Source organism: Miscanthus floridulus, chromosome 19 (assembly GCF_019320115.1).
Source record: "Miscanthus floridulus cultivar M001 chromosome 19, ASM1932011v1, whole genome shotgun sequence".
In the NCBI taxonomy this organism is placed as follows: domain Eukaryota; kingdom Viridiplantae; phylum Streptophyta; class Magnoliopsida; order Poales; family Poaceae; genus Miscanthus; species Miscanthus floridulus.
The window spans coordinates 111,168,279-111,238,064 of NC_089598.1; the positions used below are offsets into that span (position 1 = coordinate 111,168,279).

At 47.6% G+C, this 69,786-nt stretch overlaps 7 protein-coding genes and 2 long non-coding RNA genes across 11 annotated transcripts; 6 read left to right on the forward strand and 3 right to left on the reverse strand.

Moving 5' to 3' along the window:
* Positions 1–4,559: 4,559 nt before the first annotated feature.
* On the reverse strand, positions 4,560–6,047 carry LOC136529940 (uncharacterized). The gene is made up of 2 exons (XR_010777481.1): positions 5,633–6,047; positions 4,560–5,533 (listed from the first exon to the last, which is right to left on the reverse strand). It is a non-coding gene; the product is annotated as an uncharacterized lncRNA (long non-coding RNA).
* A 9,794-nt stretch (positions 6,048–15,841) lies between these two features.
* Positions 15,842–17,888, forward strand: LOC136529600 (glycosyltransferase family 92 protein Os08g0121900-like). The gene has a single exon (XM_066522678.1). It carries the CDS (start codon positions 15,845–15,847, stop codon positions 17,753–17,755), a length of 1,911 nt encoding a protein of 636 aa, XP_066378775.1. The 5' UTR covers positions 15,842–15,844; the 3' UTR covers positions 17,756–17,888.
* A 3,025-nt stretch (positions 17,889–20,913) lies between these two features.
* LOC136528420 (uncharacterized) lies at positions 20,914–22,899 on the reverse strand. 2 transcript variants are annotated; one of them, XR_010777079.1, is made up of 4 exons: positions 22,761–22,899; positions 22,422–22,557; positions 22,204–22,326; positions 20,914–21,937 (listed from the first exon to the last, which is right to left on the reverse strand). It is a non-coding gene; the product is annotated as an uncharacterized lncRNA (long non-coding RNA). The 2 variants fall into 2 exon arrangements; XR_010777078.1 differs by having other exon boundaries at positions 22,422–22,818.
* LOC136528419 (uncharacterized) lies at positions 22,356–24,880 on the forward strand. Its single transcript, XM_066521375.1, has 5 exons — positions 22,356–22,512; positions 22,833–23,022; positions 23,460–23,666; positions 24,121–24,315; positions 24,449–24,880. Exons 1-5 carry the CDS (start codon positions 22,430–22,432, stop codon positions 24,572–24,574), a joined length of 801 nt encoding a protein of 266 aa, XP_066377472.1. The 5' UTR covers positions 22,356–22,429; the 3' UTR covers positions 24,575–24,880.
* Positions 24,881–25,026: 146 nt separating this feature from the next.
* LOC136529309 (probable tRNA-splicing endonuclease subunit Sen2) lies at positions 25,027–26,677 on the reverse strand. Its single transcript, XM_066522391.1, has 2 exons — positions 26,308–26,677; positions 25,027–26,195 (listed from the first exon to the last, which is right to left on the reverse strand). Exon 2 carries the CDS (start codon positions 26,190–26,192, stop codon positions 25,320–25,322), a length of 873 nt encoding a protein of 290 aa, XP_066378488.1. The 5' UTR covers positions 26,193–26,195; positions 26,308–26,677; the 3' UTR covers positions 25,027–25,319.
* A 1,946-nt stretch (positions 26,678–28,623) lies between these two features.
* LOC136528252 (DNA-binding protein MNB1B-like) lies at positions 28,624–30,725 on the forward strand. 2 transcript variants are annotated; one of them, XM_066521184.1, is made up of 7 exons: positions 28,624–28,826; positions 29,019–29,129; positions 29,231–29,288; positions 29,446–29,490; positions 29,606–29,686; positions 29,800–29,925; positions 30,401–30,725. In XM_066521184.1, exons 1-7 carry the CDS (start codon positions 28,783–28,785, stop codon positions 30,419–30,421), a joined length of 486 nt encoding a protein of 161 aa, XP_066377281.1. In that variant the 5' UTR covers positions 28,624–28,782; the 3' UTR covers positions 30,422–30,725. The 2 variants fall into 2 exon arrangements, with proteins under 2 accessions (XP_066377281.1, XP_066377282.1); XM_066521185.1 differs by having other exon boundaries at positions 28,629–28,826; positions 29,809–29,925.
* A 1,820-nt stretch (positions 30,726–32,545) lies between these two features.
* On the forward strand, positions 32,546–33,944 carry LOC136528250 (uncharacterized). Its single transcript, XM_066521183.1, has 2 exons — positions 32,546–32,826; positions 32,926–33,944. Exon 2 carries the CDS (start codon positions 32,929–32,931, stop codon positions 33,772–33,774), a length of 846 nt encoding a protein of 281 aa, XP_066377280.1. The 5' UTR covers positions 32,546–32,826; positions 32,926–32,928; the 3' UTR covers positions 33,775–33,944.
* A 12,387-nt stretch (positions 33,945–46,331) lies between these two features.
* On the forward strand, positions 46,332–47,717 carry LOC136526621 (uncharacterized). Its single transcript, XM_066519231.1, has 2 exons — positions 46,332–46,562; positions 46,827–47,717. The coding sequence occupies exons 1-2, from the start codon at positions 46,332–46,334 to the stop codon at positions 47,715–47,717; spliced, it is 1,122 nt and encodes a 373-aa protein (XP_066375328.1).
* Positions 47,718–49,779: 2,062 nt separating this feature from the next.
* Positions 49,780–50,745, forward strand: LOC136526622 (uncharacterized mitochondrial protein AtMg00810-like). The gene has a single exon (XM_066519232.1). The coding sequence runs from the start codon at positions 49,780–49,782 to the stop codon at positions 50,743–50,745; it is 966 nt and encodes a 321-aa protein (XP_066375329.1).
* Positions 50,746–69,786: the final 19,041 nt, after the last annotated feature.

The window sequence follows — 69,786 nt, forward strand, 5'->3', positions numbered from 1 at the left end:
ACTAAGAAATAAACTATATAACCATGAAAGACGTTTAAGTAATTAGAGAAGATACATATATTGCTACTTGAGTCTTACAAAGGAATGATACAACGATATACCGAACCTCTAAGGACTCTTCCGGAACCTGAGCATCTCTTCCTAACTCACAACTACACTATTCTACTTGTACATCTTCAAAATAGAGTGGAGGTGCTCCCTTGTGGTGTGTGGTGTGTGAGGAGGGGTGGCCTCCTTTAATAGGTGGAGAGGAGGGAATGATCCATATAATATTCTCTTTATTCTCTCTATTAGTAAAGGAACCGCCATCCAACGCATTCAATTCAGGCCATCCACCCCACAACCATCATTGGCAAGGTGGTAAGTGACTCCCCCCTGAGGCCAAATGGGCCTTGGTAGGGGGTCGTGCGACCCATGGGGTCGACCAACCCCCTACTGAGCCCAAACGAGCCCAGCTTGGGTGGGTGACCTCCTTGTGGGCTTCTTATTTGGACCCATGGGTGTATGCGTGGAGTTGAGATGGTTTTGCTTTAGTTATGGACTCATGGATCCATGTGTTTGGGCCCAGATTTATCTGGCAAGTGGGCCTCTTTCATTTTCCGAGCTTTTCTTTAATATTCAATGTGTTCTCTTAGCCCTTTGTGTGTATTTGCACATATGTCCTCCTGTATACAAACAATCACCAAAACTTGTGGAATTTGTTAGTTATAATCCTTAATACTAATTTGTGTTTATATGAATGGATTTCATGCAGGGTTTGGCGGTTAAGTTTAGGAGTTAAGGACCGCCAACAAGCTCCCCACACTTATTCTTTGCTCGTCCTCGAGCAAAGGTAAATGTAATTGTGAAGCATGACTTCATAAGATATGATGCTAGCATAAAGATAGTAGAAAATTTAGCACGCTTCGCGCGTCCTGCCGTACCAGGCATCACTAAAGCCGTATTCTATTCTCAATAATTAATAGATGAGAAGATAAATAGCCGTTCACATTATCTTGGTACCATGGTAACAAATAGTGACACTAACATTTGAAAATAAACAGTAACCGATGTACACGAAACCACATGATACATTACATATGAACAATTTACAAATCGCATAAGGGACGATGCTAAATACTATTGTAGGTATACCCTCAGAAAGTACTCCTGATTATATTCAAGTCCCATATAATTGTTGTAAGTGCTCTTGTAGATGCACCTGTAAAAGGAAAAGTATGATTAGGAACGGTGGATGGAAAATCCTAAAGTAGAAATTTGTCATGACAGTGTTAATGTAAATTCAAAAAAAAAATAAAGCTCATCGGTGAACTCTAAATTTTTTTAAAAAAAAAAAATTGGTCTGGTTGGCATGTTTTTTCCTCAAGTCTTATACTCTTATAGCATGTATCTCGGTACAATATGCAAGTAGATGAAAAAGGTTTTTTTTTCATCCTTCCAGTTAGGTATGAGATTAGAGCCTAAATTGGCTAACTGCTGTACCCAATTAGCAGGCACAAAATCCACAACTTCAGGAGTCTTACTTCGTCACAAAGGAAAAAAAAAACATGACTAAGAACAGTACCAAAACAAGCGCTTATCTTGGCTGAGCTAATGTTCCAGCCAGCACATCTAGTGTAAGTCTTCTGAGAAGAACATAATCATGGCCATATTAAGTGGGTTACTGGGCTCTGCAGGAACTGTAGTAACCTTCTCATTTTCTCCACTCATAAGTCTCATCAAATTAAGAGATGAACTTTTTTTAAAAAAAACACTCTGAGTTGGAAAACTGGTCGGTTAAGATACATATTTGAAAGTCTAAACTTCACAGAAATATAAATATTTCAAAGTACAAACTTGATTGGTTAAGATGTTATGTACTTATCACATGCCTTTGGACATAATTGAAAACCAGTTTGAATCTGAACAATTAAAAAAACAACATACCTTCAAAGATAATTACGGAATAACCTGGAGAAAGAGCTATTTCTGCAGGAAATTTCATGAATGAAATAATCCAACAGTGATTGGACTGGAGCTTAGGCCTCTCTGCTCCAGATTTTAAACTCTTCATCACCTATTAGCTGTAGCATTCGTAGTTTCATATCAAATACCATGTGTATAAGCAGAACTATATAGGTATTACGCAAAAAAAATATTAAAGTATGACAACAACTTCTTAGAGGATTAATAAACTAAGCCTTACAATTATTACCAAGGAAGTTTACTTGAGCAAAGATACTAATAACACTCAAAAGTTTCTTTCTCCAGAAGATTACAACAAGTGACTGAAATGAGAGGAATTCAGACATCTTCTTATATATGGATTGTATTCTCAACGGTGGTAACTGCTGTTTGTTTCTTTTACGTTGGCAAAGGATGTCAAACAATCTCTCCCCAGAGAGGGATGGAACCGAGGGCAAGAAGAAAGGCACCTTCTCAGTTTTCCTTGCTGACTTAATTGGTTTATTGAGAACTTAAAGACACAATGCAGAAGTTAAAACTTCAATCTAGTTTTTATTTTCTCGACAAAAGTAAACAGCTCTATTAAAAGGTAAACAAGCAACACAAGCCATATATAATCCGTCACTTTGCAGTTGAAACCTGAAAGCAGGCCAAGTGGTGGTACGCCAAGCGGTTCCTGCACCCCAGCATCGTGGCGCCCCACGACTACGTCTTCCTGTGGGACGAGGACCTGGACGCCACCTTCTTCGACGCCGAGGAGTACGTGCGCGTCGTCCGGAAGCCTGCGTGCACACGTACGACGTCACCGTCCGGAGGATCGGCGGAAACGGCAACGGAGAGAGCGCGGTGCACCGCAGCAGCTGCGGCCCCGTCGAGGAGCGGCGGCTGCCGTGCAGCGGGTTCGTGGAGGTGATGGCGCCGGTGTCCGGGCGGGAGGCGGCGGCGGCGTGCGTGTGGCACATGGTGCATAACGATCTCGTCCATGGGTGGGGGCTGGACTGGAACTTCTGGAGGTGCGTGGACAATCCTGAAGCGCAGGTCGGGGTGGTGGACGCGCAGTTCGTCGTGCACCGCGCACCGCGGCGTTCCCACCCTGCTCGCCCAGGGCAAGGCGGAGGACGGCGGCGGGGGCGGGGTCAGGGAGCGCCAGTGGGCCGAGTTCCACGCATTCACCTGGAGACTGCAAGACGCTGAAGGGAAGGCCCACCAGGCCGCTCTGCCTTCTGTTAAAGTCAAACAGAAGGCCAAGGCCAAGGCCCAGGCCCAGGTCCAGGCAGAGGCACCACCACCACAAGATGGGTGACATATATATAGTATATACCTCCCAACACTCTCACGTAGTAGACCTCAGCTAAAGTTCGGGCTGGGCTGGGCCGACCGGATTCAGGCCTAAAATTTATTACTAGGCCTGCCCAGTGGGTAGGTTCAGGCCTCACATTTCGGGCCGGGCTACCAGCGAGTTTTTAGTGTAAAAATAAAATAAAAATTGGCAGCTAAACCTCTCTGCCCAGGCCCCAAGCCCTGTCCAACAAGGGCATCGGCAGGCTCAGGCCGGGGCGAGCCTGGCTGGTCTATTTCTTACACCAACATCTATTCTTTCATACCAACATCTCATTGTCACGGGTGGTAAATGTAGACCCCACAGCTGGAGTCCAAAGCTAGCTACACTCTCTCTCTCTCACACCTGTCTCCGTTTCACTCTTTTCACTCCCCTGTCTATATATTCCTAACTTTCACACCTCTTCTTTCGTCCCTGACTTCCACTCAATCTTTTCACTTTTACGGATGGCAAACATAGACCCATGCATGGAAAAAAAAGGTTCGAGGCTACGGGTAGCAAGCATAGATCCATGGTAGGAGCTGCAAAACATTTGCTGACACAACGAGTATGAGAATGTGCCACAACACATTTGCAAGCCCCCCCGTTTAAACTCACAATAGGTGTACATAGTAGCCCCCGTTTAAACCAGGCAATCCCCCATTCAGTTTACCACACGAGCTTAGATTATTCTTTTTCACATAAAATTTACGGTATGCTTGGAATTTATTTGATTTAGTTGAAACATGTTTGGGCCAAATCCACTTAAATAAATTCAACAAAAATAGCTAGCTCAATGTCATTAGCACACCCCGATCCAAGTGACTGTATAGAAGTTCTATGACCTATCTTTGCAAATGTGTGAGCCTTTGTATATTTCAAGATAGCGTGTTTTATTTTTTAGTAGGAATGACTGGCCTCACACACTACTACAGAAATTAACTGTAGGGGCGGCTCTAGAGCCTCTGTAGGGGCGGCTGCGCCAGCCGCCCTTCCCAGGGTGTTCCTACAGAGGATGTCTCTGTAACCGCCCCTACAATGCCCTCTGTAGGGGCGGCTGGTAATATCAACCGCCCCTGTAGTGGACTTCTGTAAGGGCGGTTGTATCACCAGCCGCCCCTGCTGTGTGTATTTGTAAAGGCGGTTCAATCAAGAACCGCCCCTACAGTGGATTTTCCAGAAAAAAAAATTCAAATTCAAATCTGACCCCCCCCACACACACACACACACACACACACACACACACACACATATATATATATATATATAATCACATCCAGAGTTAAAAAACCACATGTCCAAATTCATTCACAATTTCTTAATCCCAAAAAAATCCATTTCATCTTGAATCAGCAAGGAGGTATGAATAAGATTGATATACATACACTAAGGCTGACTAAACACAGCAGAACTAAGGTTAATCAAGATATGGAGGGCATTGTTCCCCGCTGATGAGTTCTTCAATCTCTTGTGACTGCTGCTTTCCTGATATTTCTTGATTTTTCAATCTTTCTTGTGACTGCACAATATGCAAATAATTAAGAATACACAATTAGATATTGGCGTATGGTCACTATACAATTAGCACAAAGACAAAACTGTAATGCTGCAAGTCTTCAGGGTTCTTACTAACCAATATACAATTGGACACAATGTTGTTGTTTTTTTAAAAAAAAAAATCTGACAAGTGGAAAGTTTGCAAAGGTAAGTGATAATACATGTAGAATTTGTCAGACCATGATGCATCCTAATATAGAGCAAGGGGGAAGTTAACAGGCTCAGAACTATATATGAATCCTGCTGCACAGATATTGTATCAAATTCGACAAAAGGAGCTATGTGATGCATGAAGTAATTAAGGATCCCAATGGCCAACACTTAACTGCCTTGTTTCTGAATCATTCTGAAATTCCTACAGCCCGTTGCTTCAAACTGCAAGCTATGCACAGAGGGTAAACAACACCACGAAAAGGGGACAAAAAAGAACGGAAGAGAGGAGCAGGACAAACCGCGTCCCAACTCCAAATCTGGACGTCATGGATGGGCCTCTCAAAGGGCTCAGAAAGATGCAACAGATAGATGCGTTTCTGGACGTTGCTGTGGCCAGATCGAGGCGTTGGAGTTGGGGCCGGATCCTGCGCCCTTGGCTGCTGCCCCTGCCGGATCGAGTCTCCTGGACACCGCCGTGGCCAGGTCGAAGCTCCTGGACACCGCCCTCGCTGACGGCTAGATCGAAGCTCCTGGACGTCACCCCCACCAGATCCTGCTCTCCTAGACACGTAATAATTTTTTTAACTGCATATCATAGCTAGGCATTTGAACAAACTAACAAACATTTGCAGCGGACTGCAGAGGATCGAGTGCACGCACCTTGTGGTCGGACTCGGAGGCGGAGGCCAGCGCGAGCAGGGCAGCAAGGGCGAGGCGAGGCCGAGCAGGAGGTGGCGGTCGCGCCGCCGCGGAGCCGAGCTCGCACTCGCCCACATCCTCCGCGCTCTCCCTGCGCCCTCTGCCATCCTCCGCGTTGGGCTCAGGCCAGTGCAGATCGGGCCACAACGCCGTCGGGGCTGGCCGTGTGCGCAGGACAGGCCGCCGACGCCCCTAGGGGCTGCCGTCCGCACGCTCGAGCCACACCGACACCTGCGTCCGCTGTTTGCCGGTGGGAGTGGGGAGGCTCAGAACCGCTGCTGCTGTAGGATCCACCGACCAGTGCCGGGAGGGAGCCCGTTGCTGGTTCGTGAGATCCAGATGCAAATGTGGGGGGAGCAGGGTGGCAGAGGAGACGGGGATGGATGCACAGCGACGGCAAGAGGGCTGCACAGACATGCGTCCTCTCCGGCTATATACTAGGGTTCGTGAGAGGCATGTCAGATGTCAACCATTGGATCTACAGATCAACGGCTCACGGTGAGGAAGGTTCCAGCTGGGCCTGCAGATGTATTGGGCCGATCTCAAGTATCAGGCTAAAGGCGAAATAGATATTTTGGTCCCTAAAATATTGCCCAGAGCTGCAAATGGGAAAAAAATATTCACATGTAAATAATAAATAATACAGTACAAAATTTTATAATTATTTTTTTATAGATATATTTACATATACAATAACTAAAACAACTACAACAGTTTAAAATTGCAAAATTGAACCTTTAAAAATAGGAAAAAATTTAAATTTTAAAAAATTAAAATCAAAACTACTAAAATAATTTTGAGACACCAAATGATCTCAAATGAAAATTTGATAAACATCAAAGTTGTAGAGGTCATGAAGATCTACAACTTTTATTTTGGTCATCTTATCATTTGACAAAATTTTAACCTTTCAAATTTGAAATTTTAAAAATGACAAGTTCGAACCAAAATTTGAGACCCAAAATGATTTCAACATAAAAAGTGATGAATACCAAAGTTGTTCAACTCATTAATATCTACAACTTTTATTTTAGTCATCTTATCATTTGACAAAGTTTGAACCTTTCAAATTTGAAATTTTGAAAAACGACAAGTTCAAACCAAAATTTGAGACCCAAATTGATTTCAACATAAAAAGTGATGAATACCAAAGTTGTTCAACTCATGAATATCTGCGACTTTTATTTTGGTCATTTCTTCATTTGACAAATTCTTGGAACACATTGTTCACTAATCTTACACATGTCTCATATAGTTTCTAAAACCTTAGGACAGATGTGTCATATTTGTGAACAATGACATTACCACTTTGTTATATGAAGAAATGACCAATACAAAAGTTGTAGATCTTGATGAGTTATTCAACTTTGGTGTTTATCACTTTTTCAGCTGAAATCATTTGGGGTACCAAAATCTTGTCTGAAGTTGCATTTTTTTGAAATTCAAATTTTAAATTGCTCAAACTTTTTATATGTATATATTGACAAAACCAACAAAATAAATTGATAGAGAATGATTTTAGAAAATTTTAGAAAAAAAATCATCAGATTTGGAGTTAGTATGAGGAAGAAAAACTAGTTACGAAGTTGACCCACAGATTAAAAAAAGAAATCACATTGTTCACTGTGATCATGTAAGAATCATCTAGAACAGTGTGATTTCTCTTTTTAATCTGTGGGTAAACTTTGTAACTAGTTGTTCTCCCTCGTACTAACTCTAAATGTGATGGTTTTTTTCCTAAAAATTTCTAAACTCATACTTCAGCATTTAAGTTTGATCAAACTTGATGTGACAATGTTTTACACATTTTAAAATTTGAAATTTGAAATTTGATAAGTTCAAACCAAATTTTAAAACCCTAAATGATTTCAAATGTAAAAGTGATGAATACAAAAGTTGTTCAACTCATCAAGATCTACAACTTTTATTTTGGTTATCTTGTCATTTGACTAAATTTGAACCTTTCAAATTTGAAATTTTGAAAAACGACAAGTTCAAACCAAAATTTGAGACCCAAATTGATTTCAACATAAGATGTGATGAATACCAAAGTTGTTCAACTCATGAATATCTACAACTTTTATTTTGGTCATTTCTTTATTTGACAAATTCTTAGCACACATTGTTCACTAATCTTACACATGCCTCATATAGTTTCTAAAACCTTAGGAGAGATGTGTCACATTTGTGAACAATGTCATTACCACTTTGTCATATGAAGAAATGACCAATACAAAAGTTGTATATCTTGATGAGTTATTCAACTTTGGTGTTTATCACTTTTTTAGCTGAAATCATTTGGGGTACCAAAATCTTGTCTGAAGTTGCATTTTTTTGAAATTCAAAATTCAAATTGCTCAAACTTTTCATATGTATATATTGACAAAACCAACAAAATAAATTGATAGAGAATGATTTTAGAAAATTTTAGAAAAAAAAATCATCAGATTTGGAGTTAGTATGAGGAAGAAAAACTAGTTACAAAGTTGACCCACAGATTAAAAAGAGAAATCACACTGTTCATAGTGTGATTTCAGTGTGATTTCTATTTTTAATCTGTGGGTAAACTTTGTAACTAGTTGTTCTCCCTCATACTAACTCCAAATGTGGTGGTTTTTTTCCTAAAAATTTCTAAAATCATGCTTCAGCATTTAAGTTTGATCAAAATTGGATGTGACAATGTTTTACACATTTTAAAATTTGAAATTTGAAATTTGACAAGTTCAAACCAAATTTTAAAACCCTTAATGATTTCAGATATAAAAGTGATGAATACAAAAGTTATTCAACCCATCAAGATCTACAACTTTTATTTTGGTTATCTTATCATTTGACTAAATTTGAACCTTTCAAATTTTGAAATTTGAAAAAAGATAAATGGGCACTGCAGGGGCGGCTGGTGATTGAGCCGTCCCTACAGATCAGCCCCAACTGTAGGGACGGCTGAGCTGCTGGGGCCCGAGAACGCCCACTGTAGGGGTGCCCCCAACCCCAGCCGCCCCTATAGTAAAAATGCCCCTGTTCCTACAGTGCGAATTTGGCGTAGTGACATTAAGTAAAAAAAACTCAACTCGTGGGGATGACGTACCCTGAGATATTGTTGTTAAGAAGGAGACCATCTCACATAGGTAAAGAAAATCCCCAAACCTTATGTCCTACCCACACACAAGAGTTCGTTACCCCGTAAGAGAGCTGGTCCTTTTATCAAGCGGGACAGACGAGAGTTTTTTTTTCACTCCACCGACCCGTAAATTCGCCCGACCAAGGACCGAGGGCTCCAACTCTGGCCACGGAGGCGACATCCGGAAAGCCCGACCAACTGGTCATGCAACCGTAGGCACCTCACATTAAGTATGGACCACATGTTGAATACTTGAACCGGCTTGTATGTTGGATCAAAAGTGAGTATTTCCGGCCCTGTTTTGTTCCTAAGAATTGAGAGGAATTGAAAAATAATCTAATAATAAAATGAGAAGCACTTTCTAGATATTGGTTTCAATTCATAAGCCCTTGTTTAGTTCACGAAATTTGAAATTCGGGGCTACTGTAGCACCTTCGTTTTTATTTGGCAAATAGTGTCCAAACATTGACTAATTAGGCTTAAAACGTTCGTCTCGCAATTTCCCACCAAACTGTGCAATTAGTTTTTCTTTTCGTCTACATTTAATGCTCCATGCACGGGTCGCAAACATTCGATGTGACAGGTACTGTAGCAACTTTTTAGACTTTGGGATCCAACTAAACAAGGGCTAAGATCCAAACAGGCCTGAGAAAAATTCTGCCAGTCATATTAAATCTATATATATGCTCTTCGTATCAAGAAAACCATGCATATATATCATAATCTACCTGGACCCTACACACCATCTAAATCAGACGTTAATAAGATCATTTTCAGGTCCTTCAAACGTGATGGCTCGGTACGGTCTCCCATACTATCGCACTACGTACGCTGGCTCTCCCTCACCCGCCCATGTATCATTCATCGTCGCAGTAATTACCTTCGAGTCTAAGGCCTCTAGTAGGATTCTTAAAACACAGGAATAAAGAAAACTTAGAATTGAAGAAGCACGAAAATACAAAAGAAAGCTTTCGTGAGATCCAACCTCATGCTAGGTAGTAATCCGAAGAGAAATTCACAGGTGCTAATGCTTTGTCATGGTATTAAAGCCGGCTGATACGTCGGCTGAAGCTGTTTTGTTATGAGAAAAATATTGTAGATTATAGCTGATAAGTTCAAGCGAACAGGCCATATGGTAGCCAAACATGTAGCTTTAGCTTCTCTAAGAAGCAACTTGACCTTTGAGCCACATCCATCCAATGAGTTTACGGTTGGTGTCTACACACGGCAAAATATATGACCAATATTGTCTTTGAAGATATGAAATTTCAAAGAAAAAGGAACTAAATATTTTTGAAAGTATTTTTCATGGGTGAATATAATTAATGTGTATATATTTTACACCATGAATCTATATATAATATATATGATGGCTTGTTATGTACTAATGTACGAGGGCAGTCTCAATGATGAGTTTCATGACATAGTTATTAAGACTGTTACATCAGCTTTTGTGTTCGTAAGGTCAGTCTTAATGGGAGTTTCATGGGCATTAAATAAGCTGATGTAGATATAAATGAAGAGAGAGATGAAAAACGTTTTGCGGGATAAAACGAGTTTCATGAGGATGAAACTTGTTTACACTGTTTACGACACCGGAGAGTCTTGAAAACATAGACATGAATCTTCCATTGAGATTGGCCTAACTACGACATCGAGTTTCATCTCTATCTCTCTTTTCATAATTAATCTGACAACTCAACAAATTTAATGTGTCATAGCATTAAATGAGAATGAAATTTTTTTGAAACTCTAATTAAGACTGGCCTATATGGTTAACGTTAAGTCCGAAGCTTGACCGGCAAAACCTAAAGAAGACCATGCGTGTTGAATCTGGACCAAATTAAGGCGCGGTATTATCGCGCGTGTCATCATCATGGCACCGTAGAGCCATATACAAGACTTGTATTATTGAGTGAAGACCAACTCTTGCTTGGAATCTTGGAAACGAACGCTCTCTCTCTCTCTCTCTCTCTCTCTCTCTCTCTCTCTCTCTCTCTTCCTTCTTTGACTGAGATAACATTTGTGGTTGCATCTATAATATATCATCATCCCCTCTGCCACCATCTCTATCAAATTAACACCATGCATGAATTATTGAAGCAAGTAGGATGACGTGGTCTTGCTCAACTTTCTAGTTTTTTTTTTGGAGGGGCGTGGTGGAGTCGGGGGAGGTGGAGTTGAAAACAAAGAAAGTTGTTTTGAAATTAAGATTAATTAAGTTGTGTTCACAAAAAAAAGATTAATTTAATTGGATGACGAGGAGGGAGCAAGATTACTGGGCTGTTCGACTGGACTTATTATGGTTGCGGCTGATTTATAAAACTGATTTGTTGTGAGAAAAAAAAACATTGTTTTATTACTGAAAAGTAAAACTGATTCTGGATAAGCTGGAACAAACTGATTCTGGATAAGCTGGAACCTACGTATAGTCATTAGTGATGCATCGAAGGACCGGCATTTGCATGATGCATCCTATATTATATTATATATATAATAATACTAGTGTGAGCCCCCACGCACGGGAAAAAGAAAGGGAAAAAAGGTGTAACGGGTGTGTACTGTTGCATAACGGGCGCGTACTGTTCCGTATTGGGTTTGTGCTGTTTCTATATTGGGTTGGTACTGTTCTTTATGGGGTTTGTACAGTTTCTTATCGGGTTGAACACTGTCCATCGCGGATCCGATACTCGGTACTGCTGATCTGCAGTGATCTTAGTCTGGGGCAGGTTCGGATGAACAGTGGTGCAGTGATTGCAGACAAAAATAAAGTTATAATATATATATATATATATATATATATATATATATATATATATATATATATATATATATATATATATATATATATATATGTAGCGTGGGTGCCCACGCTTCGCGTGGAAAAGAGGGCGGAAAAAAAAACGGTGCGTACTGTTTCAGAACGGACATGTACTGTTTTATATCGGGTTTGTATTGTTCCCTATTGGGTTTGCACTGTTTTTCTTATCGGGTTGGATACTGTTTGGCGCGGATCCGGTACCCGGTACCGCTGATGTACAGTGATCTGAGTCATCGGGGAGCCCGGATAAACAGTGCTTACCGCTAATCTACAGTACCTGAGTCTGGGAACGCTCGGATGAACAGTACATCAACAGTGCACAGTGAAATGGCAAACATTTGAAGTTTTATAGTAGATTTGAAGTTTTATAGTAGATACCTTCGGCCAGCAGTCCAGCCAAAGGAAACAAAAAAAAAAAGGAAGATTCTGGCAGAGCCTAGGCCTTGTTTAGATTGCAAATTTTTGCAATCTGGACATTGTAGCACGTTTCGTTTGTATTTGACAAACTTTGTCCGATCATGGACTAACTAGGCTCAAAAGATTCGTCTCGTGATTTACAACCAAACTGTGCAATTAGTTATTTTTTTTACCTACATTTAATGCTCCATGCATGCATCCAAAAATTGATGTGATGGAGAGAGAGTGAAAAAACTTGGAATTTTGAGGCAATCTAAACAAGGCCCTAGTTGTCTCCTGCAACTGCAACCTGCTGTCACCTGTGCGTGCCTTGCGTGTTTCTTGGATCCAGTACGTATTTTCTTTGGATCAAATCAAATATATACTCCTAGGCCTGGTTTAGTTGGCGATTTTTTTTGGAAAATGGTATTGTAGCACTTTCGTTGTTATTTGACAATTAGGCCCCGTTCGCTTGTCTGAAAAAAAGAAGCCAAAACACTGTAGCGGCTGGTTGTGTGAGAGAGAAATACTGTAGCGGCTGGTTGATGAATAGTGCTACTGTGAGGAGAAACCAGCCAGCCGAACAGCACCTTAGTGTCCAATCATACTCTAATTAGGCTTAAAAGATTCGTCTCGTGAATTTCGTCTAAACTGTGTAATTAGTTTTATTTTTTATTTATATTTAATACTTCATTCATGCGTCCAAAGATTCGATGTGACGGAAAATCTTGAAAAAATTTGTAAAATTTTAGAAACTAAACGGTACCCTAGCAGTATACATTTGATGAGCTAGCTGCAAGATACTGACTATATATCATATATAACTAAATTATACGAGCCGGCCACTAACCTACTACCATGGCATGCCACTCAGGAGCGCGTTCGGCTGGCTGGCCGGCTGGGGCTGGGCTGGCTAGTGCACTCACATTGTCACTGTGCACGTAAACAGTATTTTCAGACAGAACAGTATTTTCTCTCACAACAATCAATCGAAACAGTATTTTAGCTTATTTTTTAGTCCTACCAAACAGCCTACAGGTTCCTGATTCTCATGCATCTTAATGCATTTTCAGGCCTGACAACTAGTCTTACAGTGCCATCGGTCACAACTTGTCAAAGGATGTCACCTACTCCTAATACTGAGCACCAACAGAGACCTTAGAGCACCTGCAGTGTTTGTGTCGAAGCCGGTTCTATGCATTTAATGCATGTATAAGACCCGGTACGTTACACTACGGGATCGAGGATGGAGGAGCAGCTCCCAGGCATAGAACCCGTCCCTTTGCAATAAAAAAATATATCACTATGACACATGACACAACTCCGATGGCTCCAACTGCCATGAGCTGATGAGCACCTCGGTTTCATACACTGTAAGCTCAATACTAGGAGAAGTCATGTCATTGATGGGACCCGCGATAGGAGCAACCCCGTTCCTTCGCACTGCGGACGCTCTTACCGCCATCACAATTGAAGATAAATCAGGGTTCGTGGTGGCGATGACGATGCCACGAGGCACTAGCTAGCTAGGGTCCGGGGAAGCACGGAGATGGAGTGCCAAAGGCTAACATGTGTGCCATACACTACCCACTAGTGAAGACCTGAGATACGGTGATCCACCATGACGAGTTTAGCAACCTAGAGATAAACATTTTCAAAAGACTTGTATGACAAGCAGAGGCGCGGACCTAGACTTAATAGAGAACGAGTGTTCAAATTTCGAAGAGATTAAAAAAAACTTGATTGCTTTAACCCTATTTTTGTTGACATGTATGGCCCCATTCGACTCGCTGAAACTTGGCTGAAAATACTAATATTGTGAGAGAAAAACACTGTTCTGGCGGAGGAAAAAAAGACGAACAAGTCGGATATAAGGTAAGCCGAACGGGACTTATATATAATTGATCGATGATTATTGATTATATTCTTGAATACCATTGATTAGCAAATATAATGGGTATTCATTCAATGGATATCCTCAGATACCCCCACCTGACAAGTTCCAAGAACTGATAATGCAATTTTGAGAGTTCATTCATGGACCTAGCTAGATGAAACGAAATCCTGAAACAATTTTCGGAGCCCACAATGTATTTTACTCAGGACGAGATACACATTAGCATGTTTGGTTGCCTGCACGTGGGCTGGCCTGACTCCCTGGATGCAGCAGCGCAACATTTGGTTGCTCGTATGCTAGTTTGAACCAGGCTCCGCAGATATAAAAGCAACCAGCGAGCATGGCTCGCAAGAAACGAGAGTGAAATCTGTTTCTCCAGAGCCAGGCTCGCGGGATGCAAGATAATAGCAGCTTAATGATGGTAGTAATATATGATTAGCATAATCTAGGGCATATTAATACATTACAAAGAAAATTAAGATTTATATGGTAAAAATAAGTGATATGCAACCGATTCAAGCAAAATAAATATTATGCCCGTCCACACTCGGACAGCGCCGATGGTGGACTGTGACGCAGTCCAACGACCGCTCATTCACTCGCCCTCGCTCCCAACCGTTCTAAAATAATAAAAAAACTTCTTATCCCTTCTGCTCTTCTCTCTCCACCACATCGCCTTGCAGCTGCCACTCCGCCATTCCCGTCCCAAACACGAATGCCACTCTGGGCCTCGCTGCTGCCGCACGCCCCACCCGGCGCCTCTCGCTCGCCCCGGCACGAGCGCTTCTCGCCCCCTCTCGTCGTGCGCACTGGTGCTGGTGGTGCCCGCTCCACCCGGCGCACGCGCCGCCTACCCGGTAGAGCTAAGACCGGTGCTAGTGGCGCCAGTGTGCGCACGCGCCGTTGGTACTAGTGCGGTTGTGCTGGTGGTGGTTGTGCTCACGCGTCATCTCTCGCTGCCGGCTCCGACCCCGACGGTTGGAATCGACCAGCCTCGACCTTCCCCTCCCCTATGTTGCATATGTATGTTTTAATTATTTCAAACGTTTCAGATGTACGTTGTAATTGTTTTATTTTGATGTTGCCAAATTAGATCGGGGGATGTTGTACATATTTCAAGTGTTTCAGATGCATATTGCAAGCGTTTGTTCAAAATATTTCATCTGTTTTCAGACGTACGTTGCAATCGTTTTTTATTTGGATGTTGCATATGTTTCACTCATATGTTGCGACAGCATGTATCAAAATGTTTCAGATGTTTCAGCCTTATGTTGCAGCAAGTGGTTTCATGTTGCAAGTTACAAGTTACAAGTGTTATTTGTTTTTGATGTTTCATGTGTTCCACACACATGTTGCAAGTGCATGTTCCAAATGTTTTCATTTGTTTTTCAAACGTATGTTGCATTCAATTTTTTTTTCATATTACAAGTGTTTTATGTTGTTCGATCGTGGGGGGTGGGGGTGGGGGCAGGAGGACAGTGCGCACAGCGTGCTGGGGTGCTGCAGACGGGGGCGCTAGGGGCGGGCGGGCGGGTGCTCCGGTCGGGGGCACCCCGGGTCCCAGCTCTTGAGTGTTGCCCGCGTGGAGAGAGAGGAGCGGGTATGAGGAATGACCGATGGGCGCAGATATAGGAGCGGAGTGAATCTAGATGAGGTTGGGGCGATGGTGGACTGAGACAGGCTATGCTGGCGTCTGGACGCGTGCGTCCGTCCGAACATCCGGGCGCTAGCCACGCCGTTCAATGAACCAAACAAAGGCAGCTTGTATCCCTGCAGCCTGGTTCCTAGGAATTCAAAAACCGAAAAGCAAGCGACCCTACCCTAGTTCGTAGGAAGTTTCCATAACCGAACTCAACGAATTCCATTCAAAACACGCGAGCATATCCAGCATCCCTACCCCTACTCCTAGTCGTCCTACCGTGGATGGACCAACAGCTGATGACAAGAGAAGAAGCCAGCAGCCCAGCCCGCGTTTTCTTCATCATCATGGGCCAATCGCCAGCCATGCAGCAGCCGCCGCCCTCGCCGCACCGCCGCGCCACCACCAGGGCCCGGGCCCTACTGCGCCTGCTCTTCCTCGTCGCCCTCTCCCTCGCCGCGCTGCTCGCCTTCGTCACCTCCACCCCGTCCTCCTCCTCGCCCGCGCGCCGCGCCCTGCAGCTCGTGCCGCCGCGCCGCCACCGACAGCCGCTAACCACCCTCCGCGCCGTCCGGAGGGACGAGGACAGGCCCACCTCGCCCGTCGCCCCACGAGCGGTGGGCCAGGGCCAGCACGACTCGGACTTGTCGGACCTCGACGCCGTGCTGCTCCCGGACTGGGAGGTCCTCGTCCTGCTCCGCCCCGACGACGACGACAGCTTACCCTCCGGCAACGCCACGTGCGCGTTCCCAGGCGGGGCCACGTCCCCGGCGCGACCGCTCGGGAGGATGCCCGCGTCCGGCAGCCAAGCCTACACGTGCGCCATGCCGAGGCCGGAGCGCCGCCACAGCAGGCCTTTCCGCGCGCCACGCCTCGTCGTCGCCACGCTGTTGTCCTCGGCGGCGGATGAAGAGGACGCCGTGCCAGCGGCGGCAGCAGCGCGGTCGTTGACGCCGGAGATGATGCGGTGGAGCGGTCGCCTCGTGTACGACTCCGCCGCGCTCGACGGCGGCGACGGCGTCCTCGTCTTCGCCAAGGGAGTCAACCCGCGCCAGGGAGTCAACCGCGACGCCGCGGATATTCGGTGCATCTACTACCGCCGCAGCACCGCAGCCATTGGAAACGGAGACAGAGACGTCGTCGCCTCGCTCCCGGCCACCACCTCAGCGCAGCAGGTCTTCCGGTGCCCGCCGCCGCCGAGCACCGCCACGGCCGCGTCTCCCGCCGAGGCGCAGCAGCTCCGCGTCACGCTCGCCGTCGCTGGCGAGGACCCCATCCCCTCGGTGGCGACCTACACCCCTCCTCCTCCACAAGACGCCGAAACAGCCCAGACGACGGCGTCAAAGAAGAAGCTCACCTGCGCCTGCACCATGGTCCGAGACGTGGCCAAGTTCCTCCGGGAGTGGGTGGTCTACCACGCGGCAGTGGGCGTCGACCGCTTCTACCTCTACGACAACGGGAGCGGGGATGACCTGGAGGGCCAGGTGCGCCAGCTCAGCGCGGAGGGCTTCCACGTGTCGACGCACGCGTGGCCCTGGCCCAAGACGCAGGAGGCTGGGTTCTCCTACGCGGCCGCGGCGCACCGAGATTCGTGCGAGTGGATGGCGTTCGTCGACGTTGACGAGTTCATCTTCTCCCCGGATTGGGCCGGGTCAAGCGAGCCGACCAAATCAATGCTCCGATCCGTCGTCACCACCGTTGAGCCAGACGTTGGGCAGGTCATGCTAGGGTGCAAGGATTTCGGGCCCTCGGGACACACCAAGCACCCCAAGGAGGGAGTCACCCAAGGGTACACCTGCCGGAGGCGAGCCGAGGAGCGACACAAGTCGCTCGTCAGGCTTGACTCCATAGCACCATCGCTGATGAACTCGGTCCACCATTTCGAGCTTCGGCCCGAGTTCAAGTGGGAGCGATCGAGGGATGCGAGGGTGAACCACTACAAGTACCAGGCTTGGGATGAGTTCAAGGTGAAGTTCCTCCACCGTGTGTCCACCTACGTGGCGGACTGGACCGACAAGGTCAACCATGGTTCCAATGACCGTACGCCCGGCCTAGGGTTCGAGGCTGTCGAACCGGCCGGGTGGCCACACAAGTTCTGCGAGGTGGAGGACACCCTGCTCCGAGACGTGACACGGAGGTGGTTTGGTGTTGGATTCACCAAAAAGCTTGCTCACCAGCCAGTTGGAAGGACAACGCACAGCAGCTCATAGTTTTTTTTTTAATTCCTGGTATATATTATCCATCGGACACGGAGATGTACATGTATAGTACAAAACAGATTAGGGAGAATTCATTTTTATTCTTTCAACAGACATACGGTTCGTTAATCAGTTTTATGTGTGATTTAACAAAGGTGTACAAAGACGGTTAGGAGGAGGTGTAACTTCCATGTGATTATCTATATGCCTTTCTTGTTGCAGTGGATTGGCACCGGCAAGAAATGTGTACAAAAAGCAAACTGAGTCGTTGCTTACCTCAATTCTTTGTTTGTATTCTAATTCTAATATAATATATAATCATACATTCATACATGCATCATACAGTATGCTTCCATGTGATTGGCAGGTGGATGAGCATCATGTGAATGTGATGTTGGCATCAGCATATATGCTAACGTGTATGTGATGAGTCCTCGTCTTATAGGGAGGGGGCTAGATAGTTTTAATCAAGCAAAGTTACATTCTGCAACTCCAAAGGCCCCCAGATGTATGTACCTTTCTATTCCAACTTCACAGGGCCTGCTACAAGGAAACACACCTTCAGTCAAAGACTACTTAAGAAAGAGGCTGATAGATGAAAGGAATTCCTAGATGAAAAAGCCTGACTGCGCCAACTTAAGAAGAAAGCCCATGTAAACACGGCCCATTTTCTTGCCAAAGTCATGGGCCGAATAGGATTGTTGCAAAGAGGTCTATTATAGCACGCACATATAGATACACATGTCGCAAGGGCCCGGACGCTGCTCCCGCACCGCATCCCACACCTCGTATCCCATTCCATGTCAGCGCCTGCATCCAAACGCAGCACCCTCGACGACTCCCATCCCAACGCCAACGCCAACGCCGAGGTGAGATGGAGGGAAGGGAAGCGAGGGGAGGGAGAGGGTGAGGCGCGACACGCAAGGTAGGAGCCGAAACCCTGTGGCAGGCCGCTATCCGCCAACCATCGACGCCATTACAACTTGTGCAACACCCGATCTACTTTTAAAATATCTAGATAAAACATTTGCAGCATACGTCTGTAGTCAGATGAAACACTTAAAACATACGTCTAAAACACTTGCAAAAACACCTGAAAAACCATTGCAAAACACATGGCAACATCGAGATAAAACGCTTGCAACATATGTTTATGCAACATCCAAATAAACACACTCGCAACATGCGTCTGAAAAAAACAGATGAAATATTTGGAATATACACTTGCAACATACGTATATAGCCATTGCAACATGTGCAACATTTCAATCTACTTACATCCAAATAAAACACATGCAATATCCATATGAAACAATTGAAACACTTGAAACATACTCTTGCAATATGCGTTTTCAGCGTAGTGTCGCCTTGCAGCTTGGAAGAATGGAGGCTCGTCGTTGCAGAGCTCGATGCCAGTACGGAGGTCGGTGGCGGTGCATGGAGCTTGGCGGTGTGGGCAACTCGCCAGTGGGATGGCGTCGCACGAAGCTCCTCCATTGGCCAAGGGAACGATGGCGTTGGAAGCACCTCAACGCGGCTGGGGACTAAGCACAGCGCACAACGGTGGGGGGATGGGGCACGACGCGCAGGGCGGGGACAGGGCAAGGCGTGGCGCGACGTGGGTTGGGACGCCGCGCAACGGCGAGGCGGCTTGGGGCGGGTGGATGGTGCAGTGAGCCGTGACGAGCGAAGCGAGTTGGGAGTTGAGGATTTCTCAGTCGTCGTAGTGTAGAGATGGATGAGAGAGCGTAGATGGAGCAGGCTTGTTGGCTGTTAGGCCCGGCCGCTGTGCAGGCCCGGGAACTGGGCGTTCGGATGGACACGCCCATACGGACGTCCTCACCAGAGTATTAACGTACACATGTATATACAATTAGAATACAGAAATGATAATGGTCTCAAAAAAGGAAAGTATTTATTGAGTTGGCTCACCTCAAGGCAGCGGCAGATCTAGGAAATATTTTAGGGGGGGGCTAAACAACAGTGTTGCTCGATCTTAAATCTCAGCCCCCCTACACTATAGAACTTTGCCTAAAAAATCATGAGGGCTCCACAGGAATTCCACTGTTCCGGGTAAGGGGGGGCTTGAGCCCTCCCCCCAACCCCCCCCCCCCCCCCCCCCCCCCCGTCCCGTTGGATCCGCCCCTGCCTCAAGGGAAGAAGAAAACTCTGGTACATATACATATGTGAGGGTTAGGGAGTAGTATATGCTCCCTTTGTCCCAAATGAAATTAACTTCTACGCCCAAATGAAATCTAACTTCTATAGTTGATCCTAAGTACTATATATATACTCCATTTAGTGACTCGCCATGTACAATCACAATGCACTGTACTCTCCGAGAGACAAGGCATATGTCCCTTTCCAGAAGCCATGATTTCAAGCGCATGGATAACACTATACTACTGTTGGGTGCTTCCGGGTGCAAGTCTCTCCGTCACCCACTTTTTTGTGGCTTTTAAAGCAGAGGCGGAATTTTGCGGCACTTTCATTTCATTTCATTCGTCGAAATCCACAGTATACTGTAGAAATACTAAGGTACAAGAGACGCCTTCATGCTTCCTCCTCTTGAACTTTAGTCATTGTCTCATCGGATGTTTAATATATGCATGGAGTATTAAATATAGACTAATTACAAAACTAAATGCACAGATTAAGATTGCTTTGCGAGACGAATGTTTTAAGCCTAATTAGTCCATGATTTGACAATGTGTTGCTACAGTAAACATATACTAATGACAGCTTAATTAGGCTTAATTAGTCACTCAATCCAAAACACTGTAGTAGCAGCATTGCAGGCAAGGCATACCGCCGTTGGTTATTGGCAAAGTGGTAGCGTGCATCACTGGGCATGGTGTAATTGGGTGCCGACATGGTAGGTTGCAGTGACCCCCAACCTATGAGCACTTGTGTTATTGTCCTTCTAATTTTGCTGGCCCACAATAAATGTTTAGCTACTTCCATCCTTTCCTCTTTTTTTTTACAATGACAAGCTTCATTCTCAAAACTACAAAACTTGTTTAGCTACTTCCTTCCATCCTTCTTTTTTACAACGACAAGCTTCATTCTCAAAACTAGAAAACCACTAAACTAAGTTGCTGCTAGTTTCTGACACATGTTTTTTTTTGTCCAGAACAGTTAGTTGTCCAGAATTGTAATTGATGAAAAATCTCTAGATTATGGTCCAGCTACTTCTTACATACTGAAAAAGAAAAATGTGCCCGGTTCGTTTGGGCTTGTTTGGCTAATAAGCCATAGCTGAAAGTACTGTTGGCTGGTTTGGTGCGAGAGAAAAATACTGTTTGTTGGCTGATAAGCTATGGCTTATAAGCCAAATATAACCAAACGAACAGGTTGATGATGGACAACCACTGTATGAGGGTTACACTAAATATCTAACCAAGTACCAGATGACTATTCTCCATCCAAACCAAATAAGTGAGATGGGAGTCAACAACTTACCCAATACCAAATGCAGGACCAGTGCCCCCCTTGAAAAGGTCCAACTAAATATCCTGACTTTCTGCAAAGTTTCACATGATATCTATATACTTTGCTGTTGGCCATCAAGTTTATTTTTTAATCATAATGGTAACAAATAATCTTTAAGAGCTTTAGTTGGTATAGCATCCAATCCGTGGAAACTCTAAGAGGCACGAATGCATTGCAAACTTTTTAAACAGTGTATGGCCTGATATGTGTGTGTCAGTACCATGAGGGCACCAACAAGTTATTTAATTCTATTCTATATAAACAGTATATATATTATCAACAGAAAACCTTGCGGCTAAAAGAGAAGAATCCTCACACGACACTGATATATTTATAAATTGGTAGCACATCCATCACACGACAGGATAAACATGAGCGGAAAAGATCAGATATGTATTGCAACAAGAAGGGACATCGTACTTGGAAACATATAAAGTAGATGACGAGTGCCTGAAAACCGCCGTCCAGGCCAGGGCATGCTGTTCTTTTAGCTCAACACGTGTGAACCACCACAGCCAAGAGCCAACTACCCACGAGAAACAGATTGGTGGATTCAGTACTGGCCCCTTCTGAATTCTGGTCATACACACAGAAACAGGGGTCATATATTGCTTCGAAAGATCAGGTCGTTGCTTACCGCTTTTGTTTATCCCAATCCAGCACGCCTTGGTTTTGTTCAGATATGGGTGAGTTTCCCGGGGCCTGCAAAACCAACACCACTCCAGTCAGAACAGAGTGCCTCCTCCTGTTTTCCCTGCTGGTAGAAGTTTTTGGCATTCCTGAGCACTAAGCACGCACTAATCCACATAATCAGTGTCAACAGTACGAGAGCCCGTTCCAAATGATGGACCAAACTAAAGCTATCCTGAGATGGAGTACTAAATATTTTGCCAGATATAGACTATACAGAACGTCGGTGGTAAGGGAAGGAGACCCTAATCAGGAACTCGCATGCGAAGTAATATAACCTGGTAACTGAACATGATGGAACTCTGGCAGAAGAATGACAGACTGCAGAGCACCTGGTTGCAGCCAATAATGCAAAGACTCTGTGGGCTCCTTGTGCTTTTGCTCTCCTTCCAACCTTCTCCCTATAAATACAAAGGCGTGCGCAAGGCAGAACCATCAGCTAAGATAGTAGCAAAACAAGTGAGTTACTTACAACCAACCAAGGAGTAGAAACCACCTGAAGCCATGTGCATTGCTGCATGGATTTGGCAGGCTCACCCTGTGCACCAACTCCTCCTGATTCTCAACAGAGATGAGTTCCACTGCAGGTGCGTGATCTTGCTTGGTTTTATCGATCTTTGTAGGACCCCAATCTGCAAGTAATAGCTCTGCCATATGAGGTACTATTTTGAAAACTGGGTACTTTTTCCCTCCTAAGCTATACGTTCACTGACAGAATTTCCACGAACCCCACTGACATATGTGATGCTACTGTTCATATACTAACGTGCATGCTCATATCTTTTCTCAGAAGCAAAATGCTGCTAGAGAAATCTATAGGCTATAGAAAGGTTACCCACTGCAAAACAACAACGCTAGCTGTTCAGTGTTCATCACTTTGTATCTTTTTCTTGATGAACTGATGCAGGCCTACAAAAGCAGTAGGATGGTGGGGAGAAGGCTCAAAGAAGATTCTTGGCGGCAGGGACGTGCTTGGTGGAGGAACATGGATGGGTTGCACCAAGGATGGCAGGCTTGCCTTCCTGACCAATGTGCTTGAACCAGATGCCATGCCCGGTGCACGGACTAGGGGAGATCTGCCTCTCAGGTTCCTGCAGGTATATATAACAAAACAAATCAAAATCTTCCACTAGATCATTCAAGTTCATTGAGTCTTTACCCGAAAGCTGAGGTAATACCGAGAAAGATAGATTCATTTCTTGTACAACCCAAGTTGGTGTTTTCCATCATACTTTTGTTGTCGCTATCATTCCTTAGCAGCTGATTCGGTCACTCTGACAGTTCCTTCGTTTTGACAGTGATTGGTGTAGACACTAGATGGCGCACACAGGAACATATATTCACACTGCATTCCCATTATAAACCAAAAAATTTACCATTGAAAACAATTTAGTGGTTCATCCTATTACAACTAATAACTATAGCAAGCAATGTAAGAACCTACGATTAATCAACCACTCCTAATCAAAATGAAATTATCTTCGATGTAACATTGTTCCTGAATAGCAAGCATAATCCAGTCTGTACCGCGCAGAGCAACAAGAGCCCACTCGAAGTTGCAACTGAAGTGGCAGAAGAAGCTCATGAATACAATGGGTTCAACCTCATACTAGCTGATCTAACAACAAATATCATGGTCTATGTGTCAAACCGGCCTAAGGGGCAGCCTGCAACAATTCAACTCGTCTCACCAGGACTCCATGTGCTGTCCAATGCAAGGCTAGATAGCCCTTGGCAGAAGGTAAGCAGAGCACTTTCATGTTCAACAAGATTTGTAGATAGCTAAAAATCTCAAAATGCCTTGCAAATAAAAATGAACAGGACGATTTTATTTGGTATAGTGGGTAACCATATATTGGTAGGTACAAAACTAGAAATGCCGAACGCCAATGAGGTGTCATGTTAATTATTTCATTTTTAGCTGCACTAAATTATGGATCACAGGGAAAACATTGAGCTGGGAAAAGCATGAGAAAGCTACAGGTGAACCATCTAAAGTACTTCCCTAGTAATAAGCAACATTGCATTTAACTCAATTTATAGCACAGCATGTGCAAGAAGATAAGATGACAATGCATTATTGCAACCTACTCTGTCTCTCAGGGACCATTCATCCCTACCAAGACCGTCATTCATGAAGACAGTGTGAAGGTACCCAAAGGGATTTTTTTTAATTGTTGTTTATGCACTTGTAGGCAATTCGCCTCGGTAAAAACTTCAGGGAGCTTCTTAGGGAGCATGGTGACGATGAGATTGAAGTGAAGGATATAGTTGAGAGGCTAATGACTGACACCACAAAGGCTGACAAAGATAGACTGCCAAACACTGGTTGTGATCCCAACTGGGAGCATGGTCTGAGCTCCATCTTCATCGAGGTGCAAACTGACCAAGTGAGAAAAAAATCTCTTGATTCAGGGTTCAGCTAGTTGAAAAACTATATCATCTGGCCACTTATAAATATCTGTGTACATAAGCATAGGCTAATACTACAGAAATGAACTTATGAATTCTGTTTTGGTGAAGGGGCTCTACGGGACACGGAGCACAGCCGTTTTATCAGTGAACTATGATGGTGAAGCTAGCTTGTACGAGAAGTTCCTTGAGAGTGGTATATGGAAGGACCACACAGTGAATTACCAGATAGAGTAGTAGGCATTGCACAGGAAAAGCTGGCAACCTCAAATAAATAGAGATATGAAGCAGACACAATTGTGAATTTCATTCTTTCCCTATTCCCTAGTCACCTTCACGACTATCTAAGATCCCATCATGATGCCAATTATACATTATTTACTGTAAGCAGATTTGTCACTTGACGATAAAATGTCAAGCAGAAGTTTAAGTTTAAATATATACACCAAATATATAAATTTACAGACTTCGTGTAAGATCAGTTTTTTCTTGCCTTATTGGACATGTTTACTCCAGAAATCTTAGCAAGCTATTGCATGTTGAGTTCTGTTGTATTAAAGGTTAATTCACTAACATAAATTTACCATAAGATTATGATACGTTTAAGCTACTGAAATTATAGAATGCATCAACTACATCACAAAAAACAATGCGCATATGCGTAAAGAAATGCATCTGGTGTACCTCATTTGGTCAAATATGCTCCAGACCTCCAGTGGTGTCGGTCATGCAGATAGTAAGTTCTCTAGTCCTCCAGACTACATAATTGCCAGTCCAAAGCAGTCTTGAAAAGTGATAGCCTAAAAAGGATTACCAAGAAACAACGATACAAATGTTCTTGTGCAGTCTGCAGTCAAGTGGGGTCTGTGATGATGTTATCCAAGATATGTAGATTCCTCAATGAGAAACAACAAATTACCATCATAGAATTGCATTATTCACGTTCATCAACATGAGTATACATAAATATGAAGCTCTTCTGTCAAAATTTCAGCTTGTAGACAAGTAAGCTAGAAAGAACTGTAAAGCTTAGCACTACACCCCAATAGCTAAACACTACACCCCCACTTGTATGCTCTTGTTCTTCGTTGCTGGATACTTCTCTGCAGGATTTGTCTTGTTGCTCACGGCACTGCTGTGGTATCCATCTCGTGATCGTCCTCTCATGAACAATCATCTGTTCCAAACAATCCAAGGATCCCAGCTCGGAGCTCTTGGTGCTGATGGTCAGAACAAGTAACGTCTTGGCCACACTTCCAGAGGCCCGGAGCACACAGAGTAGTTCAGACCAGACCTGCATGCGGCCACACCTAGTGCCGAATGCTTTCCCTTCTGGAACCACAATCACCGCAAACTCCGAGTGCACAAGTGCCGGATGATGACGGTAAGCTACAAAGTGCGCCCCGTACTGCAACCCCGACTTCACAACCCAGTTCTTCAGCCTAAGGTGTTCATACGCCCTGTACATCTCCGGGAATTGCTCCGAGGTAGAGGCCAAGAGATCCCACAGCTCCGGCGCACCCATCCGCGCCTTGTTCTCCGACTCAACCGCGACGCACTTCAGGGCATGGCAAAGGAAGAACACCTCCTCGGGGCCCAGCTGGAACCACTGCCTCTCCGCGCCTGCACTCTCCACGGCGCGGCCAAAGGAGGCGCAGTTCAGAAGCTTGGCTTGGTCTTTGCCGACCTCGAGAATCGCGTCCCTGGTGTGCACGGCTAGAGTCGCCACGGCTTCTGAGTCCCTCAGTTTAGCCTGGAGCTCGGCGACTATGGTCGACATGGGATTGGCTGCTGCGAGTGCTGCAAAGTCCTTGCCGTCCTTGCCCTTCTTCCACCTGGGACCTGGCAAATCCATAAGCTGATGGCACACGACATGAGATTTGATGGAAATCCGTAATCCACAAATCTAAGGGCATGACATCTACGACATCGATGAAAAGGGGAAACAAACGAGAGAGAAACCAGCTCACCTTGTGCAGGAGCAAGAGGCCGGCCGTGCAGCTGCTTGCCGCACTTGCTGCTGCCGCAGGGGTCACCCAGGAGCAGGGTCGCAGGGGCCGCCAGTCTGGAGCGGGGCAAGGCCGTGAGGCGTGGCGTTGCCCTGGAGCCGGCGCGGTCTGCTGCAGTGGACGGTCGCGGGGGCTAGGCGCGGGAGGGGCGGCTCACCGGGACATGGACGCTCCAAGGTGCGCGCCGCCGCTGCAAGGTGAGCGAGGAAGTAGTCGGAACGGTGGAGGACGTGGGCTACTGGGCCTCAAGTCTTTGTCTTGGGTGGGTTGGTCTGGGCCGCTGGGGTGTTGCGCGCGCTTGTAATGGGCTTTGGCCTTCGGTTCCAATCTGACACTGGAATTTGTCCCGTGTGTTCCAACCTCAAAACCGAGCCCAAAATGGATGTTTTCCGGTGAAATCTTGCGCCAAATGCGTTCCTGTTCTGCAAGGACCTGGGCACTTGTGTAGAGCAGTATGAGATTTTCTAAGACGTGGATAAATAAAAGATTATAATCCAACTATGTTTTATTGGCTGTAAAGAAGATGGTTTGCTACTTCATTATGATTATACAGGCAATTATATATTATTCATTCATTGGTCTATAATTTGCTACTTGTACCATTATATATGCCTTAGGGCTTTTCTAATCCGTTCCAACACACTGACAATAACTGAGTTGAGGCTCTTTGAAGTGAAGCAGTTGGCAACCCTCCTTTTAGCAATTATATAAAACCACTCTTGGCCTTGTGGGGCACATTTGTCTTCCTGTTGCTCAAATCAAAAAGGCCCTCCAGTTTATTAAACCCACAACACTAGCAGTACAATAACATTGGATACGACCTTCAAAAAAAAACATTGGATACAAACGCACACGGTTTAGTTTGTGCAGTAACTTTTTTTTTTTTGCAAAAAATGTGCAGTAAGGTTATTGCATATTGCTATATCTATTTGCATGGACACAGCATAACATTTTACAGAATTTTGGTACCTTTGGAACACAGGAAATTTACCCTAATTCTACATTTTTCCTTTAAAACTGAATTAAACCCTGGAAATCCTATACAGTTTTTGTGTTCCAAAGGACCCTTAGTTTTCAAGAGCAAGGTAGAGTCACCAATAACTTGGTTTTCCTTCGTAAAAAAATTCAACAGTATCCAAACCCCAAGCACATGTTTGTGATTTTCACAATGATTGGACTATCTTCTTTTTCTTTGGCATGTCTTACTAATGTTATTGCCCCTTTCTGCATGTAAGGACGACTGTAGTCACTATACCATGACCATGGGAAAATGGGACATCTTCGACCCATGGTCCATGGACCACTTTGGGCTCTTTGGATTTGGGTTGACTTTTGAAAGATGCTTGTTTTCCTAAGAACATCACTCTTTAGCAAACCTTTTCTTCATGTAGAACTTTCTGTACATAAAGGACTAGCAATACCATGACCATCGAAACAACTTTTGTTCCAAATTGGGCATTGCTCTTCTCATGTAGAACTAGAACGGTTCTCTTTTCTTCTTCTTCTTTTTTTCTGCATGTGGTTCAAAACACCTTTGTAGGTAAAGAGTGATCAATATCATAGCACTCTCCAATTAAGCTACACAATGCAATTGGCCACGCCTATACAATGCGAGTTGTTTGCCTTCTTGTGAGGACCGAGGAAGAATACATCTGTCATTGATAACGTCTATAAGTTTTTAATCTCTGTATTACATACGGTCGGCTGCGGAAACCGGAAACCCAGGCGATGGATTGCGCTCACAGAAAGCACAGCGAGAAGCACACACACAAACACGCCCCCCGCACGCCAGCCAACCAGACGCGCTGTCGCGGATCGGTGACGTGGCGCCCCCTCCCCCCAAGGCCCAAGGTGGGCCCGCGTCGGGAAAATATCCGCCGCCGTGCCACTGCCGTGCGGGGCCCGCGCGGCTCATGCACACCCGTTCCCCTGCTGCGGTTCGGCCCTCCACCAGCCCAAATTTTCCAAAATCCCGCCCAAGCCCCTGCCGCCGCCGCTTTTGCGCGGAGCACCCCGGGGTGTCCCGAAACCACGAGAACACCCCTCCGCCACTCGTACGCGGGCGGCCGCAGCCCTAGCCGTCGTAGCGGAGCACCGGATGGCAGCCGGGCCCCGGGACCCCCTGGCCCCGCTTGTCAGTGAGGGCCGCGTATGCTGTTGGCGTGAGGAAAGGTCCCGGCGGGTACGGGAATTCAAATTGGGAGGCGGGTGCGGGCCCTCGCTGCGCGGGCGGAATCGCAGATATGCCCTTGGGCCACGACTTCCTTCTTATCCCCTGCGCCTGCCCTCCCCCTTCCTGCAGCCTTGCCCCCTTTCCCCTCCACATCCCCGGCAACTCGCCCTCGATTCGTCCCCGCTTCGCCCGGCCGCGAGCGGGATTCGCTCCGCCCCGCGCGGATCTGACCGCTGCGCTACGTGTCGCCGCTCGAATCCGCCATGAAGGGGGCCAAATCCAAGGGCGCCGCCAAGGCCGATGCCAAGTAAGAATAACGAAACGAATCTCGCGGTTTTCTTCTTCGTTGTTCGTCGCGTAGATCTGTTCCGTGGTGTACCAAGCATTCGATTTATGTTGTTGATATTATTATTATTATGGCGCCGCTGCTTTTGACTTTTTTTTTTGTTGCCCTCGCTGTCGCTGTCGACGTCGGCGGCGGTTCGATTGGTTTCTGCAGGCTGGCGGTGAAGAGTAAGGGGGCGGAGAAGCCCGCCAAGGGCAGAAAGGGGAAGGCCGGCAAGGACCCTAACAAGCCCAAGAGGGCTCCCAGCGCTTTCTTCGTCTTCATGTGAGATGCGACTTTTTTTATTTCCCCCCTTTGTTTTTTTTTTCGTTGTTGCTGTTTCTGGAACTGTGGTTCGATCTGTTTTTGGATGGATGTGTATACAGGGAGCAATTCCGCAAGGAGTTCAAGGAGAAGAACCCTAAGAACAAGTCTGTCGCCGCGGTAAGTTCCCCAACCGACCGATAGTATTGTTATCATCTACTTTGACTTTGCTGCGATTAACCACTTTATTTAATTTAATTTATTTAATCGTCTCGATTCGTTGTTTACTGAACTTCTTTTTTTCGTTTTCCCCCTCTTTCCTGGTGGAACTTTTCAGGTGGGAAAAGCTGCCGGCGACAGGTGGAAATCCCTCAGCGAATCGGTAAGCTAAGCTTGCTCCACACATTACACCTCCTTACTTAAAAGTAGTTGTTGTAGTGGTTATATTCGACTAAAAGCTGGTGCTGATTGGTAACGTACATGCTTGTGGATTGTAGGACAAGGCTCCCTATGTAGCCAAGGCTAATAAGCTCAAGCTAGAGTATAACAAGGCCATTGCTGCCTACAACAAGGGCGAGGTACAGAAACTTGCATGCTTCAATTGCTTTGTTATGTTACTTAGTATATATACTGTTCCTGCTGGTCATTTATTCGAATAAGTGAAGATTATCCTTACTGAATCATGTGTTAGCTTGTTCAGAGCACCACTGCTGCAAAGAAGGCTCCTGCCAAGGAGGAAGACGAGGAAGACGAAGAGGAGTCCGACAAGTCCAAGTCGGAGGTCCATGATGAGGATGACGACGAGGGTAGTGAGGAGGTATGCAGATTTCTTTCATGTCGTCTTGAACGCTTCTAATCTGCTTACATGTGCTGTCACCTGACAATTGCATGTATGCAGATTTCTTTCATGTCGTCTTGAACGCTTCTAATCTGCTTACATGTGCTGTCACCTGAAAAATGCATGTAGCATGCTCATGTGTTACCCAAGTTGCTATACATAAGCTAATCTAGAATGTAGGTAGTATTGGATTGGATTCAACCCATACACCAGATAGGAAGGTTCATATATCTATATAGCCTTTTTGTAGATTGCATTACAAGTCTAGAATGTAAGGCATTGTTTGGAAAGAAATTCATTGTCCTTTGGAGTTAGGGAGGCTTAAAATATGTACTCCCTCTGCTAGCATTTTGTAGATCGCATTACAAGTCTAGAGTGTAAGGCTTTGTTGGAACCAGATTAATTGTGCTTTGGAGTTAGGAAGTCTTAAAATCTGTCTTCCCTTTGTTTGCAGGACGAAGACGATGACGAGTGATGGAGCTTGCTTTGTCCAACAATGGAGCTGCGACAGAAGGCCCCGTGGCGAAAAACTATAAGGAGCCTATATCCATGTACTAGAATTATTCAGTTTCACTTCACATCGTGATGTTTTTACTTTTGTCGTGCTATAACGGATAGCGCTCCTTGTTGGCGCCACCGGCAGGTGGTTTTGCTTCTGGTCTTGTGTGTGGCCACACTGGACCAGCAGAGACGCCTGCTTGTACCTAGATTACTGTTTCCATTGTCGTCATCGGCTAACATTGTGATAATATCAGTTTGGGTAATGTTAGATTAAGTAATCATTGTGTTCCATATCCCTTTTTTGTGTTACATTGTTGCTCTGGGCTTTGCTATTGGGATCTGTTTCTTTGCATTGCCTGTGCCTGACGTGTAACTGCAGATTGCCGTTTGGGTGATACATGAACTCCATTAGTTGGTTGAGGCACACACGGTCACAGTGTAGTTTGAATGTTTGTGAAGGAATGGAATGGAGCTGGGCAAAATAATTGGCGTGCTGTTGACATTCGGGCTGTGGTGGTTGGTTGGCGTCCTTGCCCTATTTGGAAAATTCGACTGGGTTGCCTTTGCTTTGGTAGTTTGGTTGACCTTTTTCGTGGTTCTGTGGTTCGTTAGTCTATGCTGTGGTGGTCGAATATGCATAAGTTTGATGTGAGCTGACGGTGGGCATGGTAAGGTTCGAAGATGCATGTGTAGGTTTTTATTGTGGTTTGATTGGATGATTGCGCCTGGTAGACTCTGTAAACTAACAAATCATGCTGTGTAGTAGAAGAACGTTCGTTTCATAGGTGAAAGGAGCATTTGGTTCCGTTGATGTTCATCATGGTAAATGGTAGCAGAGGCTGAGGGGCGTGTTTTGATTGGGCTGCTAAGGAACAGTGTCTTGTAACGAATTAGCGATCGATACTTTTCAGCCAAACGAATAGGGTTTAGTCACCTTTTATCTAAACACTATGACTAAATGAGACTAAAAGTGTATTTAGTTAATTAGTCAAGAGGGATTGTTAAATGGGACTAAAGTCCAGCCTCACCTTTTAGTCACTTTGGATATAAACACCCTGACTAAGCGGGTGTTTTATTCCTACTCCTAAATTTTAGTCACCGTTCTATCGGATGTTTGACACATACATGGAGTATTAAATATAGACTAATTATGAAATTAATTACATAGTTTGTGATTAATTTGTTAGACGAATTTTTTTAAGTCTAATTAGTCCATGATTTGATAATGTGGTGCTACAATAAACATGTGCTGATGACGGGTTAATTAGGTTTAAAATTTTTGTTTTGTGAAGTACTGATGGATTATGTAATTTATTTTTTTATTAGTATCTGAACACCCTATACGACACATACCTTCTAAATTTTAGTCACTGAATCCAAACACCCCCTAAAAGGGACTAAAACACTCTTTTAGTCCACCAAAATAAATAGGAGTGGCTAAAGTTTCGCAAGTGGTTTAGCTGTCTAAATCTTAGGGGCTTCAATCTAAACAGAGCCTAAGCAGTGATTAAGCAACTCAAGTTTCAAGTCTCAATTTTTTTTAAAAAAAAATGCTCGTCGTTCATGGTGGACGCGTACTACTTGAGATAGGCAATGGGAGTGGAAAATTTTGAGCTGTGGGGACGGCAGCAGGGACCATTTGCAGTCGTATGTGTCCGTTGAGGTTCTAGGCAATGTGCTCCTAGGGTAGTGATAGTGACTGACTAGGGAGGGCCAGGCACAGTGGGACGTCCTCTGCTGTCCTCCTGCCCAGTTTACAGCAGCTGAGCCATGAGAGAGAGCAGGCAGTACTCATCAACGGTCGACTCAGGACTCCCTCCTTTTTCTTTTTCTTGTTATCCTAACGAACAAGTACGAGGAAAATGGAGGTGCTTTATTTCATCGACTGATGGTCTGGACGAGGAGTGAAAACGGTTGTACACATTCTATCGATAGATGGGGGAGAAAAGAAGAGAGGCGCAGAGTGGTTTTGTTCAAAGCATTGCGTGATAGGCGTACTGCCAGGAGCAATGGAAGGTGTACTCCCTCCTCCCAAAAAAATTGCAGCTTTAGATTTGAACAAAATCATCTTATATTTAAGTCTAGTCCCTCTCTTGTATTGGCTTCAACTTCTTTGCTTTTTCAGCACTGCGGCTTCTTCACCGGCTTCCGGTTCGTTTGGGTGGAAGATAGCTCAATAAATAATGACGCCCTTACAAACAAAGCTGGCCCTCCGTAGCATAGTGGTAGTGCGTTCGCTTCGTAATCGAATTCTGTCCTTGTTTTCCCAGGGCCATGACGACAACGACATGTGACTAGACCAATTCATTTCCTGCTCTCATGTAGTACTAGTAATTGTATCCTCCGCTTCATGCTCATCAACGTACGCAAGGCTTGAAGGTTGGCGCTCAACCTCCGCAGTCCGCACGACACCATCCTGCAACTTTGCCTCTCGATCTTGTTAACCCTTTCAGCAATCCTCTGCCGTTCGTATTGCAGACGATGAGCCGCCGCCACCACCACCACCACAAGCCACCGTCCAACCCGATCACCACCACCAACCGTCTCCATCCCACCGGCACCGGCACCAGCACCGCCACCGCGGAAGAAGAGCCGATGATGATTCACAGCCACAGGGACGACGACAGAATGCGTCCCATCGCCCACCTCCAGCCGAACGTCATCGCTCGTCTCATGGGCATCGACGATGACGCCGTCGTGCCGACTCCCCCGCCGCCAAAGCCTGTCGCAAGCGCCGTCCAGTTCCAAGCGCGACGACGACAGGCCAACAGGTGGAAGTGGAGCCTGCAGCTGCTGCCGCACTACTCGTACCGCGGCGGGAACGACGATGCAGAGTACCATCGCGGTTCCAGTTCCAGTTCCAGGATTTGCCTCCACAAGATGATGGTAGTGCCCCGATCCCGGAGCAGGCCGTCGCGCCTGCGCCGGCGGCGTCATCCCCAGGCGTGGCAAGCGTCCAGGGCGCCGGCGCTGGAGACAAGTGACGCTACTAGGCCGTCGGACTCGGACGGCGGCAGGTCCCTTGTTCAGGCGATCGCACAGGAGAACCTGCGCAAGCAGAAGATGGACAGGTATGGTTTCGGTTCGGAACAAAGCAAGGTGACGCAGCAGGACGAGCTTCCACTGATCAAGAACAAGAAGAATGCCGTGCCACAAGGTGACACGTCAGAGCATGCAGAAGCTGCTTCTGAACCAGCAGCAATGCCTGACGACAGAGATCTGGACGCGCGCAGGGATGGACATGGCCATGGCCACGGCCACGGCGCGCCTGCTGCTCAAGCTCAGGAGCTGCCGTCACACAGGCATGTTATAGTAAGCCCAGGATAGTGTTTCTTTTCTTAGGAAGTAGATCAGTGCGCGATCTTCACGGCACGACCCAGGGCGCTGGGATGGCAGTGGTCGATCACGAGCGTGCCCTGATTTTCTCGGTCCTTAGTGACCATGTAAAGATGCATGTATTTCCTTTACATAGAGATAGAAAGCAACTGAAAACGTTGCCGCTTGTTGACACCGTTTTTTGCACGTGTCAAAATAATCGGAGTGGACTAATCGGTAAGGGGAAAAGTTATTGAATACTTTGATAGCCGATGAAAGCCAGCTTGTATAGATGGTTGCCGATAGTTGGTGGTGGTCGATGGAAAGATTGACTTGGACTCAGGCGTTGCCGATAAGGTTGGAGGTGTTTTTGTCGATGCCGATGAAGGGAGGCTTGAAGACTACTGCCGATGAAGGGAGGCTTGAAGACTACTGCCGATGAAGGGAGGCTTGAAGACTACTGCCGATGAAATAGGGAGTATGCCGATGGGAAGGAGGACGGTGAGATTTCCATCGTAATTGAGGCGGACAGGGAAATAGATAGGAGTTGATTTCCTTTTCTATATTAGTTAGAGTATGATTCGTGTAAGAGTCACGTGTTTCCTTAGATATGGGATTGGTGTCCTAGTTGTGTTCGGTTGTGTCTCTTTAGATCAGGGTATAAATATGGAGTGAGGGGCAATGTAAAAATATATATCAATCAATATCAAAACCAATTTTTACTCCTGTTTGCATCTACTTACTTTTCGGCGACTTCGTCAATTTGCATATTTTCTTTCTTTTTACGAGTTCTCATTGATTCGACGAGCTGCATCGTTTCAGTACGACCTTCGACGATTCTCGAGTTCCGCGTGAACACCTCTTGGCCGTGACTTCCGGGCGTATCGCTGTTGTCAGGACCAAAGTGTTCGTATCTTCATCCTTGTCGATTAGCAGGTCAAATCGACTGGCACGCTTTGGATATCGATTCGGGTATTAGCCCTTTGTGTTTGCAGATCCACTTTTGCATCAACACATCTTTTGGCACGCTCGGTGGGACAAATTAATCAATATGTTCAATTTCGAGATCGATTCGGGGAACATTATCGCGGTATCAGAAGAAGATCTCAAGGAAGAACAGAGGCAGGCCATGGAAAAGGCTGTAGAAGAATACAAGCAGCTTTGTCTGAGATCATTTAGCTTGAACAAGAGTGGACAAGTCATCCAGAAGCAAGATTTGCCGTTGCCTCGGCAGGTTACCTTTGACTCCAATCCTGGTAAACTTCAAGAGATGGTTAATTCTGCAGTAAATCATGCTTTGATTAATCATTCCAATGTGCTGTCCAATACTGTTCATAATGCTGTGGTTCGAACTCTCAAAGAAGGACAAGTGGCACCACATTACGTTGGGCCTGCCTATCATCAACCAGAGCCAGCATCTGTCAAAACTCCATCGGCTCCTTCGGCCGTTGTGGGTACAGAAGTTACCTCCCCTCCAGTATTGGCAGGCTCACCTAATATTCAATCTACACCGATACAATCAGATCAGGTACTACCAGGAGGGCGAGTTCAGCTTAATACAGATCTATCGGCATCAGCTATGTCAGGCCCTGTGTCTCAGAATAGCCAGATTCCTATTAATTGGTGGGGATATGGCATGCCTCCGGAGTCATCTGCTTTTAATCCTAGATTGCCTCAAGGGTTTGATGCAGTAGGAAAAGCGCCTATACCATCGGCCGTTTCGCCGATGGCTCAAGTGCCTCAATATGCCGCAACTACTTCTGTGCAACCAACTTCAGGAGGTTTCCAGATGCCTATGGTTCAAACATTCAATTCAAGTCCATCGGCGAGCTTACTGCCGATGCAGCAGAAAGCCCCTGCTATGAGTCAAACTGGGGTTCAGTTCATGCCTCAAACCGGTTTTAATTATCCAACAATATCAGCAAATTACCAGCCATCGGTAAGTTTTGTGCCGATGAGTTCTAATAATGATTGGTCAGGACAGTTACCTGTTCAACATACAGTTCAGCGAAATCAGCAGGTTGCAGGGATTCAACAAGGTCATATGCAAGCTGGTTTCCAGAATCAAGCATCGGCAGCCCAGCCGATGAATCCTTTCCAACAGGCTAATGGACCACAAGTAACGGCAAATATGCCGATTGCTGGAGATCGTGGGCCACAAAGATATGTGGAGGGATGTCAGCAGGCACCTGTAGAAATTCAACCGGTTCGTCAGCAGGAGGCTGATGCTTTTTGGGCCGATAAGATAGCAGAAATTATGAAGGATCAGTTTGGGATAAAGCCCAAGGTCAATACTTATTCTTATCGGACTCCATACCCTCCTGCATACGATTTAATTCCTCTCCCAAATCGGTACAAGGTACCGGATTTCACTAAATTCTCTGGGCAAGATGATACATCAACAATGGAACATGTCAATCGCTTCATTATTCAATGTGGAGAAGCAGCTAACAGAGATGAATTAAGAGTTCGATTATTTTCATCATCTTTGTCTGGATCAGCATTTACATGGTTCATTTCATTACCACCAAATTCTATTATTACTTGGGTTGATCTAGAAAAACAATTCCACAAGTATTTCTTTGCTGGAATCCATGAAAAGAAGCTTACCGATTTAGTAAAATTGAGACAATGTAATGATGAATCGGTAGAGAGCTTTGTACAAAGGTTACGAGATGTAAAAAATAAGTGCTACAGCCTGGTGCTGGATGATCGGCAGCTTGCCGATTTGGCTTTCCAGGGGTTATTGCCACATCTTAAGGACAGATATGCTTCTCAGGAGTTTGAAAGCCTCAGTCATCTTGTGCAAAGGATCTCTGATCAGGACACTAGGGTTTTTGAACCTAAAAAGAACTGGAGTAAAAAGGTATCATTTGTTGAAGAGGTAGGAGATTCTGATTCTGATGAAGAACCAGTTATCGGCTTAGCTGAGTGGGTTAAGAATAAAAAGCCAATATCATGTCCCTTTGGTCAAAAAGAGCCAGAGAAGTTTACCTTTGATATCACCAAGGCCGATAAAATATTTGATCTTTTGCTTCAAGAGGGTCAAATTAAGCTGTCACCTAATCATGTGATCCCATCGGCAGAAGAGTTGAAGAAGATCTTGTACTGCAAATGGCACAATGCAACTTCACACAGTACAAATGAGTGCAAGGTATTCAGGCAACAGTTACAATCGGCTATTGAATCTGGGAGGATTAAGTTTGGTACTTCCAAAGCCCAGAAGCCGATGAAAATTGATCAACACCCTTTTCCAGCAAATATGTTGGATGCCAAAGGAAAGACCAAGGTTTTGACGTCAGAGGCTGCTGAGAAAAACGCGTCAGTGGACCCCCAACATCGGATAACTACCGATGATGCAAAAAGTAAGGGTTTGCTAGGAGAAAGCAGTAGTTCCAAAAATCCTCCTCGATCTGGCATTGTGATTACTCATCGGAGGCAGCAGGAGGGTTGGCGTCAACGTAATGACCGATATCGACAACAGCAAGAAGTGAGACGTCGGGAGGAATGGAATCGACATAAAGATCATTGGAGATGTCCGTTTTTCATCCATTGCTGGGAAGAAGGTATTAAATTGCCAACTGTTGAAAATTGCCCTGAGTGTAATGGTTATTACGGAGTCAATCGCTCAGAAAGGAGGTTTCAACTTGGTAATCAGGGTTCGTCTGTCAATGAGCCGATCAGAGGCAGAGCATCAGTGCATGATCGGCTGGGGGGCAGACTTAGTGTACATGAGAGGCTTGGTAAACGCGCTGGATATTTTCCAAGGAATCAAGAGGAGCTTGAGGAGATGGCAAACGCAAGAGTTCCCAATGAGGAAATATTCTACAGGGACCCTAATATACGTCGTGTAGAATCAACTAGGACTTGTTATCAGCCGGTTTGGAAAACCAAGTTTCCTCGATGGTGCCCAGAGGGTCTGACAAAGACGCAGAGGAGGAGGATGCAACGTGAGCGTCAGGAGGATTTATACCAAGAAGAAAATTCCTCCAATGAAAAGCCTGGTCGTCAGCAGTGGCAGGTAAAACACAAAAATAAGGGTCCATCGGCAGATGTTAATATGGTATTCATGTTGCCGATGGAGTTTTTGGCACTATCTGATAATGAGGAAGAAGTTGTTCTCTCTGATCAAGTAGCTCAGTTAACATTAGATCCAATGATGGCTGTTTTTGAGAAACCTACCGATGACGAAAGACAGCATCTTAAGGCTCTATTTGTGAAGGGCAGAGTTGATGGACAGCCTGTGTCTAAGGTACTTATTGATGGAGGGGCTGCGATTAATATTATGCCTTATGTGATGTATCGGAAACTTGGTAAGGGGGATCAAGACTTGACCAAAACCGATATGATGTTGAAAGATTTTGAAGGCAATGTGACACCGGCTAAAGGGGCAGTGTGCGTGGAATTGACCATCGGCAGCAAAACCTTGCCAACGACGTTCTTTGTTATCAACGGCAAAGGTGCATATAATCTGCTTCTAGGGAGGGATTGGATTCATGCTAATTGTTGTGTTCCTTCTACAATGCATCAATGCCTCGTACAGTGGATTGGGGATAAGATTGAGGTAGTCCCTGGTGATTCTTCTTATATCATCGCATCGGCAGAATCAGATGCTTATGAGCGAACTAAATGCATATCAGGAGAAGCTTGGGAAAAAGAGTTCCTTAGAGTTGCTGATTATGAAATTCCACCGATCCAAGCAGTCGGTTCTGAAGAGGAGTTTTAATGGATAGGTTTGCCGATGATGGAAAATTAGGTCAAGGGTTCACATCGGCAGATGATTTGGTAGAAGTAGATATTGGTGATGGTGATAGGTCAAGACCTACTTTTATTAGTGCTAAGTTAGATTCCAAGTGTAAGCAGCGAATAACAGATTTGTTAAAAGAATATAAAGATTGTTTTGCTTGGGATTATACTGAGATGCCCGGATTAGACCGATCGATAGTTGAACATCGGTTACCTATCAAATCTGGATTTCGGCCACATCAGCAGCCAGCGCGCCGATGCAACCCTAATGTACTTCCTGACATTAAGGCCGAAATAACTAAATTAATTGAAGCAAAGTTTATTCGGCAATGTCGATACGCAGAGTGGATCTCTAATGTGGTTCCTGTTTATAAGAAAAATGGAAAACTTCGTGTTTGTATTGATTTCAGGAATCTCAACAAAGCCACACCAATGGATGGCTATCCAATGCCGATTGCTGATTTGTTGATTGATGCTGCGGCTGGACATCAAATTATCAGCTTCATGGATGGTAATGCAGGTTACAATCAAATATTCATGGCTGAGGAAGATATTCCCAAGACTGCTTTCAGATGTCCAGGTCATGTGGGGTTGTTCGAGTGGATAGTCATGACGTTTGGTTTGAAAAATGCCGGTGCTACTTATCAAAGAGCTATGAACTTTATTTTTCATGAATACATCGGCACATTAGTGGAGATCTACATTGATGATGTAGTGATTAAGTCTGGAGATATCACAGCACATTTAGCCGATCTGCGAAAGATACTGGAGTGCACAAGGAAGCATGGATTGAAGATGAATCCTAATAAATGTGCATTTGGTGTATCGGCAGGACAATTCTTGGGTTTTATAGTGCATCAGCGGGGCATTGAAATCAGTAGGAAGTCTATTGATGCGATTAACAAGGTGATTGCTCCTGCCAATAAGACTGAATTGCAATCTTTGATCGGAATTTGTATGGGGAGTTGAACAGCAATTAGCCCTTGATGAAATTAAGAAATATTTATCAAATCCTCCAGTGCTAGTTCCACCTCAACATGGGAAGCCTTTCAGGTTATATTTGTCAGCTGATGATGCAGTTATCGGTTCAGCTCTTATTCAAGAATTTGAAGGGAAAGAACGTGTTATTTATTATTTGAGCAGAAGATTAGTGGATGCTGAGACAAGGTATTCGGCTATCGAGAAATTGTGTCTGTGCTTATACTTTTCTTGTATCAAATTAAGGCATTATTTGTTATATGCCGAATGTACGGTCATATGCAAAGACGATGTGGTCAAGTATATGTTGTCGATGCCGATATTAAGTGGTAGAATCGGCAAGTGGATTTTAGCATTATCAGAATTTGAACTACGCTACAAATCAACTAAGGCAGTTAAAGGGCAAGTGATGGCTGATTTTGTCACTCAGCATTGTAACACGGTGGATTCTCTGGGGATTGCTCCCTGGACACTTTTCTTCGATGGGTCCACATGTAGTGAAGGAGCAGGTATCGGCATTGTGTTAATTTCACCTCAAGGGAAGAAGTATGAGTTTTCATTGCCGATTGTTGCTACAGCAACAAACAATCAAGCTGAATATCAAGCCTTGATAAAAGGGTTAGAATTGCTGAAGGAGATACGTGCCGATGTTGTTGAAATCTTTGGTGATTCTATGCTAGTTATAAATCAATGGGCTGGAAGTTATGAATGCCGAAGTGAAGCTTTGATTTCGTATTATGAAAGATGTTTGCAATTGTTGAAAGGATTTAGAGGTTTTCGTCTTGAACATATCTCTCGATTGCATAATGAGGAAGCTAATCGACTAGCTCAGCATGCTTCAGGGTATCAGCCTATTCAGGAAGTGCTAACATCGGCAGTTGATACCGATGACTGGAGGAAAGAGATTGTCGATTATTTAAAGGATCCACATAGAAAGGTTGAGAGACGTATAAGGTTCCAAGCTACCAAATATGTGCTCCTCGATGATGAATTATATTATCGAACTATAGATGGAGTTTTACTTAGATGTGTTAGCCATGATGAATCGAAAAGCTTGATGGGTGAAATTCATGAAGGAGTATGTGGGGCACATCAATCGGCTTTCAAGATAAAATGGATGATCAGAAGGAATGGATACTATTGGCCGACTATTCTTGAAGATTGTTTTAAGTATTTTAAAGGATGCCAGGAGTGTCAAAAGTTTGGTAATATTCAAAGAGCGCCTGCATCGGCTATGAATCCTATAATCAAACCATGGCCGTTCCGGGGATGGGCTATTGATCTCATTGGTCAGATTTATCCGCCATCGAGTAAAGGACATAAATTTATCCTGGTTGCTACCGATTATTTTACAAAGTGGGTTGAGGCAATTCCTTTAAAAAAGGTGACATCGGTCGATATGATTGATTTTGTGAAAGAGCATATTGTTTACCGATTTGGTATTCCTCAGACTATCACTACCGATCAGGGCACTATGTTTACATCAGGAGAATTTGATGAGTTTGCTGTAGGTATGGGAATTAAAATTTTAAATTCTTCTCCATATTATGCTCAAGCTAATGGTCAAGCTGAGGCTTCTAACAAAGGGATCATCAAACTCATTAAGCGCAAAATTGAAGAAAATCCTAGGAGGTGGCATACAGTGTTAAATGAAGCCTTGTGGTCATATCGGATGTCATGTCATGGTGCAACCAAAGTAACGCCTTATCAGTTAGTATATGGACACGATGCAGTATTGCCTTGGGAAATTAAGGTTGGCTCTAGACGAATACGTTCTCAAGATCAGCTGACAGCCGATGATTATAATACTCTTATGAAGGATGAGTTGGAAGATGTGGCGGGTCATCGGTTAAGGGCTTTAGTTAGTATCGAAGAAAATAAGAAAAGAGTAGCTAGATGGTATAACAAGAAGGTGAAGGTAAAAGAGTTTGCCGATGGAGATCTGGTCTGGAAATTGATTTTACCGATTGGGACTAAAAGTTCAAAGTTTGGAAAGTGGTCTCCTAATTGGGAAGGTCCATATCGGATAAATCAGTCTGTTCCTGGTAATGCATATATTTTAGAAACCCTCGAAGGGGTTGTGTTTCCCAGAGCGATAAATGGAAAATATTTAAAGAAATATTACCCTAGTATCTGGATAGATGCATAAAAGTATAAAGTGCCGATGCAATAAATAAGATTACACGTTCAACAAGGATTGGATAGCTAATATCGCACGCAGGCGAATCTGGTCGGCTTCCTCCATTTCCTTGATATCGTCATCGGCGGCACCCTCCACAGGCTTGAGTTTTTTCTTCATGGCTAAAGCTTTGCGAGCTTGGATATCTCTTTCTTGCTGAAGGGTCTTGATGGCATCGGGTAGCTGGCTTTCTTCTTGTTGGGCATGAGTTAAGGCTGCCTCAACTTCTCTCAGTTCAGCCAATAGAGCCATCTTCCTTGCTGATAAATCTAAGATTTTCTGCTTAAGTTCAGCGCCCGAAGTCTGCAAGTTGCCGATGCCCTTGTGCTTCTCATCGGCAATCTGTTTCAGTTGTAGCATCTCTTCTTTGAGTTGAGCCTGAGCTGCTCTATCGGCAATGCGCTGAGCGGCCCGTTGATATTGCAGTTGGCGGCTTTCTAGGTGAGCTGCTGGGAAGAGTACTTCTTCAACATCGGCAGGAACCTGGCCCCGAATTGTTTTGAAGATTGCCTTTGCGGGGTCCGAGTCATCTACCAGTTGGGCGGTACCTTGTTGTAGCAAGTTCAGGAGGGTTTCCAACTTGGATTTAGTCTCTGCCGATATTGTTCCCAGTGCAAGGGAAGAACTTGTCTCCTCTCCATCGTCGTCAGAAATATCAATGGCAAAGGAAAATAGGCTGTTCGGGGAGTCTTGTTCCTGAGAGAGAGAGAGGGAGATCAGTTAGGGGTAAGTATGAGTATTGTAAATCAACTAGGCTGATCGGTTTACCTGTTTCAAGGCAATTTCTTGTGCTTGACTGGAGGAAGCAACCTGGAGTATGTCGTGTGGGGGATCGGCTGAGCTTGCCGATGGGATATCCTCTGTGACTTCATCGATGGTGGGCTCTTGAGGTATGACGGCCGATGACATTGGGGCAGATGTAGGGATCGGCATAGACCTTTGTCGTTTTGGCTGTGCTTCAGTATTTGTTGAAGCTTTGCGTTTTGCTTGGGCATCGGCAACGGTGGTCTGGGGGGCATCGACACTTGTTGGTTGTGAAGCTTGGACATCTGGTACGTTTGCCGATGTACCCAATTGTTGCTGCAAAACAAGTGTAAGAGATGATATTTAACAAATGAAATGTAAAGTCAAGAAGCTACCTCTGAAGGTTCATCGAAAGAAGTGGTGCTTGATATCGGCGGAATTGCCGATGATGATCCAGTAGCAGCTCTTACCCCCTGATGATTAAGGTTAATACAGTTTGTGATCGGCATGAGTAAAGATGAACGAGGTTGTTACCTTAAATGCTTTGACCAAGGTTGTAGCGGCAGCCGATGGAGTAGCCCTGGATGTAGCCAATTTGGACTTGGAAGTGATGGTCTTGGTACGAATCTTCTGGTGGGTCAAAGCGGCTAAGGTGGGAGCGTTGTAGCCGATCAGCGATGTTGGGGAAACAGGCCGGAGATTGAAGGGTTTCCCACTTTTGCTCACCGATGGTGCTGGGTTGTTAACCTGTTACAAGAGAATCGGTTACTGATATATGAAGGGAAAAGCAGAAGGGAGTTAAAGGAGACTTACCGCGTCGTCAGGGATGGCGTATTCAGGGTCGATCATGTGCCGATATGTGTGAGCAGAAGTTGCGAACAGTTGTTCTTTCCACTCTCGCCACCATTGCTTGTATGACTCGGTGATGAAAGATATTGGTGTCCAGGTGGATATATCGACATCTGTGGTATCGGCATCAGGAGAAAGTTGTACTACCTTGTTCCAGTCTGTTCCGCAGGTGATTGTTTCCCTGGGTTTGATCACATCGGCAAAGCAGAGTTTGATTGGCAGTTGCCCAAAAGCCAATTGGCGGGATACTGCCGATGGGTTGTAAAATTCATATGTAATGTTGGTGTTTTTCCCGCTGCCGAATGTGTTTACTGGAATTGCCCTGGGAGTGATGATAGCCATCATAAGCTCATTATCTTGATTCAGAGTGTCATCGGCAAAGTTGAAAAGAAGGGGGAATCTGTTTTCTTCGTCGATATAAGGTACCCAGGCCCTATGATCACGAGAAAGACCATTATAGAAGCTTTGAAAGAATCTGCCGATTTGGTCTTCGTTGGCTTCTGTTCCAGGGAGGACGATTATGGCTTCACCAAAATTGAGGGGTGAGCGTGTTGCCGATTCATCATCCCCGAGCACATAATCTTCAGCAATTTCTCGTGGGAATTGTTGAGCAAAAAAGTCCCATTGCAAACGTTTGTGCATATGGGCATTCAGCCACATGTTGATAAACCACCACGGGCCTCCCAGGTTGCCGATGGGTTCGCCAAGCAGAAGCTTCTGAGACACTTGGTGAAGAAGATGATAAGTGGAGCTCAGAAGGTATCGGCCAAGAGGAAACCTTGCGCCATTAGCTAGAAGTTCAGCTGCAGGGAGGAAGGCGTTGGTTGGTCCTACTGATCGACCACAGAAGATAAATTTTTCTAACCACATATTCAGGAATGTGGCATGTTCCCTCTGGCTAGGTGTCCCGGTTTTCTGGTATTCTTGAATATATCCTGTCCAACCGCCGATGTTACGGGTATTCACTCTATATTCAGGCTTTCTACCATAGATGGAGCCTTCGTCGGCAGTTGAGATGTCCAAGCCAGTAAGCATGTGGACATCGGCAAGGGTAGGGGTAGCTGGGCCATGTCCAAACATAAAAGTATTGGTTGTATCTGACCAGAAATAAGCAGCTGCAATTATCATTGATTCATTTTTCTGCATATCGGCAATAGAGAGCCTGATACATTGGTCTAATCTTCGTTCTGCCCAGTATACTTGCATCGAGTTATTAACTCTCAAGTACCAGTCTTTCCACCCCTTGGTGGTTTTGGGCCAAGATCGGAATGTGTCTTTCCACAAATTCAGAGAGAAATTTTGGGCTCTAAAGGGGATTCTGTTAACCTCTGCATTGATCAGATCGGTTGGATCTGGGTTGCCCATTGGTCCGAGGCATTGGACGTGCGGCTGATCGGTTGGGATAATTAATTTGTTGCGCAGTTCCTAAGGTTATAGAATCCAGAGAATAGAAAAAAAGGGAAAATCACCAACTGAATGAATTTGCGAAAAGATCAAAGTAAAGGGTAATGGAAGTGGAGCGAACCGCGGGGACGTTGAAGTTGATGGCCATGGTCTTGAGGAAACTTGAAGTTAGCGCCGGAGAAGGGTTTTTCTTGGTTGAGGTCGCGCGGGTTGTTCGTCGGAGTCGCCGCCGGAGAGAGAAAATGCCGAGGATTGAAGGCTGAAGGTGGAAAATGAGGGTTCCGGAGAAATCTATTTATAAGCCGCCCGGAGTAAGGGTATTTTGGACTTATCTCTATGTCGCGCGCATATAGGTCGAGACGGTTCAGAAGGATATGGTAACTGTTCGCACGATAATCAGGGGATTGTATAGATGAGTTGATGGCAAGTAATCATGACTTGGAAGGGATATCGATACAGGATATTTTAATTCTGAAAATGGCAGCGTTATAATCTTGCCGATGGGTTGTTGTTTCGGTATCTTAACCATAATCAAGGCAGGAGTGGTTGGAGATTGTGCGATGTTTACTGAAGTGTGTGAATCAAGATTAGATTTGATTGGATTTGATAACAGATCAAGTTTTGGCTTGGAGAGTGAGTTACGGTAATCGGGCGAAGGCAAGCGTTATCTGGAGTAAATTTCGGAGCATTAATGGTTTTATACTCCGAAATTGGGGGGGCATGTGTTGACACCGTTTTTTGCACGTGTCAAAATAATCGGAGTGGACTAATCGGTAAGGGGAAAAGTTATTGAATACTTTGATAGCCGATGAAAGCCAGCTTGTATAGATGGTTGCCGATAGTTGGTGGTGGTCGATGGAAAGATTGACTTGGACTCAGGCGTTGCCGATAAGGTTGGAGGTGTTTTTGTCGATGCCGATGAAGGGAGGCTTGAAGACTACTGCCGATGAAGGGAGGCTTGAAGACTACTGCCGATGAAGGGAGGCTTGAAGACTACTGCCGATGAAATAGGGAGTATGCCGATGGGAAGGAGGACGGTGAGATTTCCATCGTAATTGAGGCGGACAGGGAAATAGATAGGAGTTGATTTCCTTTTCTATATTAGTTAGAGTATGATTCGTGTAAGAGTCACGTGTTTCCTTAGATATGGGATTGGTGTCCTAGTTGTGTTCGGTTGTGTCTCTTTAGATCAGGGTATAAATATGGAGTGAGGGGCAATGTAAAAATATATATCAATCAATATCAAAACCAATTTTTACTCCTGTTTGCATCTACTTACTTTTCGGCGACTTCGTCAATTTGCATATTTTCTTTCTTTTTACGAGTTCTCATTGATTCGACGAGCTGCATCGTTTCAGTACGACCTTCGACGATTCTCGAGTTCCGCGTGAACACCTCTTGGCCGTGACTTCCGGGCGTATCGCTGTTGTCAGGACCAAAGTGTTCGTATCTTCATCCTTGTCGATTAGCAGGTCAAATCGACTGGCACGCTTTGGATATCGATTCGGGTATTAGCCCTTTGTGTTTGCAGATCCACTTTTGCATCAACACCGCTTTGCAGCACCAAAATCATAGTGTGTCCACTGTGTTCGCGTGTGTTCATCGTCTTCTCCCTCTCGCCGGTTCGGGATTCTGACATTTGGTACCAGAGCCAGGTCCCGACGTCGCCATGTCACAGTCACCATCCAAGAAGCTGCTGACTGGTGATGCCTCCGGCGAAAAGAAGGTCCAGCCGTCGAACTCGCCGCCACGTCGCCGTGGCCGCTCTCACAGCCGCCGCTCGCACAACCGGGACGCCAGGTCGCGCGTCGTCAAGCGCATCATTGAGCGACCATCTGCGAACGTCGCATGGCCGATGTTGACCCGGACCAACTATCCGGAATGGGCCCTGGTCATGGAGGTAAACTTCTAGACCCTCAGAGTCTGGGACGCCGTCCACCATGGCATCGCCGAGGACCCCGACGGAGATGAGTACCACGACGACCAACATGCAATGGCCGGGCTCCTGCGCTCGGTACCCTCCGAGCTCTGGAGCACCCTCACCGTCAAGCGCACGGTGAAAGAGGCGTGGGACGCGGTCAAGAACTTGCGGATCGGCGACGAACGCGCACGCGACGCCAGCGCGCAGCAGCTGCGCTAGGAATTCGGTAACCTCTCCTTCAAGGAAGGGGAGAGCGTCAACGAGTTCGGCATCCACATCACCGCACTCGCCACCAACCTCCGCTCCCTCGGCGACAACATCACCGACGCTGAGGTAGTGAAGAAATTGCTGCAGGTGGTCCCTGAAAGGCTGAACCAAGCCGCTGTCTCCCTCGAGATGTTCCTTGACCTGAACAAGGTCACCATCGAGGAGGTGGTCGGACGGCTGCGCGTGTTCGAGGAGCGCGCCAAGCCCAAGGAGGTCACGGACGCCATGGGGCGCCTGATGCTCTGCGAGGAGGACTGGGAGGCCCGCCGTAAAGCGCGTCGTGAGCAGGAGAACTCTGGTGGCAGCGGTGGCCCCAGCAGCCGCGGGAAGCGTCGGGGGCGCGGCCGCGGTCGCGGTGGTGCGGGATCCTCAACGCGTGAAGGCCGTGATGGCCAGAATGCAGGCGCCAAGAACGCCGGTGGCGGGAGGCCACCACCCGATACCCTCTGCAACAACTGTGGCAAGTCCGACCATTGGGCCAAGGATTGCCGTGAGAAGAAGAAGAAGGGCGCGGCACATGTCGCGCAGGCTGAGGAGGATGAGCACACGCTGATGTACATCGCCGCGGACGCCGAGGTAATCGCGTCGTCCGTGTCATGCTGCCACCCTAGGTCGCCGCTACCCATCATTGAGCCACAGGCGCGTGTCCACCTTGTCGAACCGAAGGTGCTCCTCCACCTCAGTGAGGAAGAGAAGGAGGTCGTGGTGTCTCGCCGCTGGGTACTAGACACCGGAGCCATGAACCACATGACAGGTACACGCACTGTCTTCGTTGAGCTGAACACCGGCATCACTAGCACCGTCAAGTTCGGGGACGGATCCTGTGGTCGACATCCAGGGCAAGGGTACCGTCCTATTCGCCTGTAGACCGGGTGAACATCATCGCCTTGACGGGGTCTACTACATCCCGCGCCTCACCGCGAACATCGTCAGCCTGGGGCAGATGGACGAGGACGGCTACAAGGTCGACATCGAGTCCGGCATACTGCGCCTCTTCGACCTAGAGCGACAACTGCTGGCGAAGGTGCACCGATCACCGAGCCGGCTCTACTTCCTCGACATGAACATCGCCGCTCCAGTGTGCCTCACCGCGAGTGTCGGCGACGTGGCGTGGTGCTGGCATGAGCGGTATGGTCACCTCAACTTCCAGGCGCTGTGCAAGCTCGAGCGTGCGGACATGGTGCGAGGACTACCGGTGATCGACCACGTAGATCAAGTCTGCGAGGACTGCGTCCTGGCAAAGCAGAAGAGGACGCCGTTCCCCAAGGCTGCCAAGTACCAGGCTCAGGAGGAGCTTGTACTGGTCCATGGTGACCTTTGCGGCCCGATCTCGCCATCAACACCGGCCAGGAACGCCTACTTCTTGCTGCTCGTCGATGACATGAGCCGCTATATGTGGCTCACTCTTTTGCGCTCAAAGGCGGATGCACCGACGGCGATCATGACGTTCCAAGCACGCGTTGAGCGCGAAACCGGCAAGAAATTGAAGGTGCTCCGCACCGACAACGGTGGTGAGTTCACCTCAGTTGAGTTCGGTGAGTACTATGCAGGAGAGGGCGTCCAGCGTCACCACTCGGCCCCATACGCGCCACAGCAGAATGGCATGGTGGAACGTCGAAACCAGATGGTTGTGGCGATGGCGAGGAGCATCCTGCGCGCGCGGGACATGCCGGGCCACTTCTGGGGCTAGGCGGTGCACACCGCCATGTTCCTCCTCAACCGGGCGCCCACCAGCGCGCTCGATGGGATGACCCCGTACCAGGCGTGGTACAGGAAGAAGCCGCCCGTGCACTTCTTCAAAGTGTTCAGGTGCGTCGCCTACATCAAGCGCCTGCACCCGCACCTCAGCAAGCTCGACGACCACGGGCAGAAGGTTGTCTTCATCGGGTACCAGGATGGGTCAAAGGCGTACCATTTCTATGACCCTGTCACCGAGCGCGTCCATGTCTCCCGCGATGCCACCTTTGACGAGGGCACGCGCTGGGACTGGGAAGATGCCTCGGTCGCCATCAACGAGCACCCCTTCACCATCGCGGACGACTATGAGCTACGACACCAACGTGTCAAGGCGACGGCCCAAGAGCCGACGTCTCCTAAGCAGCGCTCGCCAGCTTCCTCACCACCGATCGCGTCACGCTCGTCGTCGTCACCTGGCGCACCGAGCTCACCGCCACCCGCGTCGCCGGTCTCGACACCATTGATGGCTGGGACGCAGGTAGAGTTCACGACACCACTCACTGCTGACCCAAACCTTGATGCTAATGATGATGAGGGGGAGCACCGGTACCGGACGCTGGACAACATCCTTGGCACGGATGCAGCACCCGGACTGGCACACCGCGACGCAGTGGAGGCTGAACTACACGCAGTGAGCCACGCCATGAGCGTGGAGGAACCCAGGTCACTGAAATAAGCCGACAGCGACCCCAACTGGGTTGTTGCGATGGAGGAGGAGATGAAGTTGATCCACGACAATGAAACATGGTCGCTGGTCGAACTTCCACGCGGACACCGAGCCATCGGTTTGAAGTGGGTGTACAAGGTTAAGCGCGATGAGAATGGTGGCATCATCAAGTACAAAGCTCGCCTTGTCGCCAAAGGCTATGTGCAGCGTCCCAGCATTGACTTCGAGGAAGTGTATGCGTCGGTCGCTCGACTGGAGTCGGTGCGGCTGGTCATCGCCATTGCGGCGCACTACGGGTGGGGCATCCATCACATGGACGTCAAGTCAGCGTTGTTGAATGGAGAGCTCCAGGAGGAAGTCTATGTCCAGCAACCTCCTGGCTTCGTCGATGACAAGCACAAGCATAAGGTGCTCTGACTTCACAAGGCACTCTACGGCCTCCGTCAGGCTCCACGTGCATGGAACCAGAAGCTAGATGTCGAGCTACTGTCGCTCAGGTTCACGCGCTGCATCGACGAACACGGGATGTACACCCGTGGCAAAGGTGAAGGGCGCCTAATCGTAGGCGTATACGTCGACGATCTTATCATCACTGGAGGTAACACAGATGTCGTGGGGAGGTTCAAGAAGCAGATGCTGAGCACCTTCCGCATGAGTGATCTTGGGCTCCTCTCCTACTACCTTGGCCTCGAGGTCACCCAAGGAGCTCATGGGATCACACTGCGCCAAAGTGCTTATGCCACCAAGATCCTCGAGAAGGCTGGGCTGGTAGGTTGCAATGCGAGCGCCACGCCCATGGAGATGAAGCTGAAGCTTCTGAAGGAAGGCTCAACGCCAAGTGTTGACGCCACCGAGTACCGCAGCCTCATTGGCAGCTTGAGGTATTTGTGCAATTCCAGGCTGTACCTGGCGTACGCGGTGGGCTACCTTAGCCGGTTCATGGAGGCACCACAACAAGAGCATCTGGCAGCTGTGAAGCGCGTCCTTTGCTACGTGGTGGGCACGGTGCACTGGGGTGTGCACTACCATCCGGGAGGAAAGAAGGGAGCAGTGCCTCGGCTGCTGGGCTACTCTGACAGCGACCTAGCAGGCGACATTAATGATCGGAAAAGCACAAGCGGTCTCATCTTCTTCCTTGCCGGTGGGCCGATTGCATGGCAGTCGGCGAAACAAAAGGTGGTTGCGCTGTCGTCCTGCGAGGCGGAATACATCGCGGCTGCTGGAGCTACGTGCGAGGCAGTTTGGCTGGCACGGTTGTTGGCTGAGCTCATCGGAGGAGCCATCCTCGCACCCAAGCTCAAGGTGGACAACAAGTCCGTCATCGCCTTGATGAGAAATCCTATGCATCATGACCGGAGTAAGCATATCAATGTGAAGTTCCACTTCATCCAGGAGTGCTGCGACAGGAAGCTGATCGACGTTGAGTTCGTTGGCACTGAACTGCAGCTGGGCGACATTCTCACTAAAGCACTCGGGCGCGCTTGGTTCTAGGAGCTTTGTGGCGACATCGGCATGAAGAATTTAGTTTAGGTACTCCAGGGCTTAGGAGGAGATTGTTATAGTAAGCCTAGGATAGTGTTTCTTTTCTTAGGAAGTAGATTAGTGCGCGATCTTCACGGCACGGCCTAGGGTGCTGGGAGGCAGTGGTCGATCACGAGCGTGCCGTGATTTTCTCGGTCCTTAGTGACCATGTAAAGATGCATGTATTTCCTTTACATAGAGATAGAAAGCAACTAAAAACATTGCCGCTTTGCAGCACCAAAATCATCGTGTGTCCACTGTGTTTGCGTGTGTTCATCGTCTTGTTCCTCTCGCCGATTCAGGATTCTGACAAGGCACACGGCGATAGTGCTCCTTGTAAAAAACGAGAATGCTCAAGTTTTATCATTGACACTGTGTATAGGTACATATACATGATGCCGATCACTGCTAGCCAAGCGATGCTAACTACTTCCTACATGCAAGGATCAGCTAGAGAATAGGACGCAAGCACCAGCAGTTTGACTGACTAACTGAAGCAACTGATCCTACTGCTATCTAACTGACGCCTGTAGAATCGTTTGCTGACACCCCCCCGTAGTTGTAGCTTTGGTTGATTGAATGCATAAACTGTCTCTGAATTCATTGAACAATGGCATCGATAGTCCCTTGGTCATGATGTCTGCAAATTGATGCCGTGTAGGTATTTGCAGCACTTTGAACTGTCCCAGGGCAACCTTCTCCCGCACAAAATGTATGTCAAGTTCCACATGCTTGGTCCATCGATGATGCACCGGATTTTTAGATAGGTACACTGCAGATACATTGTCACAGTAAATCATCGTTGCCTTGTCGATGACCACATGAAGTTCTTGAAGAAGATTTCGTAGCCAGCAGCACTCCGCGATGGCATTGGCTACCGCTCGATACTTGGCCTTGGCGCTTGACCGTGACACCATAGTCTGGCGCTTGGACAACCATGACACAAGTGAGTCACCAAGAAAGACGCAGTATCCGGACGTCGATCGCCGCGTGTCCAGGCAACCGGCCCAGTCGGCGTCGGAGTAGACCTTGAGTGCAATCGACAGTGTAGCCGAGATCTTGATGCCATGGTTGATAGAGCCACGGAGGTATCTGAGGATGCACTTCACAAGGTTCCAGTGCACATCACGCGGGGTGTGCATGTGGAGGCACGCCTGGTTCATGCCGTAGGCGATGTCCAGATGTGTGAGTGTGAGGTATTGGAGCGCACCGTTGATGCTGCGGTAGAAGGTGCTGTCGGACGCGAGCTCGCCATCGGTGGTAGACAGCTTCGGCTTGGCTTCGACGGGAGTCGATGCAGGTCTGCAGTTCACCATGCCTGCTCTTTCTAGGATGTCCTCGGTGTACTAGGCCTGGTTGAGGTAGAATCCCGTCGCATCGCGGCGCACCTGGACTCCGAGGAAGAAGTGGAGCTCACCAAGGTCCTTGAGCGCAAAAGCTTGGCGCAGCTGGTCGAAGACGTGACGTAGAACGGTGGTCGTTGAGGCTATGAGAATAATGTCATCGACGTACACAAGGAGATACGCCACTTGGTCGCCATGCTTGTAGATGAACAAGGAGCTGTCTGCGCTGGACGCGATGAAGCCCATGCTACGTAGGTGGCTTCCAAGGCGCTAGAACCACGCCCGTGGCGCCTGCTTGAGCCCGTAGAGGGACTTGATGAGCAGGCAAACATGGTCGGGGCAAGCGGGGTCGACGAAACCTACAGGTTGATGACAATACACGCGCTCAGCAAGATCACCGTGGAGGAACGCGTTCTTGACGTCGAGCTGATGCACAAGCCACCATCTTGTCGCCGTGAGGTGCAATACTGTTCGAATCATCGCTGGCTTGACCACCGGGAAGAAGGTCTGATGGAAGTCAACACCGAGGCGTTGGGAGAACCCACAGACGACCCATCTGGCCTTTCGACGCTCCAATGTGCCATCAGGATGCAACTTGTTCTTGAAGAGCCATTTGCCGGTGATGACATTGGCTTGTGCAGGTCAGGGCACGAGCGTCCACGTGCTGTTGCTCTTCAGGGCGTTGAATTCGGCCTGCATCGCGGCCAGCCACTCCGGATCATGAAGAGCGGCACGAACACTTGACGGCAGCGGCGACGGCACAGGCGTGGTGGCGACGTGTTCATACTTGGGATTAGGCATGTGGATCCCAGCTTGCGCACGCGTGACCATCGGGTGTCGTTGCGGTTGCACGGACGATGTCCCTGGAGGGTCCGGCGGTGCCCTCAATGGTGGAGAGCCCGACGTCACAGAGTTGGGCGCTAAGGACAATGTCGCGGCAGGCAACGATGATAGTGCTGTAGGCTGCGCGTCCGGCTGCGGGGATGTCGCGTTGCTGGAAGCAGTGGGCAACGGGGTCTCAGTCGATTGAGAGTCCATTGCTGGTACGTTGAGCTGCACTGCTAGAGCACGCCGTCGAGACTGGCTTGGTCTAGTGGGGAGTGGGACCATGTCAGGCAGGCACGATGAGCATGGAGGAGCAGCAGATGGTGGCATCGTGTCAACCTATGCAAATGGAAAACAAGTCTCGTCGAAATAGACGTGACGTGAGATGAGCACACGTTTGCTAATAGATTTGTAGCACTTGTATCCCTTTTGGTTGAGTGGATAACCAAGGAAGATAGAGCGGACAGAACGTGGAGCCAGCTTGTGCGGGGCTATAGAGGCGGTGTTGGGGTAACAAAGGCACCCAAAAACTCGGAGGTGGTTGTAATCTGGCCGTGAGCCAAAAAGCAGCTCGAATGGGGTCAAGTTGTTATGAGGTCGACACGGCCGCCGGTTCAGTAGATAAGTGGAGGCAGCGAGCACGTCCGGCCAGAAGCTAGGCGGGATGGATGCCTGAAATAGCAAGAAGCGAATGCCATCGTTGAGAGTGCGGAGGACGCGTTCTACACGCCCGTTCTGCTGGGATGTGTATGGGCAGGTGAGGCGAAGAGCAATGCCGTGCACGACGAAGAATGTGCGCGACGCCGAGTTGTCAAACTCTTTGCCATTGTCGGTTTGGAGACTCATAATGGGCACCTAAAACTGAGTGCGTACAAAGGCATGGAAGGAGATGAGAGTGGGTAGAACATCGGATTTGTGACGCAAGGGAAAGGTCCAAACATAATGCGAGAAATCATCCAAAATGACAAGATAGAATTTGTAACCAGAATTGCTCATTATAGGTGAGGTCCATACATCACAATGCAGAAGCTAAAAGGGAAACTGAGAAATATTATTGGACTCGATAAAAGGCATCCGGACATGCTTGCCAAGGCGACAGGCTTCACATGTATGACGACTGGACTTGGAACAAGAAAAACCTATGGAGCGCGACAGGCGTTGGAGCGTAGCATGACCGGGATGACCAAGGCGCGCATGCCAGAGCGTGCTGTTGTGCGATGCAAGGAGAGCAGTCGAAGGGCGCGCTGTAACAGAACCGTCCAATTTATACAAGATCAAGTACAGCTGTCCCCGCTAACACGTTGACACACACATACTTTTGCTTATATAAACCCGGTAGTCCACCGAGTGTCACGAAGGACCTCGGTAAATCAATATCACAACCAAGATCACATGATTAAGTAAATACACATCACATACACAGAGTTGCAGCAGAAATAATATTACAAATGAGTTCACAAGTAATAGTACAAGTTTGGGTTTCAAAACCGATTAGTGAAAATAACATAGCTTTCAATTGGTTACCTTAATATAAGTTCCAAATACATTGCTAGCATAAGTGACATCCTCAGACAAAAGCATATAGATGAGAAGTAAATATAGAATCACCGAGCCCACCGGCGGTTAGCCACCATCTTCAACAGGCCGAAAACTTCACCTGCAACATGGTGGGATAAACCCTGAGTACTCGAATGTACTCAGCCATACTTACCCGTCTTAAACCAAAATAAAGCGACACCAAGGATTATGCAAGGCTTTCTTTAGTGGTCTAGCTGACTCATTTGCGAAAAGCATAAGCTATCATGAAGAAACCATTTTAAGTACTTTGCATCATCTTTATTATGACCTATCCATCTAGGTAAGCACCTATACTATAGCAATCACTTGATTAACCAATAACATCTAGTTACCAACTTAGATTTACCATATCCCATACCATCCAGATAACCATCAGTGTTCCATCATAATTACTACGATGCTGTAGCTCGAGTCAAGTGCTCACTATCCAGGAGCGATGGTGATTCGAATCGATTCCTAACCAGCTGGTGATTTATTCCTTACACAAACCTCACTCACCCGCTAAAGTGAGGTATCGGTCACCGAGTCAACTATCTAGGAAAAATCTCGAGTTTGCCAGGAACCACATGTACCCGAGGGCCGACCGACTGCCTTTCGGTCTTATCATCGCGCCCCCGTGTCCTACCACACCTGCTCCGGTACAGTGCACTGCAGGCAATCCACTCGGCCCGAATAATCTCCCAGCTTCATGGTCGAAAGGTACGTTATTCGGCCAGCTAAATGTAAGGCATGCGTTCAACATGACCGAGGCCCAACAACGGTCGGTCCTTAATCGACATAGACGGAAAGCACTACAGTCCAAAACCCTGTAAGTCTCCGTCCGGTCTCAACTTCAAATTAACACTTAGTTATACCATGAATACATAGTTATCCGAGCAGATCTAGGTAACCACCTATAGCTCGCAGGTGACAGGAAATCACCCGATTTCTACCAGTCTAAGCCAGCTAAGCATTGACTCGACTGTGGATACTAGGGTAACAAGGATATAGTATAACAAAGGTAAACAAGGTATAATGCAGCAACGGTTGCAAACAACTCCTGAACGTAATGCATCAATTAAAGTAAAGCATTAATTAATAATCGCAAACCGGGGAGAAAAATGCTCCGGGGCTTGCCTGGGATCCGACACAAGTCAGTTCAGTTAGCTTGCACCGTCTTGGTGACATCTTCGGTCCTAGCACTTGCTTAGTCCTTCCATCTTCGGGATAGATCCACCAAACCAAATCTTCGAGTTTGGCTCCACATCACATCCTTCACGTGGTTCATCTAGCGTACCTAAATGAGATGCAAGATGCATGTGTATGAATGTGATGAATGGTAACACAAGATGCATCACCTAAGCATTCAAGACAAACACAAGATTATGCAAGACATAGACACCAATAGCTATTTAACTAACATCACACCACTAACTATAGAGAGCAAGCACATCAAGCATGGCACAAGTTTCCAAGATCTCAGGTGCTCTAACTCAGTCATCATTCAAGGCATAAGTCACACTTAACAATATACAAGCAAACACTATAATTGGAATCTGCCAATTTCTGGACATGCAAACAGCAGCTACAAGATTTAGCTATAACTGGAGTTACACAAATCCAAATGACTTGCAAGAAGACATTTTGGAAAGCTTATGAAATTATCTACATTTCATCTATAACCATCACAGCATGATTCCTAAGTTAAGTAGGTCGAAATTATACCTTTACAGAAACTGGTTCATACAAAACAGAGAGCAACAAATCATGTATTCTAACTTTAAACAGTTGTAACTCAAACACTACTTAGCCAAATGATACCAAATTTTAACAGCAGCTAGATACATAAATTATCTACAACTTTTGTATAAACAAGTTTCACAACAAAGCACATTATCATGAAGAACTTTGCTAAGTTCCTAAATCTGTCCATAAACCACATTTGCAAGAAAATAAATATTAACTTATGTTGCAAACACATAATTGGGCAAAACCAACTTTACCAAAATGTCACACATGACTAAAGAACACCAGAAAACCTAGTGTCCATGACCAAATAAATTTTTTTAATGCATTTCTTAATTTATTTTAGATAACAAGGTGACTTAATGAACATATACCAAAAGTGCACAATAACTTCTACAAAAATTACAGTGGCTCACATATACTCTCAATAGTCTAATGTACAAATTTTACTCCATTTTAATATGTATAGCAACCTCTATGAAAAGGACAAGTTGATAAAGCAAGAAATCATGTGAGAGCAAGATAAACCAATAACTCACTCATGCAGCAATCAATGACCATGAAATTTTTACCACACATCAAACATCACATGAGTAGCATGCCACAAAAATTTCACTTCATTTGGAGCCCTACAACTGCAGTTATGAAAAAGACAAATACAACTAGAATTGAAAGCCTAGATGCATAAATCCATTTTCACAGCTAAAACTTTAAACTAAAACCTGAAATATTATAGATCTACGGCATATAAAATTTCACAAGGATTCCAAAAAGTTCTCATTTGCTATTTTACGAATTTCCTATGATTTATTATTATTTTCCAAACTTTCAGCCGATTTAAAACAAATAGGTCCCTAGGAGCACTATTCATATGAGTCTATAACATTGCAGATAGGACCCTCCCTTTCTCCTAATTGTTGCGCGAAGTCCTTCGTCTTCTTCAACACACAGGGAGCTAGGGAGGACGGTGGTGAGGGCCGGCCGGCGGCCAGACAGCGACGAGGAGTGGCGGCGCAGCACACGGGGCCCGTGCGCACCTTCTGGTTGTCTCGGATGGCCGGGAGGCGGCCCGAGGTGGCCTGGCCACGTGCACGGCGGTCGCAGCGGGTGGCTGCATGGCTCCTGCGGACGCGCGGCTGCTTGCCGTGGCCAGCAAGCGGCGGCAGCGAGAGGCTGGCCCACAGCGGCGGCTACGGGGCACGGCGAGGAGGAAGGACATGGAGAAGTCATAGGGCTCCGGTGGTGGTGTGCCGGCAGCCATGGCTGGCACGAGGCAGCAGCAACAGTGCGAGTAGGGGAGAAGAGAGGGCCAGCAAGAGAGAACCGAGAGTGAGAGAGCGAGCAGGAGGAGGAGGGCGAGTGCTCGGCCTTTCAAGCAAATGGAGGCGAGGTGGCGAACGGGCGCAGCACAGCGGAGCCACGCGGCGTGAGCAGTCTGCGGCGGTTGGCAACAGAAACCGGATTCAAATTTATGAAGGAGCAGCAATACTACCTCAAAAATACGTCTGAAACCCTAAGTTCGTCCATCTGTAGATCCTAAACCACGACGATTTAGCAAAAACCCTATTAGTAAAAGTTGTAGATCTACATACCATCTCCAACTTTTCTTAAGTGATCTAGGTCTAATTCTCAAAGGATATAAAGTAATATCGTCACAAAGTCAGGCACATCGAAACTGTAAACTCACTTTGACTTAGAAAAATTCCTAAGTTCCAAAAATAGTACAATGTTGATTCTTGTGAGCTCTAAATGACCAAGTTAAGCACTAAATTAGCTCATGACCCAAAAATAAAAGTTGTTGATATAATCAAGTACTACAACTTTGCTTAAGGGTGCACTGCCATGCAAACACCGTAAGCCACATTTCAAACCAGGTCAAAGTAGCATCACGGTAAAGCTTAAATTAGAGTTCATGACCGATTGAGGCGTTTTCTTGACCTTTTCTCAACATGAACCCTTCATGACTTTTGTTGTAGATTTCAATTTGAGTCGTTTGGGCAAGGTAGCAAGGTTCGGTTGATGATCTATAATTCCATTCACTTAATAAAGCAATCCAAGAAAGATTATAACTTATCATTTCATGTAACTTTTTTATTCCAAACTTCACGAAGCTTTTCCAATCATCCATGTGGGTGGAAATTGATGTGAGGCACATGAAAGAAGTAGATCCAACATTACTCAAGCATACTTTTTGGAAAGGGCAACATGTAAGCAAGGGTGCATGGTCCAAGTTTAAGTGGTGGCTCATTTTTGTAGATTTGATCTTTCACCACTTTAACATGTCATGGTTGAGCTCAACTGGTAACAAACACCTGGGGTGTTACACGCGCCGAGGTGCTGGAGTGATGGCGAAGTGGGTAGAGTTCGCTGGACGAATCACATCGGAGCAGAGTCATCCTGGTGCGGAGATCCTTGATAGAGAAGCCCCATGGATCAAATTCAACAGAAACAAAATTGTCACGGGTTAGAGCACGCACTGAATGAGATTTTTGAGAAGCTGAGGAGCAATTAAAACATTGCGAAGTTGCAAAGGAGAAGAAGTGGTAGGAATAGAGGTGTTGCCAGTGCACTGGGCAGGAAGAAATTGGCCATTGTCGACAACAATATGATGATGAACAGAGGGGGAGGGAGAAAAGCTGAGGATACCGGAATTGGACGCCATGTGTGCCGTGGCTCCCGTGTCAAGGAACTAGTCACCGCCACCGCCACCGGGGTTGTTGATGGACAGGCCATTGAGGGTGGAGTAGAGGCCGGCCAGTAGAGAGCCCTGGGCGCCGGCATAGAGGGCGGGGTCGTGCGGAGGCGGCGGGGCCGAGAGTGCCGCCATGGCCTGTGGAGGGTTGACGCCTGGCCGCGAGCCGAGGACACCAGGTCGCAAGGCGTTCATCGGCCACGCCTAAACAATGCCTTGCCAAGGGTTGTAGGCCGAGGCCCACGGTGGCGGCGGTGCACTGGCGTGGGGCGCAGGGTGGCCGCCGGAGGCGTTCTGGTGATTTCAACCATCAGCGGACTTGCGCTTCTTGCGACGGTCATTGGCACCGGTGTTGGGTGCCTGTGGCGGAGGTGGGGGCAGCGCCACGGGCCGGGTCATTGTGGAGGTGGTGGCGGCTGCAAGGAGCGCCGTCTGCGCCTCCATCTTTTGAGAGTGCCGCATCCGATGTTCCTCCTGCAACAAATAGGATTTGGTGTAGAGGAATGTGGGCGGTGGAGTCATGGTGGAGAGAACAGCAATGGCCTAGCTGAACTTGTTGTTCAGGCCACGCAGGGTGTTGATGACGAGCGCCGGATCGGAGACGACTGCGCCGCAGTCGTAGAGAGTGTCGGTGAGGCGCTTGAGACGGCCACAATACTCGCTGATGTTCATGTCGCCCTGGAACAGGCTATGGAACTCCTGCTGAGCATAGACGGCGCGCTGAAGGCTGTTGTCGAGGAATTGCCCCGTGATCGCCGTCCACGCAGAGTAGGCGGTGGCGCCCGGCTTGTTGACGTCACTCCAAATCTCCTTGGACACGGTGGTGTAGAGCCAGGAGACGATGCAGGAGTGTGGGGGGTATGACCCCGGATACCCATGGCAGGTCACATGGGCTATGCCTCCAGGGGCAGCCCAGCCCGCAAGAAGGAGCCTTGCGGGGCACGATTCTGCTCGGCGACCCCCGCAAGGCACGGAGAGGATATCCTGAAGATGTTACGAGATCTAATAGGATATGTACGATCCCATGTTTCTTGTAATCTATTATTACTTTCCGGTTATCTCTCAGATCTAACCAACTTGTAACCTTGCCCCCCAGACCATATAAGGCGGGCAAGGACCCCCTACGAATTCACGGTGAATCATACGATAGCTAATGCAAACCAACAGACCACAGGAGTAAGGTATTACATCGTACCGATGGCCTGAATCTGTATAACTCATGTGTCTCTTTTGCCTTCTTGTTCTTGATTACACGCACCTCTGCTGATCAATCTACCATCGCGGGGTGCCCCTCGGTGGACTGCCGACGATATTCTGTCGATAGTTGGCGCGCCAGGTAGGGGTGTGCGTTCTGTTTCCTTGCCAAACAAGATGGTTTTTTCCACAGGCTCTTCGTCCCTCCCGTAGCCCGGCCAGATCTTCACGGTCGGATCCATCACGTGGGTCATCAACGCCGACGGAGTTGGAGAGCTTCTTGAGGCAGTACAGATCCATTCTGCACCGACCACCCTCGCACCTACAACCATAGATCCAATCTCGGAACCACTTCCGGGGTCGACTCCATCAGCCACCCGCCGCTCGCTTCCTTGCTACCAGAGGAGGCATGTCAACAATGACGATCTGATCGAATCTATCGATCAGGTTGGCCTGAAACTCGCCGATTGCCTCACCATTGCTGAGTCGGCGCTAGACACTCTTGTTCAGCATCGAGCACCCTCCGATCCTGATCTATCGACGTTCAATGCTCGGCAGACTCCAGGGCTCATCGCCCTGCCCTTCGGGCTCGCTAACACCGCAGCTACATATCAGGATGGCCTGAGGAGCAAATTCGCCGACCAGCTCGCCGACCAGCTTCCACCAACCGTCAACATGCTGCACGCCGGCCGGGGTCTCAAAGCATCTCTCCAAACTATCCTTGAGGAAAATCCGGACTCCGAATCTCAAGGATCCACCGAGCCCCTCGCCGAGACCTTCACCAAGCAATCTCCTCTCCTGCCTTTCCAGGGTGGCGCAATCTTCAACGTTAGTATCGACTGCCCCCCTCGGAACAGCGAAACAGATGAGGAACGCGCCGCCCGTGAAAATAGGAACGCCAACCACATGCAATGGCATGATAACGAACGCGCCATTGCGATGGTCGAGGCCACTCGTGATAACCAGTTCGATTCACAAGGAAGGCCCCTCCATCGCAACCTCAACGAAGAATTCCACCGCGTTGACGGCCACGACGTTTTCAAGACTCCGAGCGCTAATCTGGCCGTGGCCTCCAATGAACTTGCTCACCTCCTGCAGACGCTCGAGCTCGCCAAGGTCGCCGCTATGCTTAAAGCGGCACACTGTTAAGTTAACGAGATCCGAGAAGTTCAGAGACCTTCATGCTCCACAAGCGTGATCCGCCGATCAGCTGATCATAGATCTAATCACCGCCCTAGTCAAAGCCGCTTCGCTGACCAGTCACTACCTCTCCAGGGGGGAGTTGGAGGCCACCACACCGAGCATCATCGCCAGCACAACCAAGAGGTCGAACGGGACGCCCGAGTGCACCTCAGCAACCTTCGAGACGCACGGCGGTGTATCGATCAACGACATTTCGGGCGCCATGAAGATGAAGTACGACGTCGCTAGGAGTACGAGCAAGAGTACGGCAACCCGGACTCGGCTCTGGAGCCAATCGTCGCCGGCAATACTGCCGATGTCGGCCCCGACAGCCCGGAAGAGACAGCAACATCATGGCAAACTATCTCCCTGTCATGCTCACGCCAGCCGCCATGAGCTGGTTCACAAGCCTCGCCCCAGACTGCATCGGCTCTTGGGAAGATCTAAAGAGTGTATTCACCGATAACTACATGGCCACATGCAGGCGGCCGGGCACCAAGCACGATCTCAACCGCATCAACCAAAAGCCGTCCGAACTACTCCGCAGCTACATCAGACGCTTCTCCGAGATGAGGAATTCTATTCCCAACATCACGGAGGCCGAAGTCATCACCGCCTTTGTCCGAGGACTTCATCACCGAGAACTCCGTTCTAAGTTCAATAGAAAGCCACCTACTAGCATCGGCGAGATGATCACAACCGCCAACCAGTACGCCGACGCCGAGGAAGCGGAGGTGTGTTTTAACGAAGATACATGCACTAATCGCCCGCCTCACTGCCACGACAACCGCAACGATGACCGACAGCACAACGTTCACCGCCATGACGACCGCAACGACAACCGACAGTACAACGATCGCCGCTACGACGACCATAGTTTCCACCGGGACAGCGGACGTGATCAGCCAGATGGATTCAAACCTGGTCAAAATCGCCGCCGCCGACCAGATCACTTTGTTGCCAACGTCAATGAGCCGCGCGCAAAGCGTAACTACGATGAGCAGTACAAGAAGATCCTCGATGGATCGTGCCCCCTGCACAAGAACGCCAAACACAAGATGAAAGATTGCCTTGGTTTGGCTAAGGAGTTCCAGGAGAAAAAGTACAACGACGACAATGGTGGGAACGGAGGACGCCGACCACCTAGGGATAATAACAATGCCTTCCAGGACCATGACAAGGTAGTTGCCACCATCTTCGGGGGTTTCGCCGCTAACGAGAGCAGAAGGGAACGGAAGCTCGCCGCCCGACGAGTGCTCGCCGTCACTTCAGAGGAAACTACCACCAACCCCAGCTATCGCCCATGGTCTGAAATCCCCATCACCTTCAGCAGGGCCGACCAGTGGGCGGACATACCCTACACAGGGTGTTTTCCCCTCGTCCTCGACATGACTGTCCAGAAGGTGCTCTTCAGAAAAGTCCTTGTCGACGGTGGAAGCGCTTTGAATCTACTCTTCGCTGGGGCCCTGAGGGAGCTCGGCCTCGGGACAATAGACCTCTCGCCCTCAGACTCCTCCTTCTGGGGTGTGGTACCTGGCAGGGCATCCAGACCACTTGGGGAAATTACCCTACCAGTACAGTTCGGCACAGCAACCAACTACCGAGTGGAGCATATCAACTTTTACGTCGCCGACTTCGACACCGCCTACCATGCCATACTAGGGCGTCCGTCTCTGACCAAATTCATGGCCGTTCCGCACTACGCGTATTTGGTGTTAAAGATGCCTTCCCCCGCAGGAGTCCTGTCTCTACGGGTCAACCTCTCCGTCGCCTACGCCTGCGAGACAGAAAGTCTCGCTCTCGCCGAAGCCACCGACCTCTCCATCTAGATGGCCAGCGTGGTCGCCGAAGCCAAAACGGCATCTGCCGACGACATGGAGATCCCAGAGCCTCCCCGTGCCTCTGCCAAGTCCAAGGAAGTCAAGGAGATCGGCCTCGGCCTCAGCGACCCTTCCAAGACGGTGAAAATTGGGGCTCACCTCGACCCCAAATAGGAAAGCACGCTCGTCTCCTTCCTACGTGCCAACGCCGACGTGTTTGCTTGGAAACCTGCAGACATGCCGGGGGTACCACGGGAGAAGATCGAGCACTCCTTGAATGTCTCGCCGACCACCAAACCAGTCAAGCAGAAGCTTCGCCGATTCGCGTTGGACAAAAAGGAGGCTATTAGGGTAGAAATAAAACGGCTATTAGCTGCCGGATTTATAAAAGAAGTGTATCATCCAGATTGGTTAGCTAATCCTGTTCTTGTTAAGAAAAAGAATAAAGAATGGAGAATGTGTGTTGATTATACTAATCTTAACAAACACTGCCCTAAAGACCCCTTCGGCCTGCCTTGGATAGACGAGGTTGTAGACTCCACCGCCGGCTGCGAGTTGCTCTCCTTTCTTGACTGCTACTCGGGTTACCATCAGATCTCCCTCGAGGAGGAAGACCAGGCCAAAACGTCGTTCATCACGCCTTTCGGTGCATACTGCTATACCACCATGTCCTTTGGACTAAAGAACGCCGGCGCGACCTACCAAAGGGCTATCCAGACGTGCCTCAACCAATAGATCGGCCGCAACGTCGAAGCCTACATCAACGACGTGGTCGTCAAGACTAGAACCACCGACAATCTTATCACCGACCTTGAAGAAACTTTCTCCAACCTAAGCAAATACTGATGGAAGCTGAACCCTTCAAAGTGCATTTTTGGAGTTCCATCCGGTATCCTGCTCGGCTACATCGTCAGCGCTCGAGGCATCGAACAAAACCCTGACAAGGTCTCCGCCATCACCAACATGAAACGGCCGACGTGTGTCAAAGATATACAGAAGCTTACGGGTTGCATGGCTGCGCTAAGCCGATTTATCTCGCGTCTCGGTGAAAAAGGGCTACCTTTCTTCAAGCTCCTCAAGGCCTCCGAGAACTTTTCTTGGTCAGAGGAGGCAGATACCGCTTTCGAGCAGCTCAAGTTGTTCCTAACAAAACCTCCAATCATGACAGCACCACGACCAGATGAAACTCTACTGGTTTACATCGCCGCCACCTCCCACGTTGTCAGTACGGCTATTGTCGTCGAATGCGAGGAAGCCGGACACGCCTACAAGGTGCAACGCCTGGTCTATTTCATCAGCGAGGTACTTAATGAGCCCAAAGCTCATTATCCTCAGGTTCAAAAACTGTTATATGCAATTTTGATTACCTCACGAAAGCTCCGACATTACTTCGAATACTACAAGATCGCCGTGGTCACAGAGTTCCCTCTGGGGGATATTCTCCGCAATAAAGAGGCCAATGGCCGTATCATCAAATGGGCCATGGAGCTCGGCACTTACTCCATTGATTTCAGAAGCAGACCAACAGTTAAGTCGCAGGCGCTTGCTGATTTCATCGCCGAGTGGACCGAGATCCAAGAACCCGTTGCCGCCACTTGCCCTGAGCACTGGGTGATGTACTTCGACGGTGCCCTTAACATCAATGGTGCTGGTGCGGGCATTCTGTTCATCATACCGACAAAGGACAAACTCCGATATGTTCTCCGCATTCATTTTCCGGCCTCCAACAACGCCGCGGAGTACGAAGCATGTCTCCATGGTCTTCGCATAGCCGTCGAGCTCGGCGTCAAACGTCTCATGGTATACGGGGATTCAGCGCTAGTTATCAACCAACTCAATAAGGATTGGTCCTGTTCTAGTGAAAAAAATGGACGCATACTGTGTCGAAATTAGAAAAATTGAAGGGAAATTCTACGGTATCGAGTACCACCACGTGCTACGGGATCAAAACCAGCCAGCTGACCAGCTATCAAAGATAGGATCTTCTCGAGCCGCGGCTCCGCCAGGAGTTTTCATCCAAGACCTCCTGGCACCATCTATAAAAGAGGATAAGGAAGTTGTAGAAATACCCCCAGCCGAGCAGTTGGTACTAACGGTGCCTTCGCCAATCGCCGATTGGAGGGAACAGTTCATCAAATACATCTCCAGCGACGAAACACCCGCCGACAAAATCGAATCCGAATGACTAATTCACCGAAGTAAGCATTACGTGCTGGTAGACGGTATCCTGATGAGGAAAAGTGCCAAGGAAGGCATACTGCAAAAGTGCATCATCAAAGACGAGGGCGTGAAGTTACTTTCCAAAATCCACTCTGGTTCCTGTGGCAACCACGCGGCTTCAAGAACACTGGTCGGCAAAGCTTTCCGGGCAGGTTTTTACTGGCCCACGGCTATTGCCGACGCAGAAGATCTCGTTCGACGATGTGAGGGGTGTCAATTTTTCACCAAGCAAATACATGTGCCGGCGCAAGAATTACAGACCATTCCAGCTTCCTAGCCATTCGCATGCTGGGGACTGGATATGGTCGGGCCTTTCAAACCTGCGCTAGGAGGCTTCCGGTACGTGTACGTCGCCATTGATAAGTTCTCCAAGTGGATCGAGTACAAACCACTCGTCGCAGCCACTGCTAAGAAAGCAGTCGAGCTCTTTGAAGACATCGTACATAGATTCGGTCTCCCGAACAGCATCATCACCGACCTCGGGTCAACCTTTACCGGCCATCATTTTTGGGACTTCTACGAGGACATGTGCATCTCTGTCAAATACGTTTCCGTTGCTCATCCTAGAGCTAACGGCATGATCCTCGATGCCCTCAAGAAAAGGCTCTATCAAAGAGAAGAAAAGCACCCGGGCAGATGGCTCAAAGAACTACCAGCTGTGGTCTAGGGACTGCACACTCAAGCTAGTCGCAGTACCGGCGTATCTCCATATTTTATGGTCTATGGCTTAGAGGCCATACTCCCAGCGGATATTGCATTCCGAGCACCTAGAGTGGAAAATTATGATGAAGAGCGGGCCACAGCTGTTCGGACAGAAGACATTGACCGAGCCGAGGAAGAACGACTGATTACTTGCGTTCGCACGGCCAAGTACCACGAAGGTCTGAGGAGGTATTACAACCAAAACGTCAAAGGTCGTTCGTTCGCGATCGGCGACCTCGTCTTACGTCGAAAACAAAAAACCGAAGGGCTTCACAAGCTGTCTTCGCTCTGGGAGGGCCCTTACATCGTCAAAGGTGTTACTCGGCCAGGGTCTTATCGCTTATGTGATTTAGATGGAATTGATGTTCCTAACTCCTGGCACATAGAGCACCTTATACGTTTCTATCCCTGAAATAACACAGATATGTATTCTTCACTTTCATATTAATAAAGTTCTGGTGTCCGTAATTTTCCTCCATTATTTTTCATCTATTATAAGTTTCACTCATCGCCATCGGGCTATACGCCACGACATGGCGATCTCCAACACGTTCGCCGAACACGATTCCTCCAATTCGCCGAACACGTCGACTCCAAACATCGCAAAAAAAAGATGACTCCTAAAACACCAAAAAAAGGTTACTCCAAAAATCGCCGAGCACGATTTCTCCAAAAATCGCCGAACACTTCATCTCCAATTCGCCGAACACGCTAACTCCCGATCGCCGAACACTTCATCTCCAATCCGCCGAACACGCTAACTCCTGATCGCCGAACAATTTATCTCCAATTCGTCGAATACGCTAACTCCCGATCACCGGACAATTCATCTCCAATTCACCGAGCACGCTAACTCCCGAACGCCGAACACTTCTCCAATTCGCCGAACACGTTAACTCCCAATCACCGAACATGATTTTCTCCAAAAATCGCCTACTTTGCTTCCTCCGGGTCGCATAGGTTATCCTACCAAAAACAACGATGATTTCTCGCTCCAAACATTAAAACACAGCTCGCCAAACTCCGAGCAGCACACGTTTTTTCCCTCTGTTTTCTATGGAAGAGACCCAGTCTCTGACTACATCCTACACGTGCTTAGGGGCTCCGCCCTCTGCGTTACGGTTGGTCGGCTGCGGTTCCTTGGCCACGCCTGTTCGCCCTACACGTGTCAGGGCCTCGGAGCTCGACGTTATGGACCATGGGCTAGTCAAGGCCTAGCTTTCAGGAATGAACTAACTGCTCGGACGCCGCCTTAGCCATTTCTCTTGCCAAGCTACTCAAGTTGGCTGCTGGGCAACACGTTTTTCCGCGCTAGCAACTCCGGAGGACACTAAGGCTCTAACATCCCACCAAACGTACAATGAGCTCGGTGCTCTGCGTGTTGGGCGGTAGGCCACGGTCTTATGACAATGCCTATTTCTCCAACACACGAATGGGCTCCGCGTTATGCGTTACGGATCACGACCTAACTAAGGCATCAAGTTTAGTGAAAACTAACTGATCGAATACAGCTTATACTACGCATAACTGCATCGGTTGATAATACGATGATTCTTCATAGCCAGATAAATCAAGTGTTACAGGTGGTAATACTCGGGTAGTTTGTTAAGATTCGCCAACAGTTTCTATTTCGCCAAACAGGTCTATATCGCCGACAAGCACTTTCGCCACATCCTCAACGTCATCCTCTAGCTGCTGGGTTTGCGAACCCGCCACCTAGCGACTGGATGTCGACGGACGGATAATGGGACCGAACCACCGCAAGGGCATGAGTAGCGGCGGTCAAAACGGCGTCGCGGTTGAAGTTTTTGAAGTTCTCCCACGCTGCCTTGCATCTCTGAACGATGGTGTCTGGCCCTTGCTGCCTACCATCAGGACGGGGCGCCGGTTCAATGTCGATGCAGTCGAGCACTGGTTTAATTGCGGCAGTTATAGTGTTGAAGTTGTCCTTCTGGACTTTGGCTTCCTGCACCAGCACATCGAACTGTGCCTTGGTCTTATGTCGATAATCTACAAGAATCACAATGGTTCGTCACGACAAAAGAGTACTACGACGTCACTTCCGATCAGGGGAAACCTACCTTTCAATTCTTCAGCCAGTTTATCTGCTCGCTCCGACTCCTTCGTTTTCTCTTGTCGGATTTGTTCGACGGTCTGGCGAAGCTGGTTGAGTTCTGCATCTTGCTCTACAAGCACAAAAGATAAGAAAAGGAAAATATACGGCCAATTACTGCAAAGCACATTACGCGAAAAAGAATACCGGATTTCAGCTTGGATACATCCTCCAATTGCTGGCACTTCCGGTCGAGCGGCTCAGTTTTACTATCGAGTTCTCCGTTTTTCTTGCTCAACTGCTCGGACATAGTCTTAAGTTCCTCGGACACAATCGCTAGCTCCTCGGATGTCTTCTTCATCTGCTCGGACGAAGCCGTTAGTCGCTCGGACAGAACCCCATTCTGATGTTCAAGATCCCGCGAGTTCGACTCCACAAGGTCCCGCTCGCGCTGGGCCCTCTGAATACTCTTCTCTGCAAGACTTAACGCCTCCCGAAGTATCTTATTTTCCTCAGCGAGGGGCTCCATCCTCTTTATCAGTTGATGCCGTTGATCGGCTGTCCGAGCTATCCCCTGAGGATTAACAATGAAAGAGATAAACCTTGATCTTCCGACAACATATATCGGTGTCATTGGCGTGGCACTCACCTCGATTTGAGTCATAACTCCAGCAACGGTGGATTTCAACCTCTTTATCTCCCTAGTGGTGTTTTCTTCCTCGACGACCACCACCTCTTCCCTGCGTTTCTGGAGAATCCGGACGGACTGGGGTTCAGGTGCGGCACGCTCGATCTCCACAACCTCGTCCTCCTCTGCCGTCGCTTGAGGCACCACCGGGGGGCTCTGTGGTCGGACCGCCGCTCCGACCACTCCTGGCATCCCTGCGGGCGACGACGTTTGCTCCTCGGCCGTTGACGGGGTGGCGTCTGTAACCTCCGGCGCATCAACAACAGCCGCAGTTTCCGTTTCCAAGGTAACGACCTTTTCGGTCGTAGCCACGGTTGCGGTCGCCGACGCGCCCATCGTGTGCGCCAACGATTCACCATCGCCAGGTCTGCTAGGAGCGACGGCTGGCTCGTCCTCTGTTCGCCGAACACTCGGGGACTCCTGGACGGGGGCAGTCGTCATTTTTTCTTCTGAGGTCACGGGCCTCGGCGTCGCACTGCGTCATATCGGCTTCTCAGTAACAAGAGGAAATCAAGGAACAATAATATTACTCCAAGGCAAATATACTTACGGTTTGGTCTTCCAATTGATTTTTCTTGAATCGGCAATGCCTGCCTGACCCCCCAGGCGCGGCTGCTTGGTCGGCTTTGTGGAAGGACTCCTACGCCTCCGCAGCGGGCTGCCGCTCTTCTTGGTGCCCGGGGGCCCCGCCTTCTGTGCGATGTTTGGGGACTTCGGTAGTTTGCATCACCGGGACCTCCACCGTTGCCCGAACATAACCTTCCCTTGCTTGCTTAAGAGTTTCAGCGTCCGCCGATGCCTCCTTCGTGCTCGGTGGAAGCACTGACTGGGCTTCGTCATCATCCGACCACTCCAGCACAGCGGTTCTCCATGGCCTAACTTTTCGGTCCTCACCAAGAGAGATGCCGCCTGATTAGTGTGCATGAGAGCTGGTGGTTTTCCTCCTCTTTGGGACCGGCTCATCTACTGCCGGCCTTTTCCCGTGGATC

Bases quoted from the DNA above. Each gene is read 5' to 3' on its own strand.
- LOC136529600 (XM_066522678.1), top strand. From the start codon at position 15,845: ATGACAAGAGAAGAAGCCAGCAGCCCAGCCCGCGTTTTCTTCATCATC.
- LOC136528419 (XM_066521375.1), top strand. From the start codon at position 22,430: ATGTGCATTGCTGCATGGATTTGGCAGGCTCACCCTGTGCACCAACTC. The intron at 23,023-23,459 runs GTATATATAACA...TGTACCGCGCAG, and splicing joins TGCCTCTCAGGTTCCTGCAG to AGCAACAAGAGCCCACTCGA. The intron at 24,316-24,448 runs GTGAGAAAAAAA...GTTTTGGTGAAG, and splicing joins TCGAGGTGCAAACTGACCAA to GGGCTCTACGGGACACGGAG.
- LOC136529309 (XM_066522391.1), bottom strand. From the start codon at position 26,192: ATGGATTTGCCAGGTCCCAGGTGGAAGAAGGGCAAGGACGGCAAGGAC.
- LOC136528252 (XM_066521184.1), top strand. From the start codon at position 28,783: ATGAAGGGGGCCAAATCCAAGGGCGCCGCCAAGGCCGATGCCAA. The intron at 29,289-29,445 runs GTAAGTTCCCCA...GGAACTTTTCAG, and splicing joins AGAACAAGTCTGTCGCCGCG to GTGGGAAAAGCTGCCGGCGA. The intron at 29,926-30,400 runs GTATGCAGATTT...CTTTGTTTGCAG, and splicing joins ACGACGAGGGTAGTGAGGAG to GACGAAGACGATGACGAGTG.
- LOC136528250 (XM_066521183.1), top strand. From the start codon at position 32,929: ATGAGCCGCCGCCACCACCACCACCACAAGCCACCGTCCAACCCGATC.
- LOC136526621 (XM_066519231.1), top strand. From the start codon at position 46,332: ATGTCACAGTCACCATCCAAGAAGCTGCTGACTGGTGATGCCTCCGGC. The intron at 46,563-46,826 runs GTAAACTTCTAG...CTCTCCTTCAAG, and splicing joins AATGGGCCCTGGTCATGGAG to GAAGGGGAGAGCGTCAACGA.
- LOC136526622 (XM_066519232.1), top strand. From the start codon at position 49,780: ATGTACACCCGTGGCAAAGGTGAAGGGCGCCTAATCGTAGGCGTATAC.